General features: G+C 44.1%; 1 protein-coding gene across 1 annotated transcript; it reads left to right on the top strand.

Moving 5' to 3' along the window:
- The first annotated feature begins 16,414 nt into the window (after window positions 1–16,414).
- On the top strand, window positions 16,415–59,096 carry LOC141076043 (cathepsin W-like). The gene is made up of 11 exons (XM_073563304.1): window positions 16,415–16,529; window positions 16,666–16,720; window positions 23,481–23,594; window positions 26,696–26,838; window positions 32,914–33,007; window positions 39,967–40,047; window positions 43,420–43,536; window positions 47,437–47,501; window positions 47,777–47,861; window positions 53,540–53,598; window positions 58,493–59,096. Exons 1-11 carry the CDS (start codon window positions 16,458–16,460, stop codon window positions 58,598–58,600), a joined length of 993 nt encoding a protein of 330 aa, XP_073419405.1. The 5' UTR covers window positions 16,415–16,457; the 3' UTR covers window positions 58,601–59,096.
- The last annotated feature ends 12,993 nt before the right edge of the window (window positions 59,097–72,089 follow it).

The raw sequence follows: 72,089 nt of genomic DNA, 5'->3' as shown, positions 1-72,089 counted from the left end.
GGGACCCAGCTACACCCATCTAATGGTTGAAGAAGTCTGGACAGAAATGGTTTTCATTGAAGAATGGCCATATCATTCACATACAACATGTTAGGAACGGCGGAATGCACTAAATAAAAATAATAATAAAGTGCGTTCGCCGCTCGAGGTCCACTGTACAGTAGGTGGTATAACCGCTGCTAAGTGGTGGCAGAAGCAATATGGCGGTATTGTGCACAGGGTTAACCGTCACCCAAGTGCACAGAGCAATCTCTGTTAAATCACAGAGATGCCTATGAACATAAACAACAGAGCTGAGCCGGTTAAGGTCACAAGTACTCAGAGTAGTTACACACACGGTATAAGGTCACAGGAATAGCCAAAGATGGCAGTACTAAGTCCTTCTAGACCTACCGTGTGTGTAGCGTCGAAGCCGCGAACGCTTAAGTGGGCTGCTACTGCAGCGCGGCGTAGGACACTGCCGCTATACGACAATGCTAGACGCAAGGGCAATGTCGGACGCTAGCAGCTGTGGACAATGAAGCAGAGGCGCGCTGGCGCTGGTACTGAACTCAATCCCTCACACAAGCGTAATATCAAAGGGTAGGGGTTTCAAATGAGTCATTGACCAGAATCATGCATTCATCATCATTCACACAGCAGTAAGTATAGTCTATACTAGCGCATGGCGGAACAGCCATACACGCCTTTTATAGTAGCCGGGACCTTCCGCACGCCTCCAGAACTCTGAGATGGACAAATGAGATTTGGAGCAGGACCTGAGCACATGACTCCCGATCTCCAATGGGAGATCGTCCCATGAGCATGCTCAGTAAGAGGACAGAAGGACTTAGCCTCAGGAGAGATTTGCTGCAAGGCAATCTCGTCTGCAATCTCTTCTGCAGTGGATAAAGAGCAGGAGACTGCAGAATGTGAGTGTCTGGATTCCTGCATAGCGACCGCAGAAACCTGACTCCTAACATTACCCCCCCTCCTAGGGCCCCCCCTCCCTGAGACATCCGACCCGCCAACTTGTGCCTATTAGTGCCGTAGGCCTCAGACTCGTCCGAAGGCAAGTCTGATGTCCGGGTAGGTGACAAGGAAATCCGGGACACGCGGAAGGCATCAGAGATGGCAAGATCGCCAAGTTAGAGAAGGGACACATGGGAGACAACGGGAGCGGAAGTTAAAGTGGGACGCCGCCGTGTGTCGGTGGGCGTCGCCACTCTCCGTTTGGAGAGGCTATCCCGTGAACAAAAGGCACAGGCCCGAATATATTTTTTTACATCCAGAGCCCTATGCGGCCACCAATATAACCTAGCCAGGAGTTTTGTGGTCTGCATATAGCCGCAGTGACCACCCCTCCTGGAAGCGTGTGCCCACGCGAGAACCCTCGGCCGAAGGTGATGAGGGACAAAGGTCTTACCCGGTGGCACAGAGTTTGGCCATTGCGGGGTGCTGTTGTCTGGAGCAACAGCATGTTGACAACGGTAACCGCAAATGGAGTCTTGTGCCGGACACGCCTCGAGAACGGCGCGAGACACCTTCATGGGCTCGGGGTGGAATTTCTGGCTTGGGTGGTTCCAGAGGCTCAAAAAAGTTGGGAGCTGAGGTAACCTTCCACTTGGATTCAGCATGCTCCATACCGCACTCCGAAAAACGGAGGTCAATGCGGGTGAATATGGCAATCAGCTCCTCCAAAGTTGCGGGTACCTCTCTGGTAGAGAGAGCATCTTTGACGTGCTCCGCCAGACCTCTCCAGAACACAGGGATAAGGGCTTTGTCAGACCACTCCAGCTCGGAAGCCAGTGTCCGAAAACGAACGGCATACTGGCTAACCGAGAGGAATCCCAGGGTCAAAGCCAGAAGCTGAAGAGAGGTGTCGTGCGTGACCCGTGGGCCGAGGAAGACCTGCTTAATAGCTGTTAAAAACTGAGCAGCATTCCAAACTTCTGGGTCACCACGCTCCCATAGCCCACTCCAACGCCTTGCCCGACAGAAGGGAGAGAATAAACCCCACCTTGGCCGGCTCCGTAGAGAATCGCGCAGCCAGTAGCTCCAGCTGGATAGAGCACTGGCTGATGAAACCCCTACAGGAGGCGCCATCGCTAGAAAATTTATCGGGCAACGGGAGGCGGGTAACTGTCGGCACGTGGGAGGACGTGGACATACGCGTAACCGCGTCAGTTATTGCTTGCACAGCAGCTTCGGTGGATTGCGCAGCTGAGAGAGCCCTCTCAAGAGTGGCCAACTGGCCCTCAAGCTGCCGAATGCACTGCAAGAGTTGCTGCTGTTCTGCCATCACTAGCCAGACCCTGGCGCTAGTATAATGTTAGGAACGGCGGAACGCACTAAATAAAAATAATAATAAAGTGCGTTCGCCGCTCGGGGTCCACCATGCAGTAGGTGGTATAACCGCTGCTAAGTGGTGGCAGAAGCAATATGGCGGTATTGTGCACAGGGTTAACCGTCACCCAAGTGCACAGAGCAATCTCTGTTAAATCACAGAGATGCCTATGAACATAAACAAAAGAGCTGAGCCTGTTAAGGTCACAAGTACTCAGAGTAGTTACACACATGGTATAAGGTCACAGGAATAGCCAAAGATGGCGGTACTAAATCCTTCTAGACCTACCGTGTGTGTAGCGTCGCAGCCGCGAACGCTTAAGTGGGCTGCTACTGCAGCGCGGCGTAGGACACTGCCGCTATACGACAATGCTAGACGCAAGCGCAATGTCGGACGCTAGCAGCTGTGGACAATGAAGCAGAGGCGGGCTGGCGCTGGTACTGAACTCAATCCCTCACACAAGCGTAATATCAAAGGGTAGGGGTTTCAAATGAGTCATTGACCAGAATCATGCATTCATCGTCATTCACACAGCAGTAACTATAGTCTATATTAGCGCATGGCGGAACAGCCATGCGTGCCTTTTATAGCAGCCGGGACCTTCCGCACACCTCCAGAACTCTGAGATGGACAAATGAGATTTGGAGCAGGACCTGAGCACATGACTCCCGATCTCCAATGGGAGATCGTCCCATGAGCATGCTCAGTAAGAGGACAGAAGGACTTAGCCTCAGGAGAGATTTGCTGCAAGGCAATCTCTCCTCTGCAATCTCTTCTGCAGTGGATAAAGAGCAGGAGACTGCAGAATGTGAGGGTCTGGATTCCTGCATAGCGACCGCAGAAACCTGACTCCTAATACAACAGTGCAGAAACACATAGGAACTGGGCTGAAGAAAAATGCAAGCAGGTTCTCTGGACTGAGGGGTCAAAATTTTTAAATAGTTGGCTGTAACAGAAGGAAGATTGTTTACTCTTTATGTGTAACTTCATATTAATTTTATAATCATATTTGTAATCTTAACAATGCATCTGTATGTAACTTCATTTTCCATTAATTATTTTATGATTTGATTATCAATTATGCTTTATTTTCCCTTGTGGTTAGCGCCTTATCACTCCTTCCTCTTACTTGTTGATCACATCTTAGTTACCAGGAAAGCTTGGGCACTTTTTAGTTTTTTCAGAAATGTACTAATGTACATCTGTGGTTAGAAAACTTCTCCTTTTTACCAACTTGCAACTTTTTGTTTTATTTAGCTAGTAGTTGTTTTTTAATCTTCAAATTCATGGTGTACATCTCAGGTTATGCGATCATATGTTGACCACCTGAGAATTACACGGCTGTGTTCTTTACAGGGGGTCACACCATTCAATAACTCATTTAGGACCATACAGTATAAAAGAAAACATAGTTATACTGTTACCACAACAGGCAGAATCTTGGATAAAAACAAATGAGCAAATACCATGCAGTAAGTAAATAGTAATATACATGTAAATAACATAGGGGACTTAGTTTCAACTATTTTGATCAAAAGAGCATAAAAGGCATCCCACCACGGCAAGGTCTACCCATCGCGATGACCCTCTTATAGTTCACCTCACTATGTGCCAGCAGGCCTCAAAATAGACGGGGTGGGATGGTGGTGGTGCTGGGTGGTAGAGCAGGACCTAGTCCTGACCACAGCAGGCAGAAATGCTACTGGTTCTAGCTGTGTATTACGGATTAATAGCACAGAATAGAGGAGAAAGAAGCAGAGGAATGAAATCTGAATTTCAAGATGGGGTCTGAAGAGAAGGAAACAGAGGTTTGAAGTGAGTGAAACAAAGTATTCTCTATATAATAGAACTGCAGTATGTGATAGTCAATCAGGTGGGGAAAGGGGGGCAGGTATGGTAAAAAATAGAAAAATATAGAGTGCTTGTTTAAGAACAGAGCTGAGGACAAAACCAGAGCAAACAAAAACTATCCGACAGTTCAAGGAATTACAGTGGTCAGTGAACAAGCAGAGGTCAGCAAAAAGAGTAATGTAGCAAAGGAAGTTGCAAATGTGAGCAGGCTGGCAGATGCAGCGACAGACAGGAGGAAGATGAAGGGTTAACAGGATTTAATAAAACAGGGAGCTACTCCACGCAGGGAGGTAGGTAAACGTGAGGTAAATAACGGGCAGTACAGGGAAAACATGGGTTTGGTTGAGGAGAAATCAACATAGAGATAACGAGTGAAACTGTTCTCAAAGTAGTCACTTATCAATCAGACGTTTTCATGTCAGAATTGGTCCACGAGCAGACGACGGCACCAACAGCCACCAGCTCAATGTAGATTCAGTGGGGTCCTGAAGAAGGCGACGATACGTTTTCGACTAGCAACATTGAGTCTTTGAAACGTCCCGTCACCTGTGGAGTCCTCAGTACGGAGACTCCGGTGGCCGGCAATGTGAGGCCACAGTCCTGCCAATATTAAGCGAGGCTCAATGAATATTCTCCCCCAGGGATTCAGGAAGCAGTACCCGGTTAGCGTCTCAGTCTCTGACAGGCGGCACACATGCAGCACTGATTGTTACAGAGCGGTTGGCACCTCAAAGTCTGGAAGCCAAACTGTACACGGTGGACTTCTCGTCAGTGTCTCTGTGGTCCGTCTCTCTCACGGCTGGGTGCGTGTCTCTGCTGCTAAGGACCCGAAGCAGGAGCTCTCATTCTCCTCAGCCGCACGCTGCACCTTCCCGCCAACTCTGTCTGTTTCCTCGCCCAGCGCTGCCCCTGGTAACGCTTAGCCATGCCCCCTCGGTCAGGAGGAAGGTCCTGGCGGCTTAAGCTTTCCCCGGGAACAGGAGATGCAGCCTCATCAGTTACGGTCCCGTAACGCAGGTACCCCTTACACTCCTCCTCTTCTTTAGCTCGCGATTTCATGGGTGAGAATTCTTTGTCTTCTATGTCCTCCAGAGGTGGGACAGATGCCCACAGTTTTCGCGTCCAGTTCTGCCTCTCATGTACCACACTCTGCCCAAAGGAATTGTTCTGTGCATACTACAGGGGCGAATCACCAACATGGTTACACTGAGTATTTTGAGGCTCCTCTTGGATTTGCTCGCTAGGGGTACTCAGAACTTCAGATTGAGTGGTACAGTCAGATTGGGTCATAGGGGGCAGGAGTACGTCCGAGTTCAATGAAGCAGCCATCTCTGGAGCCTGGTCTGCTTCTGGGTCAGCATCTGGCGACTCAAGAGATTCTTCCTCTTTGTAATCAACAGCTGCAGGAGGAAATGTCTCAGGCACACTTTGCATCTCTTCCATTTGGTCAGGATCCCTTTGGCAGGCGGGCAGTAAACTATGCAGTCCAGGGAACATAGTAAGTGGCTCTTCCTCCTCACAATCGGGAATCGTGGAAGCGTCTGTTTCATTAACACCTGGCACTTGTTCCCCTCCTTCGGGATCTTGTAATAGGCAGGGACGCGACATACTTTGATGGACTATTCAGGTAAACACCTCTTCGTCTCTTTTGGGTTGAGTCTCACAGATGGGACCATTGGGTCCAATTTGGCATTTCACAAGATTCGCCTCCACATGCCTGATTACCACATACATCTTACTGTAGGCAGACGACACCTTCTCCCTCACTTCTCGGCGTCCGATGTCGTGGCTCTATCTGGCTCTGGGTGCAGCTCCTCTCTTCTCACCGTACCATTTTTTCCAGGGGCGACGTTCTCTCCAATTAGCAGGACCATTGGAGGGGTGAGCAGATCTTCGCCATTGGTTGTCTTGGGTAGGGCAACTTCTGGACAGGTGTCCCATTCTTCCACACGTCCAACACCCACTTTTGCGCCTGTCTGGTGGGCGCTTTGGTCGGGATCGCCGTCCTCTACAGGAAGCATACCCTATCTGCATTCACTCTCCACCCCACAATATGGGGTTAAATTCTGGAGCTGCTGCTGAAGTTTTCTTCGTGCTCCGCACTCCGTGCCGTAATTCACAGGACCACTCCGGCTCTTCTTTGTTCGGGATAGATACTTTGCGGCTCCGGACCATGCCCGCCAAGGCTGCTCCCGCTCCCTTTTGTGTGCTTCTGCCTCATCTCTGAAAAAGTCATGGGCGGATTAACTCGCAGGCACTCATGCAAGGCTCACTTTAGCAGTGCATCTCTACAGCCTGTCACTAGCTATTTTCGCAGCACTGTCAGGGGGTCCTACGCCTATGCCATCTCGCTTAGCAATCGCAGTATAGATCTCCCGCAGCGCATTCATGTAGTGGGTCATAGTCTCCCCCTCCCTTTGGACATGCCAAAAACAAGCGCATGCACAACTCTCCGTCTGTGGGGTCTCTTTGCATTTTTTCTAGAATTTTGTCTGTTCTCACACCCAGCGCTGCCCCTGGTAACGCTTAACCACGCCCCCTCAGACAGGAGGAAGGTCCTGCCAGCTCAAGCTTCCCCCGGGAACAGCGGACGCAGCCTCATAAGTTCCGGCCCCAGCACGCAGGTACCCACAGTGCGATCGTCCCCCTTACACTAACACAAGATGTTATTATACAAGCAGGAATGTATGATGGATTCCTGTGTATCATGGAGCACCAGATATAGCATGGAGCTGCAAGCAGACTACAGCCTTTTCATCAGTATGGAGTGACTGCTTCTAGCACTGCGTTTGCAGGAAGATTAATGCTTTATAAACAACTGTCTCCTACACTACCAGATAAACCCTTTGCAAACAGCTAAGTCCTCCTCTGGAAGATTAACCATTTACAGGTAGCTGTGTCTCCCTAGTTTAACTGGGTTACATGATACATAGAGACATATTAATACATGACTGATAAATAGCCAGATTCCTATAGTTGCCAAAAGTCCCAATATTTTTGGAACCAATCCCGCCAAATGTAGGTATGTATCTAACCAAAGATTGTATGTTTTGTGCAAATCCAACTCAAAAATTGAAAATCAAGACCAGTTAGAGGCGTTCCCTGGCTGGACTTGGCAAACATAGTAAGTTTGCATTAAAGGGGTTTCCCCATGAACAAAGTTCACTTTAATCAATAGATCTTGGAATAATAATAATTCCCACAAATGAATGTGTTTAAATAAAATGTTCCTGTGCTGAGATAATCTTATAAATGCGCTGCTGCTGTGTACTGTGTAATGGCCGTGTCTGACCGTGCAGGGACACGGCCTGATCATACCACAGCTCCTAGGCGGGGGAAGAAACAAAAGAGTATACAGATATTACAGCATGGGATCGCAAATAATTATTTGAGGTAGAACATTTAAAAAAAACAAAAAAAAAACAGGCAGGGAAATGCTTTACCTCACAAAGAGAGTCTGCTGTGATCCCGTGCTGTATTGTCTGTATACTCTCTTTTGCTTCCTCTCCTGCCCAGCAGCTGTGGTATGATCAGTCCATGTTCCTGCACGGTCAGACACAGTCATTACACAGCATACAGCACGGCACATTTATAAGATTATCTCGGCACAGGAACATTTTTTTTTAATACATCCAATTGTGGAAATTATTATTATTCCAAGTTGTATTAATTACAATACACTTTACTTTATTTGTGGGAAAACCCCTTAATATGTTGTAAAGGCTCAAGATGAGGAAAAACTGTCTGATTAATATTATGTGGACTCATTGACCCCTTTGTGTTGCATTAGAGAATGATTGGCCATGTTTGTATCTGGCCTACAGTAAAATTATGATCAATATAGATTAAGGGATTATGTGTATTCTAGCCGTCTGATTTGTTCACCCCAAATCTGCACAAAACTCCATCTACCATTCAAATGCTGTATCTTAATCAGCCATTCCTTCAAAGTTGGTACCTTCTAGAGAAGAAGAGCATCTTATCAGATTTTGGCTAATATTATGCATTTGAGAAAAGTCTTATAATTATATCTGCTGTCAGTTTTTGTGTCTTTTTTTATATGGCCCTCCTAGTGTTTCCACCTTTTGTCAGGGTTGACCCTGGCAATCTGACACAGGATACAAGAGAGATAAAGCGGAGATTCCAGGCATTAGAAGAGGTGGGCACTGCCGAATACAATATAGCTGCATGCCTGAGAAGTCCATAGAACAGATATAGACCACAGAAATATGGCATTGAAACCCAGGCATCACACCTTTATAGCCTCAACCCCCTGATGACACTAGTTAAGCTGGTGAAACACGTTGAGGAGGCTTAGGGCAATTTTTATTAGCACTAGTCAGTGAATCTCTATAGTGGCAACAGATATGGCATATAGGTAGCGGCCGCACCTTGATCCATAGGCCCGAATGAATTGAACACCATATTAGGACTATTAGCACTTTATAGGACGTGAGTCTAATCAATAGCACACTAATGTCCATTGTGATAAACTGACCAGTGCAAGCTTTATTATTTCCTTTAGAAGTATTATTAAAAGTTAAATTTTAAGGTCTTGAGTTAGGGATTATTTGCCTTTTGGCGATCTGTGATTTATAGTTGTTAGCCTACGCTGACTTTGAAGAGCAATTTGTGTGTTAATGCATCTGCTGTCCTTCCCATCGGGTCATTCCTGCCTCCTGTCCCGTGGAGGTCAGCTGCCATCCACCCAAAGTCAGTCCTGGTGTAGCACCTGGTTCCACCTCCCTCGTCTTTCCTCGCCGTCTATCCGAGGTTGGACTTGACTTGATAAGGTACCTAGTCATGCCGCTTCAGGCTCTCCACGGATCACAGCACACTGGTTTCACCACCCAGTCCATTACCAAGTGACAGTGGTCAGAACGGTAAAATTTGGCCTGGTCATGAAGGTGAAAATAGGCTTGGGGGTAAAAGATGTTAATTATAACCATAACCTGTGTAATGCAATTGAAAAATAAACTGAAATGTTTTCAGCTGGAAAAAGAGTAATATTGTACTAAAATAATGTTGTTGCATAAATATTCACACCTTTAAACTAAGGGTGTGTGCACACGCTGCGGATTCTGCTGCGGTTCCGCAGCGGATTTGGCCGCTGCGGGTCCGCAGCAGTTTTTGCTGCGGTGTACAGTACCATTATTCCCTATGGGAATAAAAAACTGCAGTGCAGACGGTGCAGATTTTTCCGCGCGGTTTTCCTGCGGTTTTGAAACCACAGAAAGAATTGACATGTCAATTCTTTCTGCGGATTCCACTGCGGTTTGCCATCTCCTCCATTGTGGAGATGAAAAACCGCAGAGCAATACGCAGGTAAAACCGCAGGTCTTTGGACCTGCAGATTTTCCTGTGGATTTTACAAAATCCGCGCGGCCAAATCCGCAGAGCATTCCGCAGCGTGTGCACGTAGCCTTATACTTTGTTAAAGTACCCACTGAATTTGACAGAATTCAGTCTCTTTAGGTAGGAGTCTATCGTCATGGCACAATTTGCAGCCTTTGCCCACTCGAAATCTGCCGCCGGAACCATTTTTCTCTCTTTGAATTGTATTAGCGCTGGATCGCACCACATGGCCTTCCATTTCTTCCGTTTTTCGCCAGATCCGGCTAAATGTTTGATTCTGGAGTCGGGAAAAAACGTTTCTAGTAATGTTTTTTGTCTGCGGAAAAAGTCCGGACAGCGCTGGCTTCCGGCTTTTTGCTACAATGGTAGTCTATGGGCGCCGGAATGCGCCGGATCTGGAAAAAGATGGATCCGGCCACCGGATCTGTTTTTTTTTTTTTTTAAGTCTGAGCATGCGCAGATCCAATTGGCCAGCCCCCAGGAAACAGATATAAACAATGGTAGACGGATCAGGCGGAAAAACGGATCCGTTTCATCAGTTGTCCACGATTAACGCTGGATCCAGCCTGTCGGAAAAAACCTGATGTGTGAAAGTAGCCATAGTGTTGTTGTTGTGCTGAAAGGTGAAATTCATCTTCATCTTCAGCTTTTTCACAGAGCCCTGAAAGTTTTGTTGCAAAACTGACTGATATTTGGAACTGTTCATAATCTTGTCATTTAGAGGATTCATACTTGTAGTTGCACGAAACTACTTTCAGCACAGTGCCCTACAGTGCATGGAATATTAGGAACATCACTAAAAAAGACAAACTGGAAAATAAAGTTCTAGTCTTAACATGAGATGCAAATGTGCAAAAATTTAATTTCCCTATTCTTATTCTTCAAAGATTATCTGCCACAATCTACATTCTGTGGTGGTTCTGCATCGCACGAATATTAGAAACTTCCTTAAAATGACCGTGTCCAAAGAACTGATAATGTTACTAAACCAGATTATACTTTTGCCCCTCTTCCTGCACTTGACTTTGGGATCTTGGTAACAGACATCTGGTGCATTCTGGATGTCCATTTATTAAATGTTTGGGTAACTATTAGGAGGAACCATGCTAGGGGAAAACAAGTATCAGATAATTGCAGAGTAGCAGTGAGGTTCTAAAAATTGATTATTTAGATTAAATGGGTTGTCCGGTCCAAATCGATAAGTCTGAAGTCACTTTGTGAGACTACAGACTTATGAATTCTCCCAGTGGTACAAGCTGCTGGGATCCGCCGGTTTCTGACCTGGGAATGGAGGGTATGTATGAGTTATACATACTACTGCCAGTGGGCGTGGCCTCGATCCTTACACGAGAATAGAGGCCGCACCCCGACTAGTGAGGTGGCCGTTCAGTGGGCGTGTCAGACTAGAGGGCGCGGCCTCGATCAATACAAGTGTATGGAGAGCAAGCATGCGCTCACTGGCCAGGAGTATGTATAACTCATACATTCCCTCCAGTCTTGGGTAAGAAACCTGCCAATCAGGGAGGTTATGACCGCAGTCCCAGTGGTCGTGACCATGTGGGTGGGGTCCCGCTGTTGCCAGCACAAACTTCAACTGGATGTGCATCATTGAACAAACGTTCAGTTGAAGGGTATTGCTGTGCACAGACTTGTCGGTCATTGTGGCAATACACTCTTCTGGCCAATCAGAGACTAGAAGCTGATGTTGGCGTGCAAGTGACTGGGGGAGTGTGGCAGTGATGTTGTGCACTTCCATTGCTTGCATGCTGAAGTCAGCTGCCGGGTTCATAAAAGCGCTCACTGGCCAGGAGTATGTATAACTCATACATTCCCTCCAGTCTTGGGTAAGAAACCTGCCAATCAGGGAGGTTATGACCGCGGTCCCAGTGGTCGTGACCGTGTGGGTGGGGTCCCGCTGTTGCCAGCACAAACTTCAACTGGATGTGCATCATTGAACAAATGTTCACTTGAAGGGTTTTGTTGTGCACAGACTTGTCGGGTCATTGTGGCAATACACTCTTCTGGCCAATCAGAGACTAGAAGCTGATGTTGGCGTGCAAGTGACTGGGGGAGTGTGGCAGTGATGTTGTGCACTTCCATTGCTTGCATGCTGAAGTCAGCTGCCGGGTTCATAAGAAAGCACTGCGCGGTGGGGGAGCGGAGAGAAGGGGAGTATAATTGTTTTTTTTTTCTATACATTAAAGAACAGCAGCAAAATAGGGTACACATTCCAGGATGGGGCTATATATCATGATGGAGCCTAGGATGGGGAAATGTATACCAGGATAGGGCCAAGGATAAGGGACTTGTAAACCAGGATGGAGGGTATAAATATACAGTGGGGAAAATAAGTATTTGATACACTGACGATTTTGCAAGTTTTCCCACCTACACTTAATAGCAAAGCCACAAAAAGAGGACTAAAAATCCTCCAAAAATTCAAGAATTAACACAGCAGAAAAGGGGCAGCAGTGCTCACCTGTCCAGGTCTCCAAACAAATGCACTATCATGATGCAGCAAACCCATGTAGTAAACACCGGCAGCAACACAGATGCAAAATACTAATAAGACAACCACTCACAGACTACCAATTCATGGAGGTGGTGACTGCTCTGCATATGATTGCACAAAAGATTATTAGTATCATTAGTATTCTGCAGCTGTGTTGCCGCCATCTTTGCTACATGGGTTTGCTGCATTTGCTTGGAGACCTGGGCAGGTAAGCACTGCTGCCCCCTTTTCTGCTGTATTAAGTTTTCTCAACTATAAAGAATGGAGAGGTCTGTAATTTTTTATCGTAGGTACACTTCACCTGTGAGAGACAGAATCTGAAAATAAAAAAAATCACATTGTATGATTTTTAAATAATCAAATTGCATTTTATTGCATGAAATAAGTATCTGATCCCCTACCAACCAGCAAGAATCCTGGCTCTCACAGACCTGTTAGTTTTTCTTTAAGAAGCCTCCTACTCTGCACTCATTACCTGTATTAATTGCACCTGTTTGAACTCATTACCTGTATAAAAGACACCTGTCCACATATTCAATCACACTCCAACCTCTCCACCATGGCCAAGATCAAAGAGCTGTCTATGGACACCAGGGACAAAATTGTAGACCTGCACAAGGTTGGGATGGGCTACAGGACAATAGGCAAGCAGCTTGGTGAGAAGGCAACAGCTGTTGGCATCGACAGTCATCTTGTGTTTTTTTCATTTTCTAATAATTTTCCTTGGTCTGGGGCTCCATGCAAGATCTTGCCTTATGGGGTAAGAATGATTCTGAGAAAGGTCAGGAATCAGCCCAGAACTACATGGGAGGACCTGGCCATTGACTTGAAGAGAGCTGGGACCACAGTATGAAACATTACCGTTAGTAACACACTACACCGTCATGGATTAAAATCCTGCAGGGCACACAAGGTCCCTCTGCTCACACCAGCCCATGTCCAGGCCCATTTGAAATTCACCAATGACCATCTAGATGATCCAGAGTTGGCATGAGGGAAGATCATGTGGTCAGGTGAAACCAAAATTGAACTTTTTGATATCAACTCAACTCCACTCGCCGTGTTTGAAGGAAGTACAACCCCAAGAACATTGTACCAACCGTGAAGCATAATGGGGGAAATATGATATTTTGAGGTGCTTTTCTGAAAATGGCATGGGACGGCTGTGCCGCATTGAAGGGAGGATGGATGCATTGAAGATGGGTCGTGGGTGGGTCATCCAGCATGACAATGACCCGAAGCACACAGCCAGGGCCACTAAGGAGTGGCTCTGTAAGAAGCATTTCAAGGTCCTGGAGTGGCCTAGACAGTCTCCAGACCTGAACTCAATAGAAAATCTTTGGAGGGAACTGAAATTCAATGTTGTCCACAGACAGCCCCGAAACCTGAAGGATCTAGAGAAGATCTGTACAGAGGAGTGGGCCAAAATCCCTGCTGCAGTGTGTGCAAACCTGGTCAAGAACTACAGGAAACGTCTGACATCTGTAACTGCAAACAAAGGTTTCTGAACCAAATATTAAGTTCTGTTTTTCTATCGTATCAAATACTTATTTCATGCATTAAAATGCAAATTAATTATCTTAAAATCATACACTGTGATTTTCTGGATTTTTTTGACGATTCTGTCTGTCACAGTGTACCTACAAAAAAAAATACAGACCTCTCCATACATTGTAGGTGGGAAAACTTGCAAAATTGGCAGTGTACAAAATAATTTTATAGTTAAAATCTTCCATCTAAATCTCCGAAGGCGCCGCCTCAGGCTAAGGGCCTGCAGCCTCTAACTGCCGGTGTACCCCCCTCCTCCCAGCATCGCCACACTCCTGCCTCCGGCTTCCTGCAGCAGCAGCCCTGCCTCCTGTGACCCCCCTCCACCACAGCCACCCCCTCAGAAAGATACCGTAAATTGGAACTATAAGATAAATCCCCATTTTATAAAAAAAAATTAATAAAAAAAATCCTATTTTCCGCAGAAATTTGGAATTATAGTCAGCGAAATACAGTAAACTCTATGGTCTCAGATTATGATGATGCAAAAAAAAATTACCTTAACTGTGCAAAGTAGCAAACAAAACCATGAATTAGTCATCGCCATCATTGTGATCATTGTGCAGAATAATGTAACAAAGAAAAATAGACAATTTTAGAATAGTAGTTTTTTGTTCATGAAGTCTTCTAAAACACGTAGCCTTATGTACCCCTAAATGGTACCAATAAAAACAGCAGCTTGTCTGGCAAAAACTATACAGTTGTTAAAATTATATCCATCCAAAGCATAAAATAGACACATTATATCTGTAGTATGGTGTTAAATTTAAGTCATTATAAACAGTAATTTAAACCAAATAAATGAAAAAAGAATATACCTGCGCAAGTGGGGTTATCCAGAATACGAATCAGACCACAGTCCTGCCTTGCTGGTAGCGAAGTAGCGAACACACCGGGATGAACTCTATGCGGTGGTGGGCGTGCCACAGCGGTGTGAGTCGGGGATGTGACGCTGAAGAAAAGTCGCCCCAATAGGCGATGTGGTTGGGTGATCTCCAACGCTAACAGCCGCTGAAGATGGAGAAGAGTGGCGGCGCGCTCCGGCCGAGAGGCGCCGCCAGTACACAGCAGCTGTGGCGTGGAGGGGAGGGAGGGAGGCGAGGCTAGGTGACGTCACCGGGGAAGGAAGGGAGCGTGTGCAGGCCAAACTAGAAGTAATTTAAACCAAATCAATAAGTTATATATCCCCTAAAATTTTGACTCGTATCCCCTAAAAAACCAAGCCCCCGTATGGCAGTGTGGTGCCCTGCGTCTTTATCGTCACAAAAGGGTTAAATATGTACTGTTCTGTATGTGTTTTGTGAGCAATGGGAACTCTTGTAAAGACTCTTAAACTCGAGTAGAAAAACTGTTCATCGTGCCTTGGCAGGAAGCCATCTAAAACAGTCAGTGCAGTGAATTTTCTATTATGGTCTGTTTGCCCTGCAGCTGCACTCAGGGACGATCCAAACAATCAGAAGTGGTTTTGGGCTGTAATCCACGACTTCAACTCAGTGACTGGGACTGTTTACTTACACTCAGGTTAACTGTTATGTCATTTGTTATATGCTTATGCTCCCTGTGTAGCCCGAGGACGTGCCACCTTTAACTAGGGGGAATGTGGTGCCCTGCGTAATTATCGCCACAAAAGGGTTAAATATGTACTGTTCTGTATGTGTTTTGTGAGCAATGGGAGTTATGCTTTCTCTGCTAGAGACCACAGCACACACACACACACAATTTGCCTCACTCCCTCACTTGTCTGAAGCTTAGAGCTTTGCAGACATACCCTAACTGGGAGGGGCTGAGTTGTTGTTTCAGTGAACAAGAAGGAGGAAGAACGTCTTGGAGGCCATGTTTAGACATGTGCTCAAACCAGGAGTGAGAGCTAAGAAGCATCAGGGACCAGCCCCTAGTCCATCCATGCTTTCAGAGCAGGTTGGTAAGCAGAGAGACTGCTTGGGATTATACGACCAGCAGAAAAGTGTTTTCCCTCAGAAATACTGCAATAACCTAGAATCAGTGAAGGATAGTGCAAGTGGGAACTTGAGCTGCTTCACCAAGGATTCACGCTGCAAGTTGCTGAAGGAGAAATACACAGTGAGTAGAGGCTATACTAGAAGTTCTAAACTCTGGGAAGCCTTGGTCCCTGAAGGGATTAGAATAGCAGGAAGTTACACTGAGTCACAGCAGGGAAAGATAACTCCCATTCTCCAGAGCAGACTGTAACCTGGTGAGAGTTGTACTATCTCCTCTGAACTGCACCTGAACTACAGTAAATGATAAAGTGACTTTCCTTGTCTCCTGCCTGATTACTCCGTGCCTTCTACTTTCATCACAATCTCTGGGGGTCAGCCCTGGTTGGAGGGTTTAACATCTGCACTGCCATCACCATCTACTCCCCCAGGGATCATCTGCAGTGCCGGCTATACTAGTCGAACACTCCAACTGGCTTCACGAATCACTACATAAACTTTATCCCCATCCAATTCTATCCCTTTTACAAGACCGCCTGGGGCCACGGACCGGGTCACCGCCGCTGTGACATCTCCCATTGAAGTTAACAGCCCCGATACAGAGTATCCCACGGCCCCTCAGGCGCGTCAGCAGCATCGAAGGAAAAATGAAATGGCTCTAGCTCTGGAATGAACGAAAAAAAAAAAAACAACTTTATTCTAATAGCCCAAAATAGTGCTGTCCTGAAAGGGGTTACTTAATCATGTAATCAAATTTTTAACTACAAAGTTTGCTTCCGTTGCCGCCCACAATTGACCATTTTCTTTTTTTTTTAAGTTGTGGTTTCTTTCTTGGATATAAATTCAGATTTTTCAGGTCACTCTTTTACTTGCTAGATCTGCTATCGCATTTGAACATTAATCGTCCCTGATGTATCTTTCATTCCCATCTCTCGTTTCTCTGTGCGCTTTTGCACACGTGGTCTTCGGGAACACTGAATTGGTGACCACCTATTTTCCAATACTGCTGTTTGCTTTTTCCTTTCTGTGCTACAAGCTTTTAATAATTTCATATCCAGAAAATTTGACATCTAAAACATTTCTAATGTCTCTTCTTCTTCTTTATTTTTTTTAACCAGGAACAGTTTGAGAACTTTACCAAACAATTTAATAAGGTTTATGAGAGTCCAGAAGGTAAGCAGGTCACCCATTTTACATGTATTATATTCACCAATTATTTATTTTGTTGTCAAATATAGTGCTGGTAACTCCATTTCTTATTGTATCATGATTTTTGTCCTCATACATGCTTTTAGAGATTAGATAGATACATATGCATAGACAGTAGAAGCAGCCCCGTAACAGTATAGGGTACAAATCCAATTCAGATCTCAACCTGGTCAATGGTAGATATAATACAAAAATGGCAGCTCTCCTCCATATAAAAAAATAGGGTGCCTATATCCAAATAAAAACATTTCACTTCATCCTGGAACCTTTCTTAAGCAAAATTTCCCTTCAGAATGGTTTAAGGAGGGACTAAAACATTGCTATTCAGATATGTACTAATTAAAGCACCCGGCTCGAAAGCGGTTCTGTGATAGGACCAAAATGTCACCACATAGGTTAATAAAGTCTACACTTTTTGCCTATTAATGGAGTGCTGCCTCTTCTTATGTTTAGATAGATAGATATTCAAAAAATGAAGGCAGCACTCCAGAGTCCGATTTCAATGGCAGTTTATTGACCCAGAAGTGTGGAATTTTTTAAATTTTTTCAAGCTCGCGCTTGGAACGAAACGTCCCCATTATGACCATAGGGTCAATAAACTGCCATTGAAATTGGACTCTGGAGTGCTGCCTTAGTTTTTTGAATATATATTGAGGCATGGTTTTGCTTGAGAGGCTTAGCACCCGCTGTTTTTCAGCTGTACCTATATTTTTGTGATTGATAGATTGACCTTGAATTAAAGTCTCACAAGTATATGATCCACATGGGCAAACATCTCCAATGATCGAACCACTGGCTGCAATACAGAGAATTCAAAAATTGACAGCACACCAGAACATATTTCCAAGAACATTGGACTTTATTAGCCTATATGAGGCAACGTTTGGGCTAAAAAAAATAATGAGCCTTTCTCAAGCCTTAAAAAAGGCTCATTATTTGTTGAGCCAAAATCTCACGACACATGGGCTTATAAACGCCACTATTTTGTGAAATTTTTACCGCAGCACCATCTATTTTTGGATTGTAGATAGATGTTATTCATAGATTGATAGATAGCAAAGCCATATTTTTAAATTTGTTTCAGTACAAGCGTCAAGAGTCACTTCTCATGACAAAGAAAACATTCACACCAATGAGCCAAGAATGCCGCATGACATTACAGCATCATTTACTGAGAAGCAACAACAATGCAAAATAAGTGCTGGTGATTTTGTGTCAAAAATTAATATTTCACAAATATAGTTTGGAGGAATAAAAAGCTGGAATAATATTAAAAGCAATAGGGTTTTATTCAAGATCCAACATGGAGACCAAAAGGCAATGGTACTCACCTGGTATGTTTGTGTGACCACAACCACTAAAAAGGCTCAAGACTGTTGCAGACCTACGACTGAAAAAAAACAACCGGAATGGAAGGGTTAATTTTGCACTACCGGTAAATCAAGGATGGAAGTTAAGAACGTTATCCAGGAATGTGACTTTTTTGTCAACAGGTTTCGAAAGTTACAACCCTTTTCATCAGGACAAACCCTGTGGGCGGTCCTGATGAAGAAGTTTGTAACTTTGAAATGTGTCGACAAATATCGTTTTGCGTCCAATAAGAAGAGGTACAACTCTTCGGTACAGGGAAGCTACTCTACAGATCTTTATTTCTCATCCATTTAAATTCAGGGAAATAAAAGATTTTCCAAAAAAAAACTGCTGAAAAAAAATCTTATAAACATTCAGAGCGGGTTTTAAGGGTATAAAAATGTAATAGCCTGAACGGAAGATGGAAGATGGAACTACCTTTGACCGGACAACCACTAATCTTAATACTAATTGTAAGACAGTATTAACCGGACATTATAGAGCACTATTTTAGCCAATCTTAAGTTTGGGGCTGATATTGGGTCTCTGTGTGTTGGTATTATTTGAGCACTGCATTATAGTATTTAGGTAATGTATAATGTATCGTGCTGTCTAACTGTATCTGTCCAGCACATAGAACAATTAATAAAGAATAGCACATTTGTAGCAGTCTGAAGTATTAGACTTAAAGGGGTTTTTCCCAAAAACAAAAGTTAATTTTAATCAATAGATCTTGGAATAATAATTTCCACAATTGGATGTGGTTAAATAAAATGTTCCTGTGCTGAGATAATCTTATAAATGTGCCTGTTGTGAACTATCTCGATTTGACTTCTGAGTCGGGGCTCCCTCTGGTGGTTACTGTGGGTAGTGGAGCTGGCCAAAGTCTGCCACCTGATGATGATAATTGGAAATCAGGGGTTACTGACTGGAGTATTTAAGTTAGCAGGCTTCCTTCAGTGGCTGCTGGTGATTAGTTTTCTTCCTGTGCATTCTCAGGTCTGCTGTCTCCTGCTTGATCCTGCATTTTTCAGTTAAGTTGTTCATTTGCTAATCCTTTGCATCTGATCTGGTTTTGCCTCTATCTGCTTTGCTGTGAGGGTTCAGCATGCTCCCTGCTGGGGAAGTGCTGGACCCCGCTCCATATGTTAAAGCTTGTGTCAGTTTGTTCAGTCCCCTGTTATATTAGTCTGTTTTGCTTTGCTGCCAGTTCATACCAGAATGCTGATATAGTGGGGGCGAGGTCGTGAGACCTTAGTGTTTTTTTGTACATCAGACGTGTTGGATTTTTAGGGTTTTTGCATGATTGCAGACAGTGTCTTTCCTTTCCTATCCTATCTAGTCAGTTTGGGCCCCATCATTTGCTCAGTCTATTTTCTGCCTGCGTTTGTGTCTCACTGACAATATATGTTTGGGGTCTATCTATTCCTTTGGGGTTCTACTCCGGGGCAGTTTAGATTTCACCTTTCTTGATTTAGGCTTAGTTAGCTCTCCGGCTGTGTCAAGGCATCTAGGGCATCGTGGGTACGTCCCATGGCTACTGCTAGTTGTGCTGTTAGGATTAGGGCTCTGCAATCTGCTAAGTTACCAACCTTTCTGGTTTCCTGGTGGCCTAGCCTATTCCTGCCATCCTCCTCGGTGACCAGTTGATAACGGTGATCTGTTATGAACTGGTCTCTGAGGAGGATGGCAGGAATAGGCTAGGCCACCAGGAAACCAGAAAGGTTGGTAACTTAGTGGATTGCAGACCCTTAATCCTAACAACACAACTAGCAGTAGCCATGGGGCATACCCACGATGCCCTAGACACCTCGGCACAGCCAGAGAGCTAACTAAGCCTAAATCAAGAAAGGTGAAATCTAAACTGCCCCAGAGTACAACCCCAAAGGAATAGATAGCCCCCAAACATATATTGTCGGTGAGACAAGATGAGACACAAACGCAGGTAGAAAATAGACTGAGCAAATAATGGGGCCCAAACTGACTAGATAGGATAGGAAAGGAAAGACACTGTGTGCAATCATGCAAAAACCCTAAAAATCCAACACGTCTGATGTACAAAAAAACACTGAGGTCTCACTACCTCTCCCCCACTATATAAGCATTCTGGTATGAACTGACAGCAAAGCAAAACAGACTAATATAACAGGGGACTAAACAAACTGACACAAGCTGTAATATATGGAGCAGGGTCCAGCACTGCCCCAGCAGGAAGCACGCTGAACCCTCACAGCAAAGCAGAAAGAGGCAAAACCAGATCAGATGCAAAGGATTAGGCTACTTTCAGACATCCGGTGTGTGGGGTCCGGCGGCGTGCGGCGAAAAGCCGGGCCGCCGGATCCGGCCTGCAGCCGTGACACCGGATGTGTATGCGGCGTCTGATATGGCTCAGACATGATTTAAAGGAGCCGCAGGAGGAGGTGGACAGAGGCAGCCGCTGAAAGGGAGGTGAGGGGAGGGGAGGAGAGGGGAGGGGAGAGGAGAGGGGGGTGGAGAGAGAGAGAGAGACATGTCGGGTAAACACTCAGCGTCCAGGCGAGAGAATCTCTCTCTCTTGCCGGGGTTAACCCCACAGAGAGATCTCTCTCTCACACCCAGACACTGTGAGTGTTAACCCCACTAGTGCCCGGCGAGAGAGATCTCTCACAAGTGTCCGGGTGACAGAGAGAGATCTCTCTCTCGCCGGGCACTTGTGGGGTTAACATTCACAGAGTCCGGGCGTGCGCTGTGGAAAAAGCCGGTCCGGCGCTGACAAAAAACGTTGCAGAGAACGTTTTTTGCAGATGCCGGACGGCTAATTTTTGCCGTGTCCGGCAACAACCGGACACGACGCATAACCATCCGGCACGATGCGGCGACCATGAAAGCTTATGGGACAAAACCGGATCCGGTGCTGGATCCGGTTATGAAAAATTTTGCCGCATCGTGCCGGATTACAAAAGCCGGATGTGTGAAAGAGGCCTTAGCAAATGAACAACTTAACTGAAAAATGCAGGATCAGGCAAGAGACAGCAGACCTGAGAATGCACAGGAAGAAAACTAATCACCAGCAGGCACTGAAGGAAGCCTGCTCACTTAAATACTCCAGTCAGTAACCCCTGATTTCCAATTATTGTCGTCAGGTGGCAGACTTTGGCCAGCTCCACTACCCACAGTAACCACCAGAGGGAGCCCCGACTCAGAAGTCAAATCGACATAGTTCACAATATGTGCCCCTACTGTGTACTGTGCAATGGTTGTGTCTGACCGTTCAGGAAAATGGTCTGATCATACCACATCTCCTGGGCAGGGGAGGAAGCAAAAGAGAGTATACAGACAGAATGATACAGGATCACAGCTGATTCTTTCTGTAAGGTAAAACATTTCCCTGCCTGTTTTTAAACCAATGTTTTACTTCACAGAAAGAATCAGCTGTGATTCCATGATGTCCTGTCTGTATACTCTCTTTTGCTTCCTCTCTCTCCCAGGAGATGTGGTATGATAAGACCATGTTCCTGCAGTAGTAGTAGTTACCTGACTGATGCAGCCAAGCAAAGGCTTTAGCAATCAAGTGGCTGAAGAAATCATGGTTTCCTGTCCCGCTGCAGATGACCTGACCGGCCTGTGTAGGATCCATTTTTACCCCATGCAAGGACCCTAGGAACATTTTATTGAGGCCGGTCAACAGCTTGTATAATGAACTTGTGCAATATATATATTTCTGCTAAAAATATTGTGAAAATCCCACAGAAAAACAGAGTAATTTAGTCACAGACTTGTGAATCTGTGAAACATAACCAGAAGTGATCTGATCACAAACAATGGATCACTTCCAAAAATGATTATGTGCAATTTTGTAAAATACTTAAAGAGTTTATGCCATTAATTATTTTCATACCAGAAGTCATAAAACACTGTTAAAAGGGTTGTCCATGACTTTACTGCTGATAACCTATCCTTAGGAGATGTAATCAATATCAAATTATTTGGGTCCAACATCTAGAACCCGTCACAAATAAGCTGTTAGTGGCTCCTGTAGCTGTGGTAAGTACTAAGTTGGAAATCCACAGCTTCTATGTAGTGGCCATTCTCATGTACTCAGCTTTGTTGCCATTTTCTTACATTGAAGTTGAACTGCAGTGCCCAAGAAAACCACTACACGATGTGCGGAGCTGGGGTAGTCTAGCTTCATACACCGCTTACTTCTGGCAGCCTGAAGTGTAAAGTATTTGTTTAGAAACCAAAAATGTGTAGATAAAAAAGTGTATGTGAAGAAGGCTTTAAGGGGGCTGTCCCATGAAAAAGTATATCTTCATTAATAGATCTTTGAATAATAATAATTTCCACATTTGGATATGTTAAAAAGGGTTCCTGTGCTGAGATAATCTTGCAAATGTGCCCCTGCTATGTACTGTGTAATAGCTGTGTCCAACCATCTTGGAATAATAATAAGTTCCACAATTGGATGTGGCTAAAAAAATGTTCTTATGCTGAGATAACCTTATAAATGTGCTGCGTAATGGCTGTGTCCATCCATGCAGAGCTGCTCCAGTCCATGGTTGGCCCATCCCACAGCTCTTGGCCAGGGAAGATAGAATAAGTCACTTATGATACATGAGTATACAGACGAAACAGCAAGTGGCTCACAGCTGCTGCTTTCTGAGGTAACACATGTTCCTGTCCATTTTATCACAGGAGCGAGTGTTTCTACCTCGTTACCAGTCCTGTGAGCTCATCATAAATCAAGTCAGTGACATATAAACTTAGTGGCCACTGGAGCTCCTGCATCACTGATTTCAGTTATGATGGGTTCAGATATCTGGATACACGGCAGAAGCACTCCCCCTGTGATAAAACAGACGGGGAAATTAATTTCTTAAGAAAGCAGCAGTTGTGACCCCGTGCCGTTTCATTTGTTTACTCACTTATTATATAAGACTTATTCTATCTTCTCTGGTCAGGAGATGTGGTATGTGCCTACCGTGAACTGAAGTAGCTCACATTAGCGTTTTTTAGCGCAGCGCATCGTGCGCGTCCATGCACGTGCGCCCCAATGTTGAACGTGGAGGGCACATGGTCTATCGCTTGCACGCGCATGTAGGCATTTTTGTGCGCATGTGTTTTTTGTAGTGTGCGCCTAAGGTAGACCATGTTTTTCAATGCAGTAAAAAAGGTATGCCCATGTATGCATGCCCAGTATATAATGGATGCATGCAGGTACATGGAGACCATCAGACATGTCAGAGTATTTGACACCGAATACTTCCAAGATACGTTTCAACATACCGTAAAATTGAGAATTGTGAACAAAGCCTTAACCAGTCTTCGTGAACACTATGGATCTTTTCTGTCCAAAACCGTGTAATTGAATATCTCATCCGCTATATCATTGCAGAACATCAATACAGATTGTCTGTTTTTATCGAAAATGTAAAAGCTGCTCGTCGCCTACAGGAAGAGGAACTGGGAACAGCAATATATGGGATCACCAAGTTCAGCGACCTGACCGGTAAATCATCAATTGTGAAATTAATCTCATTCTAGGAAATGACATTAAGTTTGTATACGTTAGACCCCTTACTAAAGTAGAAGCGAATTTATTTGCATATCTCATTCCATCAGCCATGACAGTGGTCTGTAGCCACTGCACTAAAACGGGAGTAACACCTCTTACCTACTGGATTCCGCAGCTCTTCTTTTGAAGAGACGGCCTGGGACAACATCATTATTATATTTCATCTCTATATATAAAAATGAATGTATGTGTGTGTGTGTGTGTATCACCAACCAATCACAAAGCATCTTTCATTTCAGCAGAGATGTTCCAAAAAAGCTGAGCTATGATTGGTTGCTACGATCAACAGTTTTCCTTGCAACTGATCACTAAGCATCTCTCATTTCACCAGAGCTGGTTAAAAGAAGCTGAGCTGTGATTGGTTGCTATGACCAACAGTTTTCCCACTTGACAACACCTCAGCAGACACTGACTGGGTGGGAGAAATCTAGCATCCCTGGGAACATAAGCTCCCAGCCATTGTCTGCCTCCCAGAAAGGAGCAGAGAGCACATGACAGAAATGAAGACCCCAGGCTTCTATTAAAGGGATCATTGGTATGCAAGTCAGGGTAAATCCACTCAGCGCTCTGGTTCTGTCCCCAGTTTCTCTTAAAGGGATCCCCGGTATGGAAGTTAGGGCAAATCCACTCAGCGCTCTGGTTCTGACCCAAGTCCCCTCTTAAAGGGATCCTCGGTATGGAAGCGAGGGAAAATTCCCTCTGCGCTTTGGTACTGACCCCCAGGCCTCTCTTAAAGGGATCTCCGGTATGGAAGTTAGAGTAAATCCCTCAGCGCTCTGATTCTCACCCCAGGCTTCTATTAAAGGGATCATTGGTATGGAAGTCAGGGCAAATCCACTCAGCGCTCTGGTTCTGACGCCAGGCCTCTCTTAAAGGGATTCCCAGTATGGAAGTTAGGACTGTTCCACTCAGCGCTCTGGTTCTGACCCCAGGCTGATGGGATGATGTGGGATATTAGGGGTATTAGTCCGGTGGCTCTGGCTGACGGGATGATGTGGGATATTATGGGTAGTAGTTCGGTGGCTCTGGCTGATGGGATGATGTGGGATATTAGGGGTAGTAGTCCGGTGGCTCTGGCTGACGGGATGATGTAGGATATTAGGGGTAGTAGTCCGGTAGCTCTGGCTGATGGGATGATGTGGGATATTATGGGTAGTAGTTCGGTGGCTCTGGCTGATGGGATGATGAGGGATATTAGGGGTAGTAGTTCGGTGGATCTAGCTGACGGGATGATGTGGGATATTATGGGTAGTAGTTCTGTGGCTCTGGCTGATGGGATGATGTGGGATATTAGGGGTAGTAGTCCGGTGGCTCTGGCTGACGGGATGATGTAGGATATTAGGGGTAGTAGTCCGGTAGCTCTGGCTGATGGGATGATGTGGGATATTATGGGTAGTAGTTCGGTGGCTCTGGCTGATGGGATGATGTGGGATATTAGGGGTAGTAGTTCGGTGGATCTAGCTGACGGGATGATGTGGGATATTATGGGTAGTAGTTCGGTGGCTCTGGCTGATGGGATGATGTGGGATATTAGGGGTAGTAGTCCGGTGGCTCTGGCTGACGGGATGATGTGGGATATTAGGGGTAGTAGTCCGGTAGCTCTGGCTGATGGGATGATGTGGGATATTATGGGTAGTAGTTCGGTGGCTCTGGCTGATGGGATGATGTGGGATATTAGGGGTAGTAGTTCGGTGGATCTAGCTGACGGGATGATGTGGGATATTATGGGTAGTAGTTCGGTGGCTCTGGCTGATGGGATGATGTGGGATATTAGGGGTATTAGTCCGGTGGCTCTGGCTGATGGGATGATGTGGGATATTAGGGGTAGTAGTCCGGTAGCTCTGGCTGATGGGATGATGTGGGATATTAGGGGTAGTAGTCCGGTGGCTCTGGCTGATGGGATGATGTGGGATATTAGGGGTAGTAGTTCGGTGGATCTAGCTGACGGGATGATGTGGGATATTATGGGTAGTAGTTCGGTGGCTCTGGCTGATGGGATGATGTGGGATATTAGTGGTAGTTGTCCGGTGGCTCTGTCTGACGGGATGATGTGGGATATTAGTGGTAGTTGTCCGGTGGCTCTGGCTGACTGGATGATGTGAGATATTATGGGTAGTAGTCCGGTAGCTCTGGCTGACGGGATGATGTTGGATATTATAGTTAATGCGGCTATGCGGAGTGGGAGGGGCTATACACTCAGCTTTATATATATATAGATATAATCATTATAATTTGTTATAACTAACCGTAGTTATTTACTATGCCCGGGCAGCGCCGGGCTCTTCAGCTAGTAATATAATAAAATAGACCAATAGGCTGCAGGAGACTAACTCTAACTTCTTGACTTCAAGACAACTTTCTATGCATACTCTGATCCAGACAAAGGTCATTGTGCAGGATGGGGGTGGAGGTGAGCTCTGTCCATCAACCAATGCAAATGATAGATTATGTGTTTACAACTGAATATATAGTTTTTTTCACTGAATATATAGCTTTGTTCTGTCTATAAAATCCTGGTGATAATGAAAGTGCTGAAAAATCATCTGTACAGCACAGGAAGTGTGAGTCTAATATTAGGTGCAGTGGACAGTGTGAAAATTGCCAGACTTCATTTTTTAACATGGATAAAAATAAAAACCTGATTTAAACTATAAGTAATTTTTGGGCAACCCATACAAGCTTATCTGGCCCCAGATTTTTTTTTAATACAAATGACACACATTATTAAATAGATCTCTTATACTAGAGACTTTTTTTTTATGAAACTAATACTCCCACTTTGGAAAGCCACATAAGAATAACTGTATAATCTGGATTTTAAAAAGGGTATTTTATGAGTCCAGCTATAGACTAAAGTAGCTCATTGGTCCAATCTCTGCCCACCCAGCCTGAATGACAGCTGCAGCTTGCACTGAGCAGTGTAAGATCTCCACAGCAGGAGGAGGGAAACTGAGGAGCTGTCAGTTAAGCTAAGGGGCCAAGTTGGTAGCTAACTAGCTATCTGCTATTAATTACATTTTTCTCTGTGTGTTTAGATGAAGAGTTCAAAAGAAATATTTTGACTTTATTCGATGACGTTCCTCCAAATGATATAAAAGAACTGAAGGTGGAGGCTACCCCGATGAAAAGATCTTGTGATTGGCGCAAGGCAGGAGTTATTTCAAGGGCAAAAAATCAGGTAAGAAACAAATACAGGTAATAAACAGACATTACATTAGTAAGTACTAAGGATGAAAACTTTTCCCTAATATTAATCTGTGTACTGAAAATAATACCAAACAGGACAGGAAATATAGAGTGTAATATTTTTTAAGGAAGTCAGTGCTTAGGCTAAGTTAACACTAAGTGTTTTTGCTGTGTTTCTTTTAGGCTTTTTTATGCAAATTTTCAGCTGTGTTTTACAGTACCAGCAAAGCCTATGAGATTTCAGAAATCTCATGCACACACATTGTATTTTGCCATCAGGAGTTTGTGCTTTGCATGTTCTTTTTGCACAATGGAGCATGTCACTTCTTTCAACGTTTTTTCAGCGTTTTTAACCCATTGACATGAATGAGTGGGGAAAAAAAAGCTGAAAAAAAAAACGCACCAAGAATGCAGGCATCAGGTTTTGCTGCATTTTTTGTGCAAAACCTGATTCTATAGAATAGGAGTTTTTTCAACACTAATCTTTATCAGCATGCACAAGAGAGAAACCTAAACGACATAGAGTTCCGGCATGACAACGACCCAAAGCATACATCGAGAATGGTGAAAAAATGGATCAATGACAATGAAGTAGAGGTATTGGATTGTCCCCCACAGTCCTCACCCATCGAACACTGTGGGTAGAGTTTAATAAAAGCTGTAAACATACCCAGTAGTGTTTAAATCCTGTGTAGCTGATTACAGGAGCAGCTACACAGCAGCTTTTACCGGGATCGGTAAAAGTCACTACTCACCATACAATGACTGCTGTAATCACTCCCCTGCAATTTGATTGACAGCCCACTCCCCAGCAGGTGTGCGCAGCGTGTATGGGCGTGGAGCAATTTTTCAATCAAAGTCCTGGGGATTGATTACAGCTGCGCTCACTGTATAGTGACATCTGCCTGTAACCGCTCCTTCCACCTTCCCGATGACTAGAAAAGAATGGCTGCAGGGAGAATAAAACTTCATTTTCTCCTGTAGCCATTTCTCCAGTATTCCGGCTGCTTAAGATTTAAGATTTATTATCCCTATATGTGCAGGTAAATAGCGTTTCTGGATATGACAGCAACCTTTCAAAAGTCTCAATGTTCCAATGGAGTGCACCTGCTGGTAGCATCTCCCTAGTGTTCAAAATAAGCACATTCAGTATCTTGTTTGGTCCTCTATCTAGGCTTCTGTAGGAACAGGTTGTAACGGTCAACGTGTGACTGGACACAGCGCCTCCAGCAGGGCGAATTTATGGCACACGTGACCCTGGATACACCGCCTCCAGCTAGGCGAATTTAAATAATAATGGAACGTGCAGCCGGATACACCGCCTCCAGCTGGCGAATTTAAGAAGTACACGTAAAACTGGATACCCCGCCTCCAGCTGGCGAATTTAAATAATAAGGGTAAACACAGGGAACAATTACCGTGGTGGGCCCTACACTAGGGAATGGGGACTTGGAGACCTACTGCACTCCCCTGAGCCAGTGACCCTGCACTCCTCAACAGTCCCTATGCCGGTTCCGCACTGGGCGCCGATCGGGAACCTAGAAACCCTGACTCACCCTGCACCTAGTCCCTCACTAAGGAATTGGTCGGTGCGGAAACTAATCCCACCACTGTACTAGAACACACATAAGGAAAGTCACAAACAGGGATAAAGAAACACTTAACTCTCTCTGTGCTAATGCTCCAGCACAGAGTCCACCATCAGAATGCAGCTCTCCTCCTGAAATGCTGCTACCAAGCTCTGTCAGAGCTGCAAGGAAATCCCCTCTGACTACTTCCACAACAGGGCTCAGACCGTGCTGCAAGGTGCTCTCTCCAGCTCTTTCCTCCACCAAGGTTGGTTGCAAATGAACAACTATCACCAACCCTGATTGCAACACCTGTGACTCTTTTATAGCAGAGCCAGCAATCACACCTGCAAGATAAATGTGCACTTTAACTAAAGTGTAATACCACTAACCACCACCGGGGTAACTTAGACCAAACGACACCACGTGTAATGACCCTTATGGCCACCGGGGGCAATCAACCCACTTTGGCACCAAGCCAAAGGAAAAAAAGTTCACTATATACATTAAATCTGTCAGATCAAACTCAGATCATGACACGGGTAATGTCAGTATGCAACCATGTTTTTATTTTGAACACTAGGGGGACACTACAGGTATCTGATCTCCCTTGGAGCATATAGCCTACAACCCCTTAATGCTTCATGACGTAGTACTTGTTTTACATCATTGGAGCGTGTCAGGAGAGGGCTGAGGACCGAGCCCACTCTATACAGGGCAGATACTGGTAACTTTACATGGCTGGCAACGGCCTCTCATAGTAGTAATAGTTGCAAACTCCGATCACTACAGTTAATCTCATAAATGCTGCTGTCAATCACTTACAGAGACATGTAAGAGCTGATATCTGGCTTGGGCATTTATTTGAGCACCCATTGGCTTCCCGCAATGGGATAGCGGGGAGCCAATGGTTTACTATAACAAGCTCCCTTGTACCTGTCATGTGATTTCTCCTGAGATGACCAGCCTGGGGCTCAGCATCACAAGAGACACAGATTTTACATAATATATATATAATAATAATAAATTTTATTTCTATAGCGCCGACATATTCCGCAGCACTTTACATTTCAGAGGGGATTTGTACAGACTATAGACATTACAGCTAACAATAATCACATACAGTAGATTATAACAAATACCAAGAGGAAAGAGGGCCCTGCTCACAAGCTTACAGTCTATGAGGAAAGAGGTAGACACGAAAGGTGGGTGGTAACAGTTGCCCTGATTGTATGGACCAGCCATAATGTTAAGTGTGTAACAGTACAGACACAGAGGGCTAATGGATGCATAAAGCATGTGGGAACATGATGCGTGGAACCTGGTTATGGTAAAACTTTTGGCTGTGCCACACAGGGATAGATTAGGTTAATGTGTTGAGGTGATAGGCCAGTCTGAATAAATGCGTTTTCAGGGCACGCTTAAAATTGTGGTGATTGGGGACTAATCGTATTGACCTGGGAAGTGCATTCCAAAGAATTGGCACAGCACGTGTAAAGTCTTGGAGACGGGAGTGGGAGGTTCTGATTATTGAGGATGCTAACCTCAGGTCATCAGTTGAACGGAGGGCGCGGGTAGGGTGGTATACTGAAACAAGGGAGGAGATGTAGGGTGGTGATGAGCCATGGAGGGCTTTGTGGGTGAGGGTAATAAGTTTATACTGAATTCTGGAGTGGATGGGTAGCCAGTGTAATGACTGGCACAAGGTAGAGGCATCGGTGTAACGATTGGTGAGGAATATGATCCTGGTTGCAGCATTCAAGACAGATTGGAGAGGGGAGAGTTTGGTAAGAGGGAGACCGATTAGAAGAGAGTTACAATAGTCGAGACAAGAATGAATAAGAGAAACAGTAAGAGTTTTTGCAGAGTCAAAAGTAAGAAAAGGTCGAATTCTAGAAATGTTTTTGAGGTGCAGATGACTAGAGCGAGCCAGTGATCGAATGTGGGGGGCAAAGGAAAGCTCGGAATCAAGTATGACCCCAAGACAGCGGGCCTGTTGCTGGGGAGTAATAGTGGAGCCACACACAGAAATGGCAATGTCGGGTATAGGTACATTAGTAGAGGGAGGAAACACCAGGAGTTCAGTCTTTGACAGGTTCAGTTTCAGATATAGTGAGGACATGATGTTAGACACAGCGTTTAGACAATTGCCGGTGTTTTCTAGAAAGGCTGACGTGATGTCAGGAGAAGAAGCGTATAATTGGGTGTTGTCAGCATAGAGATGGTACTGGAAACCAAATCTACTGATTGTTTGACCAATAGGGGCAGTATACAAAAATGAGGGGGCCTAGGACTGATCCTTGAGGAACCCCAACAGTAAGGGGAAGATGAGAGGAGGAGGAGCCAGCAAAAGATACAGCAAAGGAGCGGTCAGAAAGAGGAGAACCAGGAGAGAATGGTGTCCTTGGAACGGAGCATAGTGAGGAGGAGCTGATGATCCACAGTGTCGAATGCTGCAGAGAGAACCAAGAGAATTAGCATGGAGTAATGACCATTTGATTTAGCTGTTAGTAGATCATTAGAGACTTTAGTGAGGGCAGTTTCAGTAGCGTGTAAGGAGCGGAAACCGGATTGGAGAGGGTCGAGAAGAAAGATATCAGAGATAGCGGATAAGACGGGAGTGGACCAGGCATTCCAGGAGTTTAGAGATGAAGGGAAGATTAGAGACAGGTCTATAGTTAACGGCACAGTTTTGGTCGAGGGATGTTTTTTTAAGTAGTGGATGTATGATGGCATGCTTAAATGAGGAGGGAAAGATACCAGAAGAGAGAGAGGTTAAATATTTTAGTTAGGTGAGGGGTGACAGCAGGGGAAAGGGACTGGAGGAGATGTGACGGAAATGGGTCACTGATGCAAGTGGTTGGTAGAGAAGATGCAAGGAGCCTGCTTACTACTTCTTCTGTGACTGGTTCAAAATCAGAGAGTGAGCTAGATGCAGTGGGGGAGGGAGGACAGTGCATGGTATGAGGTGATTGGGAGATAATTTCCTGTCGAGTCTGGTCAATTTTTTCTTTGAAGTAATTGGCCAGATCATCAGCTCGGAGCTCCGTGGTTGGGGCCTGTACTCTTGGGTTAAGTAGAGAATGAAAAGTGTCAAAGAGACATTTCGGGTTATTGGACAGTGAGGTGATGAGGGTGTTGAAATAGGTTTGTTTGAAGAGGTGATGGGCAGTGTTGTATGTTCTAAGCATATAATGGATGAAATCTTCATGTAGATTGGATTTTCTCCACAGACGTTCGGCGCACCTGGAGCACCGCTGCAGGAAACGTGTTTGCAGGGTGTGCCAGGGTTGTCACCGTCTGTGTTGTGGTGTTCTATTTATAGGGGGTGCAAACTCATCCAGGGCACTTTGAAGTGTTTCATTGTAATGCTTCAGTGCAGAATCAGGACATGAGAGGGAGGAGATAGGGGCCAATGAAGACTGCAAGTTCTTCATAAGTTTCTGGGTGTTAATGGCCTGTATGTTTCTATGAGTATGGACAGTGGGGGTGACCTGAGCAGCCTGGCAGTTCTTGATAGAGAATGAAAGAAGGTTGTGGTCAGAGAGCGGGAGAGGGGAGTTTGCAAAATCATCCACTGCACAAAGCCGAAAGAAGACCAAGTCGAGGGAGTTTCCGTCTTCATGCGTTGGAGAATTAGTAAGCTGCAAAAGGCCAAACATGGAGGTTAGAGATAAAAGGTGAGTAGCAGATGGGGAGAGGGGAAGAGCAATGGGGATGTTGAAATCGCCCATGATGAGGGTAGGGATGTCACAGGAGAGAAAATGTGGAAGCCAAGTGGCAAAATGATCCAGGAACTGATGGGAGGGGCCGGGAGGACGACACACCACCGCCACTCGCATGGAGAAGGGCGTGTAGAGTCTGACGGCATGGACCTCAAAAGAAGGGAAGACTAGTGAGGGTAGTTGAGGGATAACCTGAAAGGTACATTTTGGTGATAGGAGCAGACCAACGCCTCCACCTGCTCTATTGTCTAATCTTGGGGTATGAGAGAAGGGTAGCCCCCCGTATGAAAGAGCAGCAGCAGCGGTAGTGTCTGACTGCTGGATCCAGGTTTCAGTAAGAGCCAGGAGGTTAAGAGAATTAGATAGGAAAAAGTCATGAGTGAAGGAGAGTTTGTTACACACTGAGCGAGAATTCCAAAGTGCACAATTAAGAGAGACAGATGGCATGCAGGGAATATTAATAAGATTAGAGGGGTTTCTGAGTGTAGCAGTTGGGGGGTTTGACTTTCTATAACATGGGGGACCAGGGTTGGGAGCAATGTCTCCTGTGACTGTATATGTATATAAATACACTCTGTTGTGCTGCCGTATAAAGCACGAGCGATCAAATGATCACAGGTTCAAAGACATCAAGTGTGGTTTGCAGATTTTCCCTGCAGCCATGTGAATTGGTTAGGAACGCTGGTTACATATTAATGTTATGTTATCTAAATGTGTAATATAACACTTATAATATGGTGCATATAACGCCTCCAATAAATTTATTCTATTCAGGGCAATTGCGGTTCCTGTTGGGCTTTTGCCGCTGTTGCAAACATTGAGGCACAGTGGGCAATCGTTGGACATTCAGCAAACTTATCAGTTCAGCGTAAGTGTCTGTCCTTCCTTGTCACAATGCTCCCTTGTGAGAGTGAATATACGGGCGCAGTCAGACGGCCGTATTAATCGCCAAGTATCGCAATCCTCGGACCGTCCGTCAGATCTCCTGACCTGAGGCTGACAGGATGTATTTCTATGCAGCTTTCATGCACAGGTGAGCAGAGCCGACGGCCAGTCCGAGGATTGCAATGCGATCCTAGCTCGAATAACATGGCAGTCTGACTGCGCCATAAGATTGTGTTCTGTAAATGGCAGTGATGTTGGGGTCTCATTACTCCTATATGTTCTTAGAATCAGCTCTTTTTGCTTTTGGTTACAAAAACGTACAGCTCAGAGGGAATGCCATCTCTCATTGAAGAGATCCAACTATTTTTGGAGGCATGTTTTAAAACTGTAAATAACTTTAAAAATTAATTTAATGAATTATATGGATTGCCAATAAATCTGTTTTCACTTTTACTATATCAGAGTGCCAGGTTTCTGCTATTATAGCACTACAAGTTGGAACCCTACTCGAGCACCTTATTCTCCCACCTTCTTCAACAATGTAAATAAATTTAAAGGGAGTCCGTCACCCCGAAAATGCCTTTTAGACTAAGTATATAGTGATATATGGGACTTCACTCTTACAAAAATCACACTAACACTGGATCTGTTACTGGTACAGAAATTGTGAAAATCACTTTTAATCCATATGCAAATAAAGTAGCTCCTGTGCACCGATGGCGTGCACCGTTATGCCGCCTCAATTTGCGTCTTGGGGACTGAGCGAGTTTGTGATGGGCAGCGCTCGCTCCTCATCGGACAGCACAAGGTCCCTTGTTATTCAAAAGTTATGTTCAGATTATTGATTTTTCTCCTGGCCCGACTGTAAGAAAAAAACTGCAGCATATACAACTTTTTTGCGAATATCAGAGTAGACTCACCCATTAAAGTCTATGGGTGCTAGAGTTGAGCGATACCGTCCGATACTTCAAAGTATCGGATCGGAATGGATCGGACGATCTTAAAAAAAAGTATCGGTATCGCCGATTCCGATACCGGAAGTCCCATTCAAGTCTATGGGACTTCCGGTATCGGAATAAGAAAAACCCTGTTTTTGCCTTGTACAGCCTCTCTGGGGTCTGTACGGGCCTTTTGGGGGGCTGTGCCGGCCTGCCAGGGGGTATGTGCAGGCTCCGGTGGTCTGTGCCGGCCTGCCGGGGGGCTGTGCCGGCCTGCCGGTGGTCTGTGCAGTCTCCGGTGGGCTGTGCCGGCCTGCCGGGGGGCTGTGCCAGCCTGCCGGTGGTCTGTGCAGGCTCCGGTGGGCTGTGCCGGCCTGCCGGGGGGCTGTGCCTGCCTGCCGGTGGTCTGTGCAGGCTTCGGGGGTCTGTGCAGGCATCGTCCGATGGGACTACAAGTCCCATCGGGCGATGCCTGCTACCATGACAGTGATTGACACATTAGCCAATGATGGGACAGTAGTAGTCCCATCATCCGGCTAATGTGTTGAATGTAAAAAAAAAATAAAAAAAAATTACATGCTACATACATGCTACATACATACAACATGCATACTACATACATGCTACATTCATACTACATACTACATACATGCTACATTCATACTACATATATACTACATGCAACATACATACTACATATATACTACATGCATGCAACATGCATACTACATATATACTACATGCAACATACATACTACATATATACTACATGCATGCAACATGCATACTACATATATACTACATGCTACATACATACTACATATATGCTACATACATACTACATATATACTACATGCATGCTACATACATACTGCATGCTACATACATACTACATGCTACATACATACTACATATATGCTACATACATACTACATATATACTACATGCATGCTACATACATACTGCATGCTACATACATACTACATGCTACATACATACCACATATATACTACATACATACTACATGCATGCTACATACATACCACATACATACTACATACATACTACATACATACTACATGCATGCTACATGCATGCTACATGCTACATACATAACACATATATACTACATGCATGCTACATACATACTACATACCACATACATACTACATACATACTACATACATACTACATGCATGCTACATACATACTACATACATACTACATACATACTACATACATACTACATGCATGCTACAGACATACTACATGCTACATACATACTACATATATACTACATGCATGCTACATACATACTACATGCTACATACATACTACATATATACTACATGCATGCTACATACATACTACATACATACTACATGCATGCTACATACATACTACATGCTACATACATACCACATACATACTACATATACAGTGGGGCAAAAAAGTATTTAGTCAGTCAGCAATAGTGCAAGTTCCACCACTTAAAAAGATGAGAGGCGTCTGTAATTTACATCATAGGTAGACCTCAACTATGGGAGACAAACTGAGAAAAAAAAATCCAGAAAATCACATTGTCTGTTTTTTTTTCATTTTATTTGCATATTATGGTGGAAAATAAGTATTTGGTCAGAAACAAGCAATCAAGATTTCTGGCTCTCACAGACCTGTAACTTCTTCTTTAAGAGTCTCCTCCTTCCTCCACTCATTACCTGTAGTAATGGCACCTGTTTAAACTTGTTATCAGTATAAAAAGACACCTGTGCACACCCTCAAACAGTCTGACTCCAAACTCCACTATGGTGAAGACCAAAGAGCTGTCAAAGGACACCAGAAACAAAATTGTAGCCCTGCACCAGGCTGGGAAGACTGAATCTGCAATAGCCAACCAGCTTGGAGTGAAGAAATCAACTGTGGGAGCAATAATTAGAAAATGGAAGACATACAAGACCACTGATAATCTCCCTCGATCTGGTGCTCCACGCAAAATCCCACCCCGTGGGGTCAGAATGATCACAAGAACGGTGAGCAAAAATCCCAGAACCACGCGGGGGGACCTAGTGAATGAACTGCAGAGAGCTGGGACCAATGTAACAAGGCCTACCATAAGTAACTCACTACGCCACCATGGACTCAGATCCTGCAGTGCCAGACGTGTCCCACTGCTTAAGCCTGTACATGTCCGGGCCCGTCTGAAGTTTGCTAGAGAGCATTTGGATGATCCAGAGGAGTTTTGGGAGAATGTCCTATGGTCTGATGAAACCAAACTGGAACTGTTTGGTAGAAACACAACTTGTCGTGTTTGGAGGAAAAAGAATACTGAGTTGCATCCATCAAACACCATACCTACTGTAAAGCATGGTGGTGGAAACATCATGCTTTGGGGCTGTTTCTCTGCAAAGGGGCCAGGACGACTGATCCGGGTACATGAAAGAATGAATGGGGCCATGTATCGTGAGATTTTGAGTGCAAACCCCTTCCATCAGCAAGGGCATTGAAGATGAAACGTGGCTGGGTCTTTCAACATGACAATGATCCAAAGCACACCACCAGGGCAACGAAGGAGTGGCTTCGTAAGAAGCATTTCAAGGTCCTGGAGTGGCCTAGCCAGTCTCCAGATCTCAACCCTATAGAAAACCTTTGGAGGGAGTTGAAAGTCCATGTTGCCAAGCGAAAAGCCAAAAACATCACTGCTCTAGAGGAGATCTGCATGGAGGAATGGGCCAACATACCAACAACAGTGTGTGGCAACCTTGTGAAGACTTACAGAAAACGTTTGACCTCTGTCATTGCCAACAAAGGATAAATCACAAAGTATTGAGATGAAATTTTGTTTCTGACCAAATACTTATTTTCCACCATAATATGCAAATAAAATGAAAAAAAACCAGACTATGTGATTTTCTGGATTTTTTTTTCTCAGTTTGTCTCCCATAGTTGAGGTCTACCTATGATGTAAATTACAGACGCCTCTCATCTTTTTAAGTGGTGGAACTTGCACTATTGCTGACTGACTAAATACTTTTTTGCCCCACTGTATACTACATGCATGCTACATACATACTGCATGCTACATGCATGCTACATACATACTACATACATACTACATGCTACATACATACCACATATATACTACATACATACTACATACAATACATTCATACAATACATACATAGACATACAGTACATATAACATAGAGTAACATACTTACCAATACTTTTCACATTGTTCCCCGAAGCCATTGTCTTTTACGGAATAAATATTAACATAACAAACCACAAAAATACTCACCCACGATCCGAAGCAGTCCACGAGTGTGTCCCACGACGATCTTGGGTAGAGAACTGCAGCATCAGCTGATGCTGCCGTTCTCTACGGGCTGCAGGAATCCAATGACGGAAGGTAGGTATCCTTCCGCACTGTATTCCTCCGCCACTTAAAAAAAAAAAAGTCCCTAGTCTCACTTTATGCCATTGCTGTGTGGGAATTTCCCACGCAGCAATGGCATAAAGTGAAACTAGGGACTTTTTTTTTTTTAAGTGGCGGAGGAATACAGTGCGGAAGGATACCTACCTTCCGTCATTGGATTCCTGCAGCCCGTAGAGAACGGCAGCATCAGCTGATGCTGCAGTTCTCTACCGAAGATCGTCGTGGGACACACTCGTGGACTGCTTCGGATCGTGGGTGAGTATTTTTGTGGTTTGTTATGTTAATATTTATTCCGTAAAAGACAATGGCTTCGGGGAACAATGTGACAAGTATTGGTAAGTATGTTACTCTATGTTATATGTACTGTATGTCTATGTATGTATTGCATGAATGTATTGTATGTAGTATGTATGTAGTATATATGTGGTATGTATGTAGCATGTAGTATGTATGTAGTATGTATGTAGCATGCATGTAGCATGCAGTATGTATGTAGCATGCATGTAGTATATATGTAGTATGTATGTAGCATGTAGCATGTAGTATGTATGTAGTATGTATGTGGTATGTATGTAGCATGTAGTATGTATGTAGCATGCATGTAGTATGTATGTAGTATGTATGTAGTATATATGTAGTATGTATGTAGCATGTAGTATGTATGTAGCATGCATGTAGTATATATGTAGTATGTATGTAGCATGTAGTATGTATGTAGCATGCATGTAGTATGTATGTAGTATGTATGTAGTATGTATGTGGTATGTATGTAGCATGTAGTATGTATATAGCATGCATGTAGTATATATGTGTTATGTATGTAGCATGCATGTAGTATGTATGTAGTATGTATGTAGTATGTATGTGGTATGTATGTAGCATGCATGTAGTATGTATGTAGTATATATGTGGTATGTATGTAGTATGTATGTAGTATGTATGTAGCATGCAGTATGTATGTAGCATGTATGTAGTATGTATGTAGTATGTATGTAGTATATATGTAGTATGTATGTAGCATGTAGTATGTATGTAGCATGCATGTAGTATATATGTAGTATGTATGTAGCATGTAGTATGTATGTAGCATGCATGTAGTATGTATGTAGTATGTATGTAGTATATATGTAGTATGTATGTAGCATGTAGTATGTATGTAGCATGCATGTACTGTAGTATGTATGTAGTATATATGTAGTATGTATGTAGCATGTAGTATGTATGTAGCATGCATGTAGTATATATGTGTTATGTATGTAGCATGCAGTATGTATGTATGTAGCATGCATGTAGTATATATGTAGTATGTATGTAGCATGTAGTATGTATGTAGCATGCATGTAGTATATATGTAGTATGTATGTAGCATGTAGTATATATGTAGCATGCATGTAGTATGTATGTAGTATTTTTTTTTTTTTAACATTTAACTCATTAGCCGGATGATGGGACTACTACTGTCCCATCATTGGCTAATGTGTCAATCACTGTCATGGTAGCAGGCATCGCCAGATGGGACTTATAGTCCCATCGGACGATGCTTGCACAGACCCCCGGACATCAGCACAGCCCCCCGGCAGGCCGGCACAGCCCCCCGGCAGGCCGGTACAGACCCCCACAGGGTGCACAGACCACCGGCAGACCGGCACAGCCCCCCGGCAGGCCGGTACAGACCCCCACAGGGTGCACAGACCACCGGCAGGCCGGCACAGCCCCCCGGCAGGCCGATACAGACCCCGGGCAGTCCACACAGCCCCCCGGCAGGCCGGCAGAGACCCCCGGAAGGCCCGAAATGACGGTGCATCATGATGCGCACACACCGCGCATCATGATGACGTCATTTCGGCTGTCAATCAACTTTGAACTTCCGATTCCGATGCCGACTTCCGATATTGAAAAAATATCGGAAGTCGGTATCGGAATTCCGATACAGCAAGTATCGGCCGATACCCGATACTTGCGGTATCGGAATGCTCAACACTAATGGGTGCATAAAAAAATGGATCACAGCAGAACATCAGATTTTTCAGGATACATTTCCATTATAAACCTAGGAAACCGATGGCCCAGGGATGAAAATCGTCCAAGTATTCTGGATGAATACATGTCTACCGGCGCCATAAAGCAAAAGAGTAGAATTGCAGAGCCAAAGGCTTCTGTTCTGCCAGACTGAAGCCGGATACAAGAGAAAGTCTGTGAGCTTATCTTCAGACTGGGAGGACAACATCACCTTGCTGAGCATTAGGGCACAGAGAGAAGGCCATAGATCTCATGCGAGGATCGCATCACTATCCTCAGACTGACTGTCTGGGCTCCCCACCTGAGCGTGGCAGCATGCATTTCTCTGCAGCTGTCACACTTAGGTGAGGATAGCCGATGGTCAGTCCGAGGATTGCAATGCAAGTTATAATGAAAATGAAACAATTGCATGCACTGAAGGCTCGATCAGGCTGGTTTTTAAGAGGATAAACCCGTTTATTTCTGCTGTCATGCCGAATTTCTACTTTGAAAACTTCACTCAATTTACCTATGTGTTCACATTCACTCACCTAAATATTTTCTTCCAGAGGTTCTGGATTGTAGTCCTTGTAGTGATGGCTGTAAAGGAGGATATCTTTGGGATGCTTACAAGACTGTCATGAAGCAAAGTAAGAAACATTACATTTACTGTACAGAAATGCACAATGTGGCACGAAGACAATAGATCATCTCAACTACTCCTAAAATTTTGAACAGATAGATTTACCAAAATTGCCGGTCGGCTAACCCAATGAAGCCACATAAGAAAAAAAGATATTCCAAAATAATCCTTGCAAATAGTCAGATATAAAACTGCTGCAACATTGTGATAATGACAGCACATTCTCAACAAAAGTCACTGACTAAACCAGGGCGTATAGTGCAGGTTATCAAGCGGGATTGCGAGGCCATGAAAAATTTGAGGGAGGACAAAACTGTTTCTGTAAAACCAATGTCATTGTCGAATGACTTACTATCAGGAAATGTACAGATTGTTGGAAAATCAAACTGCCTTTTAAAAACTGAAAAGCAACCCTAATAAGTATAAAAAAAGATATGAAAACTATTTGCTAAAACTACGCCACATACATTACATAATATTTACAGGTGCTTGTCACAAAATTAGAATATCATCAAAAAGTTAATTTATTTCAGTTCTTCAATATAAAAAGTGACTCTCCTATATTATATAGAGTCATTACAGAGTGATCTATTTCACGTGTTTATTTCTGTTAATGTTGATGATTATGGCTTACAGCCAGTGAAAACCCAAAAGTCATTATCTCCGTAAATTAGAAACCTTTATAACACCAGCTTGAAAAATGATTGTAAAATCCGAAATGTTGGCCTACGGAAATGTATGTTCAGTAAATGCACTCAATACTTGGTCGGAGATCCTTTTGCTTCAATTGCTGCTTCAGTGCGTCGTGGCATGGAGGCGATCAGCCTGTGGCACAGCTGAGGGGTTATGGAAGCCCAGGTTGCTTTGATAGCAGCCTTCAGCTCGTCTGCATTGTTGGGTCTGGTGTCCCTCATCTTCCTCTTGACAATACTCCATAGATTCTCTATGGGGTTAAGGTCAGGCAAGTTTCCGGCCAATCAAGCACAGTGACACTGTTGGTTGTAAACCAGGTATTGGTACTTTTGGCAGTGTGGACAGGTGCCAAGTCCTGCTGGAGAATGACATTTCCATCTCCAAAAAGCTTGTCAGCAGAGGGAAGCTTGAAGTGCTCTAAAATTTCCTGGTAGACGGCTGCGCTGACTTTGGTCTTGACAAAGCACAGTGGACCTACACCAGCAGATGACATGGCTCCCCAAACCATCACTGATTGTGGAGACTTCACACTAGACCTCCAGCAGCTTGGATTGAGGCCTCTCCACTCTTCCTCCAGACTCTGGGACCTCGATTTCCAAATGTAATGCAAAATTTACTTTCATCTGAAAACAACACCTTGGACCACTGACAACAGTCCAGTTCTTTTTTTCCTTGGCCCAGGTAAGACGCTTCTGGCATTGTCTATTGGTCATGAGTGACTTGACACAAGGAATGTGACACTTGTAGCCCATGTCCTGGATACGTCTGTGTGTGGTGGCTCTTGAAGCAATGACTCCAGCAGCAGTCCACTCCTTGTGAATCTCCCCCAAATTTTTGAATGGCCTTTTCTTAACAATCTTTTCAAGGTTGCGATTATCCCGGTTGCTTGTGCACCTTTTTCTATCACACTTTTTCCTTCCACTCAACTTTCCATTAATATGCTTGGATACACCACTCTGTGAACAGCCAGCTAAAGAGCAATGACCTTTTGTGGCTTACCCTCATTGTGGAGTGTGTCAGTGACTGCCTTCTAGACATCTGTCAGGTCAGCAGTCTTCCCCATGATTGTGGAGCTACTGAAACAGACTAAGGAATTTTTTATAAACACTTAGGAAGCCTTTGCAGGTGTTTTTTGTTAATTATTCTAATTTACTAAGATAATGAATTTTGGGTTTTTATTGGCTGTAAGCCATAGTCATCAACATTAGCAGAAATAAACACATGAAATAGATCACTCTGTGTGTAATGACTCCATATAATATATGAGTTGCACTTTTTGCATTGAAGAACTGAAATTAACTTTTTGATAATATTCTAATTTTGTGAGAAGCACCTGTACAATTCAAGAACATTTAAAGGGAATCTGTCAGGAGATTTTTTTTTTGCTATGTAATACGAGAGCAGCAGGATGTAGGGGCAGAGACCCCAATTCCAGAGATGTGTCACTTACTGGGTTGCTTGTTGTAGTTTCAATAAAATCAGCAGGAGATTCTATAGTGTACAAAGAAAGCTGCCAATCAGTGGTGTGGGCAGGGTTATACAGAGCTCAGAATTTAGACCACTGCTAGATCTGCAGCAGAGAAAGCTGATTTTATCAAAACTACAGCAAGCAGCCCAGTAAGTGATAAGTAAGTGTCCTTATAATATGCTGCTCTCAGATGTGATAGCAAAAACAAAGCAACAGGTTTTCTTCTATATATATATATATATTTCATATAATGTGTGTGCATCCATGTGAACTGATTTATAACATGTGGTTATTCAATATGCTATTTCATGCCATAAAGGAGCTGAATGAAGAAAACCTGGGGTTGGGCTAAGGATCAGCATGGCATGTTTTTTATCATTGTAATCACTTACCGTATTCATGATATAGCCATGAAATAAAGGTTTAGTTTTTACTTTATGTTGGATGTGAAAAAAATCGACTTTGTGGTTCTTCTTTAATCACCATTTGAAGTTTTCTGCTAATTAGATTTCGGTGCACAGGGGCCGGACTGTGCAATGGATCTTCTTCTTGTCTGTGATTTCCGGCCCTCTGTTGCCTCCGGTGTTTGAATGACAGGTCACTGCTGGGATTTCAAAGAGTGGAGGCCGATCATTCACAGACTGGAGGCAGGCGGAGGGGCTGGGGAATCACAGACAGGAAGGAGATGTCCCAGTGCACAGTCCGGCCCCTGTGCACCGAAATCTAATTAGCAGAAAACTTCAAATGGTGATTACAGAAGAACCACAAAGGCGATTTTTTTCACCAAAGGAATCATTGTAATCAGTATTGCAGCGCCGTTACTGCCATATCTTTACTGTACGTTACAAAATCATGCTGACAAGTTTGGGCAGCATGAATCGCCTGACAAGTTCTCTTTAAAGGAGTTCTCCTATCTGGGACATTGATTGCATATTGACAGGATAAGCCATAAATGTCAGATGGAAAAGAGAGGCGCCAAACAGGAGAAGTAATCTTTATTCTTTCTATGAGAGCTCCAAAAATTCCAGAGCGCCCATTGGAAATACCTTTAATGTCCCAGATGGGAACGCTCCATAAAATCGAAACACCATGGAGAACTATTGTTAGCAATGTCCAATAAGATATAGCGTCTATTTTATTCTATAAATATGTGTTATAAAAAATGAAATCTATTAATTAATAAAAGCCTATAATACTTTTCTCTGATTCCCTCTATAGGAGGATTGGTTTCTGAATGTGTTTACCCATACAAAGCAATAAAACAGGAATGTAAAAAGATGAATTCTGTAAGAAGAAACATAAAAAACTTCAGATTTCTGCCTAGAAATGAACGCGGTAAGGAATATAAGATTTGTTTTTGTGTGTAGTGAACGCTTTGATTTCTAAGAAATTCTGATGACGTTCTTGTACACTTTATATAAGATCTATAAATATATTGGCCTAATTTCCTGCATAAACGAGACAATTAGCTAAATGTGTAAATGATTTTCTTCCAATAAAATACTTGATTTCAACTTACCGTATAAGCCAGATATGAGGAACAAAAAGATGATGAATCCAGCAGGAACAATAAATGGTTAAAATTTTTCAATTTTTATTCATCCATATAAAAAATATTATCCTTTATGGTAAACCATGTAAAAAATATTTTTAGATTACAGCATAGTGCACATATGGCAGCGTTTTACCTGGGAAAACGTTTTGGTAAAACGCTGCCATATGTGCACTATGCTGTAATGTAAAAATACTTTTTACGTGTTTTACCATAAAGGATAATATTTTTTATATGGATGAATAAAAATTGAAAAATTTTAACCATTTATTGTTCCTGCTGGATTCATCATCTTTTTCGTCCTCATTGTTGAACTGTCTGCTCAACCTTCATCCGTGCAGGAACAGATGAGGAGAAGCCCATACATGGCTGAGCAGACTATCCTTTTTTTCTTCTACATATTGGAACTAAGCTAGACATGTTTTATCGCCGGGGTTCTGAGCCATCCAAATCGGCTCCTGGGGCGTGCTGAGCCATCAGCATCTGGAATGACACTTTAGCTGTCCAATCATGACCAGGGTGCGGTGGGGCTTCATCCATGTGTCTCTTGTCCATAGTAATTACTTGTCTATTTAGCCAGCTCTCTGACAATTTTAGCTTTGCTCATGAGGTGTTTCCTTGCTCTGTGCTCCTTGTCCGGTATTCTGATCTTTGCTGCTAGACCTTAGATTTGTTTTGACCATCCATTTGTCTAGCCCTTTTGTCGTGATCCACTACCTTCTTAGAATTTTGACCTTGCACCATTTCCTGACTTTGCCTTTGTCTGTCTATGACGTACCCTCCTGGCTTTTGACCTTGGTCCTCTTGATTACCCAGCCTCATGGCTTATCCATGAGTATTGACTAGCTTCACACACTGGCTCAAGTCCTCTAGGGGTACAAAAAGATACAATTAAGTTTATTAAAGTGCTATAAAAACAAAAATATATTTAAAATGTTTTTTGTTGCATTATTTCCAAATAATACGCCCCCTCTGCCCAAAATAGTATTAAGTTTGTAATAGCACTTGAAATCTCTTTTTAGACTCACAAAAATAAAGCAAAAAAAATAGGATGGGGCTGATTCATCCAACAGTTTTTGCCAGAATTTTGGCATAAAACTGTTTGAAAACTAGCAACATTTTAGTGCAATTTTTTGTTTGAAATTTTTTTAAAAGCAGGGGAAGCTTAGTCAGGAGAGTCGGGGCTGAATGTACCATCACATTCATCATAAATTATGCCATAAAAAGTGGTTAATATTAAGACAGAAATATGGAGGACTGGAGTGCATTTTTTGAGGTGGTGCACAAACGTTGAAAGATCATCAACACCAAAATTGCTGGTCACTAGATCAACATTAATTCCAAATTGCCTGAGGCAACAAAAAAAATATCTAAAGACCTTAAAGCGTAACCTTTAATTGCTACTTTAAGAAATAAACATTTAAAATCCTAACAGAGGTCAGTGTGCAAATGGATCAAATTCATACTATCTCTACCTGCTAATAGTCACAGTGTTTATCTCCTTATTCACGTGCCTTTGCCTTGTATTGTGGTTTATAAGGTTTTATTGTTGCAGCCACTACCTAATTCCCCTCAAAGTACCCACGCACATAAGACCAATGTTAATTAAAATTTCCCTAAAGTCTCCATGATATGTTTCACCAGAGACCTGGCATCATCAGGGGATAGGGTCATTTAGCCTCTATCCTCTCTATCCCCTGATGACACAAGGTCTCTGGTGAAACATGTCATGGAGACTTTAGGGAAATTTTAATTAACATTGGTCTTATGTGCGTGGGTACTTTGAGGGGAATTAGGTAGTGGCCGCAACAATAAAACCTTATAAACCACAATACAAGGCAAAGGCACGTGAATAAGGGAATCTGTCACCTATTTTTTGGCCTATAAGCTGCCGACACCGCCATCAGGGGCTTATCTACAGCATTCTGTAATGCATTCTGTAATGCTGTAGATAAGCCCCCGATGTAACCTGAAAGAGAAGAAAAACACGCTACATTATATTCACCCAGGGGCGGTCCAGGTCCTATGGGTGTCATGGTCCAGTCCGGCGCCTCCCATCTTCTAGCGATGACGTCGTCTTCTTTGCTTCCCGTCGTGGCTCCGGCGCAGGTGTACTGCTCTGCCCTGTTGAGTGGTCCGGCGCCTGCACATTGCAGTACTCTGCTCTGCCCTCAACAGGGCAGAGCAGTACGCCTGCGTCGAAGCCTCAACGGGACGCAAAGAAGAGGACGTCATCGCTAGAAGATGGGAGGCGCCGGACCGGATCATACCACCCATCGGACCCGGACCTCCCCTGGGTGAGTATAATATAACTCGTTTTTCTTCTTTTTCAGGTTACATCGGGGGCTTATGCCCCTGATGGCGGTGCCGGCAGCTCATAGGCCAAAAATAGGTGACAGATTCCCTTTAAAGGTTATGCTTTAAGATCTTTAGATGGGGGTTTTTGTTGCCTCAGGCAATTTGGAATTACAGAAGTTGAAAGATGCACCAAGTTCACTAAGAAGCACGTGCCTGCTATTAATTTGGTGCATTGAAACTACAAAACTCCGATCTTGATAAATCGGGGACGATATGTTTTCTCCTATTTCTTTTCTTATTTTTAATCTTTCAATGTCATAGACACATTTCAGGCTATCACCACTGTACTTTGTAGAACACTAAGGCCATGATTAATCAAGTCTAGCATTTTGCACACCAATCTTAATGAAAAATGTACTGGGGTACGATGAACCAAATTTATTAAAGGGAAACTGTCAGCAGGTTTGTGCTATTTATTCTGAAAGCAGCATGTTGTAAGGGCAGAAACCCTGATTCCAATAATATATCACTCGCTCAGCAGCGTGCTGTAGTTTCAGTACAATCAGTGTTTTATCAGCAAGAGATTATCACTAGAGGACTAGGTATCATGTGTCAAGCAGTCTGGCTAATCCATACAACCCTACAACCCCACCCCCTGCTGACAATGTACACACAAAGCTGCCAATCAGTGGTGTGGGAGGGGTTATACGCAGCACAGCCTTTGAGCACTGCTATATCTACAGCAGAAAAAAATCATGGATTCCATTAAAACTACAGCAAGCAGCCCAATAAGTGATACATCGCTGGAATCAGAGTTTCTTCCCTTACATCATGCTGATCTCATATTACATGGCAAAAACCTGTTGACAGATTCCCTTTAAGTGACTGGACTAACATTTTTGGCAGAGACCAATGACAGTTGTAAAATGTGGCAAATTAATTAAGACGCATGCACCTCTTTCAGAAATGTTACCCCAGCCAGGGGCTAGCGTATATTTTTGGCAAACTTTATGTAACCTTTGTAGGGCAAAATATGATGAATTCGATGGATGGACTTCATCACGCCCTGTTCTGCTCACTTTGGCAGAACTGGACACAACTTGAATGAAAATATAAAAAGTTGCTCGGTTTTTTCATAACTTGAAGTTGTGCAAAAATGTTGTGATATTTCATAGCTATGCACAAGAAGAAAAAACTCTTAGCAGACTTTTGCTACCTCGTGTGAAAACTGCATGATGTAGGAACAGAGACCCTGATTCCAGCGATATGTCACTTACTGGCTGTTGACAGATACCGTTTAAACCAATAGGGGAGAAAAAAATGACTACATTCATGAAAACATTTTAGAATTACACATTGATTTGTTTTTGTTTTCTTTCTTTCAGTAATGGCCTCTTATGTCGGGAACCAAGGAACAATTGCTGTGGCCATGAATGCTATTGTTCTGAAGGTAAAATATGCATTGAACAAAACAGCTACCACATGTACTGGAAACATGGGCGTGAGAATGAGGCCCAACTAACTCTTAAAGACTACAATGCAAGCAATGCTGCGCATCCTACACTCTACATTTTGTACAGACCTTAAAGACCCCTCCTACATAACTTAAGGAGCCCCATAAGAATAATTATGCCCCTGTTCACAGTTTTTTTCCCGAGCAGTGAAGCATATCATGTAATCTACAGTACTGATTCATTATTGACTTTTTTTTTTATATTAATACAGTGTTACAATGGAGGAGTAATTCGACGTCAATCCTGCAATCGGAAAAAATTAAACCATGCAGTTTTACTAACGGGATTCTCCAGAGGTAAAGATAAATCCCAATTCTTTGCTTATTCCTAAAATGAGGAGCACATAACATACTTTACATTGATTACCGGATCACTGATGTGTATATTTGTATTTTGCTAGGGTGAGTTCACACAGTGGGTTTTTTCATACTAGTTTTTGTTGTGATTTTTGCACCAAAAGTCTCAAAAACAGTTGGGCTGTGTGCACACGTTGTGGATTCTGCTGCGGTTTTTCCCGCGAGGATTTGGCTAAATCCGCAGGTAAAATGACCTGCGTTTTACCTGCAGATTTAGTGCAGATTTCCTGCGGATTTCCTGCGGATTTTGTGCGGATTCCTATAATGGAGCAGGTGTAAAAAACGCTGCAGATCCGCACAAAGAATCTGCGCGGAAAAATCTGCAGCATGTGCACAGCGGTTTTTGTTTTTCATTGGATATAATGGTATTGTACGCCTCACCAGAATCTGCTGCGGATCCGCAGGGCCAAATCCGCTGCGGATCCGCAGGAGGTTCCGCAACGTGTGCACACACCCTTAGAGAGGAAAAAAGTCGATTTTTGATTTGGAGCCAAATTCATGAATCACGTGCAACGTTTTAATGAATTTAGCTTAAAAATGGCAACTAATACCACCAGGCCAAAAAAAAAAAAAAGTAAGTGAATTTATAAAAAAAAAAAAAAAAACGCAAATGATGAATTGAGGCCATGATATTGTAAAGTACAGACTTTAACCCCTTCACGACCTTTGACGCCACGTAGGCGTCATGAAAAGTCATGCCAGAACGACCCATGACGCCTATGTGGCGTCATGACTTTAAAGCCCCCCTGCGGGTCGGGTGACCTAGGTCACTGAAAGGTCACCCGACCCGCAGATACAGGGGGCTTTGTTCTTCGCCACAGTGGGCGTGGCTTCGCCCCCACGTGGCTACGATCGCTCTGATTGGCTGTTAAAAGTGAAACAGCCAATCAGAGCGATAGTAATATTTCATCAATGAAAAATGATGAAATATTACAATCCAGCCATGGCCGATGCTGCTGTAGCATCGGACATGGCTGGAGACACCGATTCCACCCCCCCCTCCGGCGATCGCCCCCCCGCAACTGAATGACAGCGGCGATCTGCCGCCGCTGTCATCATCTGCCCCCCTCCCATTCCCTCTGCTCCCCGCCAGATTCCGATAACCTCCTCACCCCTTCTCACCTCCCCCGGCACCTTCTAAGTCCCCCTGTCGCTCCCGGTGTCCGGCGGGTCCGGTTCATGGGCGCCGCCATCTTAGAAAATGGCGGGCGCATGCGCAGTGCGCCCGCCCGAATCTGCCGGCTGCAGATTCCATTCTTTCATTTTGATCACTCTCACAGTGATCAAAATGAAAGAAAAAGTAAATAAACCCCCCGATTATCACCCCCATAGGTAGGCAGAACTAATAAAATAAAGAAAATATTTTTATTTTTATTTTTCCATTAGGGTTAGGGTTAGGGTTGAAAAAAAGAGGGTTAAGGTTAGTTTTGGAAAGAGGGTTAGGGTTGGAAAGAGGGTTAGGGTTAGGGTTGGAAAGAGGGTTAGGGTTGGAAAGAGGGTTAGGGTTGGAAAGAGGGTTAGGGTTAGGGTTGGAAAGAGGGTTAGGGTTGGAAAGAGGTTAGGGTTAGGATTGGAAAGAGGGTTAGGGTTGGAAAGAGGGTTAGGGTTGGAAAGAGGGTTAGGGTTGAATTAAGGTTAGGGTTGGAATTAGGGTTAGGGTTGGAATTAGGGTTAGAATTAGGGTTAGGGTTGGAATTAGGGTTAGCGTTGGAATTAGGGTTAGGCTTGAGGTTAGGGATGTGTTAGGGTTAGGGCTGTGGTTAGGGGTGTGTTGGGGTTAGGGTTGGAGTTAGAATTGAGGGGTTTCCACTGTTTAGGCATATCAGGGGGTCGCCAAACGCGACATGGTGCAACCATTGATTCCAGCCAATTTTGCGTTCAAAAAGTCAAACGGTGCTCCCTCCCTTCCAAGCCCTGACGTGTGCCCAAACAGTGGTTTACCCCAACATATGAGGTATCAGCGTTCTCAGGAAAAATTGCACAACAACTTTTGGGGACTAATTTCTCGTGTTACCCTTGGGAAAATAAAAAATTGGGGGCTAAAAAATTATTTTTGTGGAAAAAAATGATTTTTTCATTTTCACGTCTCTGCATTATAAACTTCTGTGAAGCACTTGGAGGTTCAAAGTGCTCACAACACATCTTACATACGTTCCTTGGAAGGTCTAGTTTCCAAAATGGGGTCACTTGTGGGGGGTTTCCACTGTTTAGGCACATCAGGGGCTCTGCAAACGTAATGACGACCGCAGACTATTCCATCAAAGTCTGCATTTCAAAACGTCACTACTTCCATTCCGAGCCTTGACGTGTGCCCAAACAATGGTTCCCCCCCACATATGGGATACCAGCGTACTCAGGACAAACTGGACAACAACTTTTGGGGTCCAATTTCTCCTGTTACCCTTGTGAAAATAAAAAATTGCGGGCTAAAAAATCATTTTTTGAGGAAAAGATTTTTTATTTTCACGGTTCTGCGTTATAAACTTCTGTGAAGCACTTGGGGGTTCAAAGTGCTGCTCACCACACATCTAGATAAGTTCCTTGGTGGTCTAGTTTCCAAAATGGGGTCACTTGTGGGGGGTTTCCACAGTTTAGGTACATCAAGGGCTCTGCAAAAGTAACATGATGCCCGCAGACCATTCCATCAAAGTCTGCATACCAAAACGTCACTACTTCCCTTCCGAGCCCTGACGTGTCCCAAACAATGGTCCCTCCCCACATATGGGGTATCAGCGTACTCAGGACAAACTGGACAACAACTTTTGGGGTCCAATTTCTCCTGTTACCCTTGTGAAAATAAAAAATTGCGAGCTAAAAATTCATTTTTTGAGGAAAAAAAAAGATTTTTTATTTTCATGGCTCTGCGTTACAATCTTCTGTGAAGCACTTCGGGGTTCAAGGTGCTCACCACACATCTAGATAAGTTCCTTGGGGGGTCTAGTTTCCAAAATGGGGTCACTTGTGGGGGGTTTCTACTGTTTAGGCACACAGGGGCTCAGCAAATGTAACATGACGCCCGCAGACCATTCCATCAAAGTCAGCATTTCAAAATGTCACTACTTCCCTGCTGAGCCCCAACGTGTGCCCAATCAGTGGTTCCCCCCCACATATGGGGTACCAGCGTACTCCGGACAAACTGGACAACAACTTTTGGGGTCCAATTTATCCTAGTACCCTTGTGAAAATAAAAAATTGGCAACTAAAAAAAATTTTTTTTAGGAAAAAAAAAGATTTTTTATTTTCACTGCTCTGCATTATAAACTTCTGTGAATCACCTGGGGGTTCAAAGTGCTCACTATGCATCTAGATAAGTTCCTTAGGGGGTCTAGTTTCCAAAATGGGGTCATTTGTGGGGGAGCTCCAAAGTTTAGGCACACAGGGGCTCTGCAAACACGACATGGTGTCCGCTAACGATTGGAGCTAATTTTCATTTCAAAAAGTCAAATGGCGCTCATTCCCTTCTGCGCCCTGCCGTGCACCCAAACAGTGCCCCCCCCCACATATGGGGTACCAGCATACTCAGGACAATCTGGACAACAACTTTTTTGGTCCAATTTCTCCTGTTACCCTTGTGAAAATAAAAAATAGCGTGCTAAAAAATCATTTTTGAGGAAAAAAAATGATTTTTTATTTTCACTGCTCTATGTTATAAACTTTTGTGATGCACTTGGGGGTTCAAAGTGCTCACTACACATCTAGATAAGTTCCTTAAGAGGTCTAGTTTCCAAAATGGTGTCACTTGTGGGGGAGCTCCAATGTTTAGACACACAGGGGCTCTCCAAACGCGACATGGTGTCCGATAACGATTGGAGCTAATTTTCCATTCAAAAAGTCAAATGGCGCTCCTTCCCTTCCGGGCCCTGCCGTGCACCCAAACAGTGGTTTATGACCACATATGAGGTATCGGTGTACTCAGGAGAAATTGCCCAACAAATTTTAGGATCCATTTTATCCTGTTGCCCATGTGAAAATGAAAAAACTGAGGCTAAAAGATAATTTTTGTGAAAAAAAAAGTCCTTTTTTTTTTTTACGGATCAATTTGAGAAGCACCTGGGGGTTCAAAGTGATCACTATGCATCTAGATAAGTTCCTTGGGGGGTCTAGTTTCCAAAATGGGGTCACTTGTGGGGGAGCTCCAGTGTTTAGGCACACAGCGACTCTCCAAACGCGACATGGCAAGCGCTAAAATATTCCAGCATATTTTCCATTCAAAAAGTCAAATGGCGCTCCTTCCCTTCTGAGCCCTGCCGTGCGCCCAAACAGTGGTTTATGACCACATATGAGGTATCGGTGTACTCAGGGGAAATTGCCCAACAAATTTTAGTATCCATTTTATCCTGTTGCCCATGTGAAAATGAAAAAATTGATGCTGAAAGAAAATTTTTGTTGGAAAAATTAAAATGTCCTTTTTTTCCTTCCATGTTGCTTTAGTTCGTGTGAAACACCTAAAGGGTTAATAATCTTCTTGAATGTAGTTTTGAGTAGCTTGTGGGGTGCAGTTTTTAGAATGGTGTCACTTTTGGGTATTTTCTGTCATATAGACCCCTCAAAGTGACTTCGAATGTATGTGAGGTGGTCCCTAAAAAAAATGGTTTTGTAAATTTTGTTGTAAAAATGAGAAATCACTGGTCAACTTTTAACCCTTATAACTTCCTAACAAAAAAATATTTTGCTTCCAAAATTGTGCTGATGTAAAGTAGACATGTGGGAAATGTTATTTAGTAACTATTTTGTGTCACATAACTCTCTAGTTTAACAGAATAAAAATTCAAAATTTTAAAATTGCGAAATTTTCAAAATTTTTGCCAAATTTCTGATTTTTTCACAAATAAACGCAAAAATTATCGATCTAAATTTACCACTAACATGAAGCCCAATATGTCACGAAAAAACAATCTCAGAATCACTAGGATCCGTTGAAGCGTTCCTGAGTTATTACCTCATAAAGGGACACTGGTCAGAATTGCAAAAAATGGCCAGGTCATTAAGGTCAAAATAGGCTGGGTCATGAAGGGGTTAACAAGCAAGGATTGTTCTCTAAAATACAGGGCAAATCGTTCAACTACTGCGTGTTATACAAAGCAGCAGTGCAAATGTGATTTCATTAAAAAAACAAGGAACAAAGTAAAAAATCAATGCAAATCAGTTAAGAATATGATAGGACAGCAGGATTTTGCTAGAAAATCTGAGAGCAGCATGATGTACCTCAGAGACCCTGCTTCCAGTGATGTATCCCTTACTGGGCTGTTTGCTGTCATTTTGATACAATTATAGTTTGCTGAGCCTTGTATAATGCCCCTGCTTTCCACTCCCACACACATCACTGATTGGCTGCTTTTTGCTTACACTATGCATAGGCACAAAGCTGCCAATCTGTGGTGGGGTCGGGATTATACAAAGCAGTTGACTGGGAGACACAAGACACTTAGTCCTGTAGTGATAATCTAAATTTGATAAAACACTGATTGTAATGAAACAACAGCTAGTAAAGTGACACATGGCTGGAATCAGGGTCTCTGTCCCTACATCATGCTGCGCTTGGATTTTTTAAATTTTTTTTATATATATATATATATATATATATATATTTATATTTGTTCTTCTTTTGCTTTCTGCAGGCACTAAATTGCCTTATTGGATCATAAAAAACAGCTGGGGGGATGACTGGGGAGAATGTGTAAGTATTAATTTAGTAACAATAGGGTACCTTCAAAGGATGTGAATACTGAGCTGTGTGGGTAGTATATTCTGCATGATGTGTAAAAAATGCATTTTTGTTCAGCTTGGATTATTCTTTTCACTTGTTGTAATCAAACAGGTAGGTGGGACACCCAGTTATGTAGAGTTAGGCCGGAGTCACACTACAGCGAGATACGACCGAGTCTCGCAGGTTAAAACCAAGCTCTGGCGACGGCACTTCGGAGCGGAGAGTGCAGCTCCATGTATTGCTGTGCGGCTGCACGCTCCGCTCTGGAGTGCCGGCGCCAGAGCTTGGTTTTAACCTGCGATACTCGGCCGTATCTCGCTGCGTGTGATCCCGGCCTTAGCATGAGAAGGGTGCTAGGCTAGTACTGAGCTCCAGCAGAACAATAGTAGACAGCGTGAAGGATCTGCTCATCTAAAGGTACTGGGAAATGCTTAAAATAAGATTTATCAGTATATCACATCCACTGGTTACACTGCAGTAAGTACAATATTATGTTAACTTTTCATCTGAAAACCCTTCATCAGGCGTATAGGCTATGTTCAATGCTTACAGGTTAAAGGGGTCTAAGCTGTATAGCTGGGATGTCCCAAACAGGGACAACCAGGATCCAGCTCTATAAGCACACTTGGTGCAGCTCTTGAGAAATGTTCTCATTTTTTTAACCGAAAAAAATGTCTATTAAGCCATTAATTTTTCTATGATTCTAATTGGTATGCTGCCTTCCATTTTTTATTTTTATCTATTATCGATCTAATCTGTCTATCTCTGTATCTATCTATTATCTATCTTTTATTATCTATCTATCCTATCTATCCATCATCTATTATCTATCATCTATCTATCTATTATCTATCATCTATCTATCATCTATTATCTATTTATTATCTATCTAATATCTATATATTAAAGGGGCTTGGTCTAAACTAATTTATAATAAAATGCGGTGATGATTGTTTGCAGGACATTGACAGGTACATGAGGCCTAAATGGTCCGCTATTTGGGATTAAAGCTATGCTCATTTATATTCTATATATATATATATATATAAATGAGTGTATGTATGTGTGTATCAGCCACGCCCACTCCACATAGCAACCAATCACTAAACATCTTTCATTTCACCAGAGCTGTTTAAAAGATGAAAGCTGAACTGTAATTGGTTGCTATGAGCAAGTTTTCTTTGTAGACAGTTGTGGTAACTGAGGCCTATTATTCTTTTCATTTCTATGGTGTTATCATCCTTCTGTAAAGCTGGAAATAACACAATTTATTACCGTGCAGACACAGACCACCCTCTGACACAGACTGCAGGGGGAGCCCAGTATCACACAGGGTATAGGATTAGATACACAGCTCAGCAGTCAGTATCACACAGGATAGAATTAGACACACAGCTCAGCAGACTGTATCACACAGGATAGGATTAGATACACGGCTCAGCAGACAGAATCACACAGGATAGGATTAGATACACGGCTCGGTAGACAGTATCACATAGGATAGGATTAGATACACAGTTCAGCAGACAGTATCACACAGGATAGGATTAGATACACAGCTCAGCAGACAGTATCACACAGGATAAGATTAGATACATGGCTCAGCAGACAGTATCACACAGGATAGGAATAGATACACGGCTCAGCAGTCAGTATCACACAAGATAGGATTAGATACATAGCTAAGGAACTGTATAACACAGGATAGGATTAGATATACAGCTCAGCAGACAGTAACACGCAGGATAGGATTAGATGCATGGCTCAGTAGACAGTATCACACAGGATAGGATTAGATACACGGCTCAGCAGACAGTATCACACAGGATAGGATTAGATGCATGGCTCAGCAGACAGTATCACACAGGATAGGATTAGATACATGGCTGAGAAGTCAGTATCAGACAGGATAGAATCCAACGAATGAAAGTAGGGTCAGCACAGCTGCACCACCACTACCTCTGCGTTATGCATTTAGGTAAAATCACACACATTTGTTTAATGCCATAAACCCTCACAGAATGGGTGCTCTGTCCATGAAGCAAACAAATCCAGTGTGCATGAAGAAAAGAAATAGAGGATGGCACTCACCATTCAAATATAGAAGACTTTGTTGCAGGATAAAAATCATTGGCAGGGGAGCAATGTGCTGAGTATGGACTACGGCCGTTTCGCACTTCAACGGGTCCACGTTGAAGCGCAGAAGCGCAAAACGGCCGTATTCCGTACTCAGCACATTGCTCCCGTGCCAATGATTTTTATCCTGCAACAAAATCTTCTATATTTGAATGGTGAGTGCCGTCCTCTACTTCTTTTTTCATGCATCACGCAGGATAGGATTAGGATTAGGTACATGGCTCAGCAGACGGTATCACACAGGATAGGATTAGATACACTGCTCAGCAGTCAGTATCACACAGGATAGGATTAGATACACGGCTCAGCAGTCAGTATCACACAGGATAGGGTTAGATACATGGCTCAGCAGACGGTATCACACAGGATAGGATTAGATACACAGGATAGGATTAGATACACTGCTCAGCAGTCAGTATCACACAGGATAGGATTAGATACACAGCTCAGCAGACAGTAACACACAGTATAGGATTAGATACACGGCTCAGCAACAGGATGTGCCAAAGGAGAAGACATTTTCATTCCAAGAATTCCACTCATTCCATCTGATTTTGCCTTTTGATTTTAAACGTCTCCAGTTTCCACTTCGACTAGCATTTGCAATGTCCATTAACAAGGCTCAGGGACAGTCCTTGAAACTAGTAGGGATCGATTTGCAATCTCCATGCTTTTCTCATGGTCAACTTTACGTGGCCTGTTCAAGAGTTGGAAATGCAAAAAAATCTGTTAATCTTTGCATTGAAAGGAAAAAACAAAAATGTTATCAAAAGGCTCCTGAATGAGTTAAATAAAATACTATCAATACTTGGGTAATCATTTAGTTAATTTGTGTTGTAAAACTGTAGTGTTGAATATATGATGTGAAATGTTTTTATGTGCAATGTAATCATTATAATTTGTTATAACTAGTGTGGCGTAGCGCCTACTATGTGTGTTGGGGAACACTCGCTTGGCAGCGGATTAACGTAGTCAGGCACAGGTTTTTCTTACAAAACAGTCCATACGGTTTATTTAAGCATCATAAACTGCACCGTAAGCCAGGTTGCACATCCCCGGCTTACACATAGTCCATTACTTCATCACATGTGGCTTTACAAAGTATTCACTAGACACGCTGGACTCTCTCCAGTCACCGAGTGATCTCACAGTTCAGGAACAGACAATTGTCAATGCACAAAGTTATTTCCCCATATCCGGGGTTACCTCTCAGGAGCTCCTGCATCACAGGCTGACTCCTTGTCAGTCCAAGGTCCTCAACAGGACAGCGTCTTTCTCCGTGTGGGGCTGTCACAGGCTCCGCACAAACATGTGGCCTGTCCGGGTGCTATTCAGGACACTTGTCCAACACCCAGGCCACAGGTCCAAGGTCTCACCATGTGCTCCAGGAATCCGATCCTACTCCCAGGATCTTCCAACACAGACCTTCCAGGACCTTGCACCCTGAGCTATTCAGGTACACTCTGTCCATGTGACCAGACCTCAGTCACATTATATGGTTGTAACCACCCTCAAGGATGGGTGGTACATGTGTGGTAGGGGCCCGGATTGGGGGGTGGTCCACTGCTTACCACGTCCGGACGACACAGGCACCAGGCGAAGCAAGGACAAGGCAGAGGCAGAGTTCAGTTGTAACAGTTCCGGATTTTATTCGTCGTCCTCCTGACGACCACAACCATGCACCGCAGTTCTTTACAGTTCTCCATCTCCAGGCCTGGGTACCTGCACCTTTTCTCCAGTCGAAGTAACGTCCCTCACGGATCTTTCGCTGGGGCTGTCCTAGACCAATCTACCGCCAGCGCTTCACCTGCTCGAGGTCGTCGTCCAATTGGTATCCCCGGGGCCTCGTCTGTCCTGTGGTCCGTCGGGTCAGGGCGACCCCCTGACTGTCTCTTTCCTGTCAGTCCCTTCACCGAGCTCTTCGCTGTTCTCCGTCTTATGCCGAGTACCTCCCAGGACTAGCCTGCCTGGTACCCCCACCAGTCCTATTTATCCCCTCTCTCACCGGGAATTCCCCTCCTGGGTTCCTATCTCCCCTCCCCCATGACTAAGCGTTTCTCAAGCCCTAAGCTGCTGTTGAGTCCTGAACTACTCCCCCTGCCATCTTGTGGTCATTTCTAAGTGCTTCAGTCTCTTGTCTGTCTTTCCCAGCTATCACCCTGCTGTCCTTGTCAATCTCTGTCCATAGTGCACCAACCGTTCCCTCCTACTTCCAGTCAAGTCTGTCCGTCAAGTCACCTTCCCCACACGTGTGGTTAGTCAATTCCTGCCCAGCTCTCTGACTAACCCTATAAGCCACCCTTATAAGTAATACACAAATACCTGTGGAACTATAAGTCCCAGCATAACCATATCATTTTGGCATACAGCGCAGAGAACCTCTGCGACACATACCGGCCATTTACAATAATGCCAGTCTCTAATTCACCATCATAATTATACCTCCAAGCGTATCCTGAAGCGCACACATAGCGCCCCCTAGCTGTAACAGAGGTTACTGCATCACATTAGCCACAGTTAGTTACTATGCGCGGGCTACCCCAGGCTCTTCAGCTAGTAGTTACATAAAAATATTCTCTACCCTGGGCCATTGTTCCTATAAAATGTGACCGCCTCTTTGATGGCGGCTCTCCGCGGGGTCTCCGATGTAGATGTAAACAAAACTTAATCATTGTCACGTTCTACAGGTAACTATAATATGTACTGACCGTTGTTCTCTTTTCTACAGGGATTTTTTAAACTCTTTTTTGGTGTAAACATGTGTGGGATTACAAGTTACCCTATGAGTGCTGTTGTACCAGGCTCAAGAAAGAGAAGAATTCGATGTCCTTGCTGACAATGTGTTCATGAATATCAATATCTCTGATAGGTTTTAATAAGGGTTGTCTGGAATCAACGAAAAAGGTGAAGGGGGACAATTATTATGAAAGCATTAATCACCTGGTAACTGTAATGCATCGATAACATCAATCAACACATGACTGCTGCAGCCAATCACTGTCACAGCCGTGTGACCACTGAGTACAATGATTGGCTGCAGCATGGTGACCAAGCAAATGGCAGCTTCTTTTATTATTTCATGGCATCTCCCAGCCTAATATTTGTTGATCCCAGGCAGTTCTATAATGACAATCAGGGAAAATGCTGTTGCATCCAACTTAGCGGTACCTGCTCAGTGCTCTCGCTAACTCGCATTACATTTTTTTTCTGTTGAATATATAATGAGCCATGCATTGTATTACTTTCACGCTTGCTCACTTCGATTTTCAAATGTGAAAAATATTAAAGAGCATTTCTTGAAAAGACCAAAAAAAATAAACAATTAAAATCGATAGTCTTAGTGATTACTAATATTGTCTCTGTTAAATCTCTCAAGTTCTCCTTCAACATGTGGATGAAAAATTAGCAAATCCAACTGATTTACAATTCCCACACACAGATACTCTATGAACATAATTGCATTTACCGTATACAGGAATTATCTGTATTTGTAATATGTTAAGCCTAGACAAAGTGTTTGGTGAATTCAGCCCTAAATACTCTCCCTAACATTGAAAATGCAACAGCAAGAAGGAAAAGTTATAGAATTATGGAACTTATAGGATGGAGACATGTTACAGATCTGCAAACGGTGAAAATATGGAAACAAAAATTTTCAAAACATCTTGACTTATTCAGACTGGAGTATGAGCCACGCTAATAGCTTCCCCTGCTATCAGTGAGGTCATTCATGGTTGTCTGAGGAATGTTCTGCCACAATGAATGCACTTGGACAAATCATCAAGATCTGCTGCTGGCAGCTTTCTGTGTAATTGCCAACCAATGATGTGACAGATCTGCTCGCTCATAGATGCTGCAGACTGTGCTGGCATATTTAAGCCACACAGGTGCTCAGAGTGGCTCAAGCATTATGTGGTCTGACATTGTCGTGTTGTAAAACAGCTGCTGGGACACTTTGGAAATTCCTGCTGTCACATGCAGACTAGTCTTATATGGTATCTCGAAATAAAAGAATTGAGAAAAGCCAGATGAGTGTAGTTGGCATATGTATGCAAATTCAATGCATGTGGTCACTTTACCACCCCACCCGCATGGAGAATACAGGGTGCCACGGGGTCTTACTCCGGTATCACACAATCAATAGAGTGAAAGATGAGAAAGAGGAATGAAAAGTCCCAAGAACCTTTAGAACATGCAAACCAAGAGGTCCATAAAAACAACCTACCATGCAGAGGAAAAAATAGTCCAGAAACAAAGATAGAGTCCAGTAATGGGATAAATGCCCCAGGGAATGAGAATCACAATCGTCCGCTTAGGCCTCTTTCACACTTCAGTTTTTTGTGTCAGTTAAAATCCGCCAAAAAGGCGGAAAAGCGGATCCGTTCCTAACTGATGTGAACGGAAGCCACAGGAGAGAGAGAATTTTTTTCGTCCGCCAGAAAGGATTTCAGGGTTAATTTTCTCCCTGACTTCCTTTCTCCGGGCATGCGCACTGGAAAATGCGGATCCAACAACAAAAAAAAGTTGCAATGTCCGTCCAGGCATGTCGGCAGACGCAAAAAGTTTGGCGGATCCGCAAAAAAACGGATCCAACGGATGGCCATCCGTCAAGATCCGCCAGTAATGCAACTCAATGGGGAAAAAACGGATCCGCCAAAAAAAATGGCGGATCCGTTTTTTTCAGAACCTAGCGGATTTTGACTGATGGTCAAAAACGGAAGTGTGAAAGAGGCCTTAGAGATTGATATGGCAGTGCGTCCCCAGGTACTTCATATTGGATCCTATAGCAGAATTTTCTACAGTAATTAGTGTTTCTCCAAGTCCCTCTGGGGTGCTGGGCTTAGCATCAGCATCCCAACAAAGGATCTATCTTACTGGCCTCTCTTTTCTCTGAAGAAAAGAAAATCCCTCTTTATACCGACATTTGTGTTTCAGGTCATCATCCACAGGTCAGGGGAGAGGCAGGATGAGTTTAACTCTCACTATTTGAGCATTTACTCAGTAGACCTAGTTTGCCCTCCTCGGTTTTGCAGGTCAACAAACTAGCTGGTCTGGTACAATGTGCAATCAACATATTAAAGATATGATCCAGCTCACAGGATATGTACTTGCTGGTAAAACATCATTTTTCTTTATTGCAATAGATTAAAAACAATGATATATCACAAAGGATAGTAGTGGAACTATGTCCATGGAAGAGGATAGTCAGGGGAAGAATAAATAGAACCAGACACATTTTAAGCATGACACACGCTCTTAAACTTGGTATGAAAGACACGTCTGGTTCTATTAATTCTTCACCTGTGTTCCCCCGACTATCCTCTACCATGGACACTGTTAGACTACTATCCTTTGTGATACATCATTGTTTTTATTCTTTTGGAATACAGAAAATGTATGTTTTACCAGCAAGTTGGCATCCTGTGAGCTGGATCATATCTTCATTCTTGCACAGCTGAGCGCTCGCAGCAGCGCAGATCATGGACAGAATGATACAGAGCAACAAGACAACGCTCCTAAAATCAATAAAAATATGAACATAGACAGAATAATACCCCACACCTTATCACACAATCTCAACCTCTTCCCCCCCTTTAATAAGTGAGAACGCCTTGAGGTCTCAACAGACTTCTGGCCACCTCACTATAGTCCACATTGCTCAACTGTTGATAGTTCCTTGCACAGTGGTAGTGGTAGGTTGACCTGACAAAGTCTATGGTTTTTCTTGTCAGGATAGTCCATCAGTATTCTGGTGTTGGCATCCCTGTTTGTATTGGATGGAAAAGCTGTAGCCAGCGAACATCCATTTTCCCGATACACGGTTCAACCATGTCAAGGGGTTGTGGTCTGTCACGATTGTAAAGTCTGTGCCATACAATCATAGCTGCAATTTTTTTAGCGACCATACAATGGCAAGGCAAACCTTTTCAATGGTAGCATAGGCGACTTTCCGATCTAGTAGTTTTCGACTGGCAAAAGCAACAGGATGTTCCCCCCCAGCGGTGTTCACCTGGATAAGAACTGCCCCAATCCTGAAGGTAGATGGATCTGTGTTGTGAGTTCATTCTCTGGTTTGAGAGGTGGTGTGGCTGGTTTGATCGGTGGAGATCTGCCACCTGAGAATGAGGATGATGATTGGATCTCAGGATTCTCAGATTGGATTTAAGACAGCCGACGCCCTATTCAGTTGCTGGTGATTCCTTCTGGCTTGTCAGCTCTTGGTTTTCAGCTCTGTTCCAGTCATCTAAAGCTAAGTTTTTCTGCTGTTCACACTTGATTTTGTTGGTCTATTCAGTTTTTTGTGTGGTCTGCCAGCCCCGGCTGGGGGCTGAGCTGAATTTCCACTCTTATTTATCAGTATTTTGCCAATTGGCTTTTTATCCCTTACTAGTTCGGTCTCTTTTTGCTCTGTCTCAGAATATTCCAGAGTGCTGATATAGTGGGAGAAGTCTAGTGACTTCAGGGTTAATTTTGCTATCAGAAGTGTTGGACATTATTTTTGTAGGGTTTTTTGGAGGTTGCATACAGTGACTTGCCTTTCCTTTCCTGTCTAGTTAGTTTGGGCCCCATCATTTGCTCAGCCTATTTTCCTGCCTGTGTTTGTGCCTTCATCTTGTTTCACCGTCAATACATGTGTGGGGGCTATCTATTCCTTTGGGGTCTGCTCTGGGGCAGATAGTTTTCCCTTTTCTTGCTTTAGGCTTATGTAGTCCTCTGGCCGTGATGAGGCGTCTAGGAACATCGTAGGCACGCTCCACAGCTACTGCTAGTTGTGTGGTAAGATCAGGGATCTGCAATCTGCATAGTTACCAACTTCTCTGGTTTTCTGTGGCTTAGCTTGTTTTGGTTTTTTTCTCCTCGGTGACCCATTCATAACAGATCTGTCTGCAAGAGGAACCTGCGCTTATAGTCAGGGGTGACCAAAACAGAAGCAGTGATGAGTAGAGTTGTGCGAATTTGTTCGGGTCCCTTTTAGCACTATGCCCAGATGTTTAGGATGTTCCTCCTGGATTGTGCTAAAAATGGCAATGTCATCCAAGAAGGCACAGGAAAAAAGTCCTGACATTGTTCTAACAGTTGATCTACCAGTCTCTGGCAAGTAGTGGGGACATTTTTCACTAGGAAGGGCATTCCAAGGAACTCAAAAAGCCCAAATGGAGTAATGAAGGCCAAGCTCTCCCGATAATCTCACATTAGAGGTACAGTATTTGCCAATACCCCTTGCTCAAGTCTATCATGGTTACAAATTGGTCACTGGCTAGCCTATCTAATAGATCATCAATCCTGGGCATTTGGTAAGCGACACTCTTGGTTGCATTGTTTAATCTCCGGTAATCGATGCAGAACTGGGTTGTATCATCCTTCTCTGGGAAGAGGATGACAGGAGAGGCCCAGGAGATGTTAGATGGCTGAATAACCCTCAGTTGTTTAATCTCCTACAGTTAGTTCTTTATTATGCCTTGAACAGCCTCTGGAACTCAGTAGGCAGGCTGCTGGATGGGTGTTTTCTGGAAGTTTCCACATGGTGGCTGGTGTGAGAAGTCCGCCCTGGCTTTGAGAAGAAAGCAGAAGCCTCTCAATCTTAGTATGGAAAAAATATCATTCTTTTGTACAGTGGTGAAAAAAAGTACTTAGTCAGCCACCAATTGTGCAAGTTCTCCCACCAAAAAAGATGAGAGAGGCCTGTAATTGACATCATAGGTAGACCACAACTATGAGAGTCATAATGAGAAAACAAATCCAGAAAATCACCTTGTCTGATTTGGCAAGATTTATTTTGCAAATTATGGTGGAAAATAAGTATTTGGTCATTAACAAAAGTTCATCTCAATATTGTGTTATGTATCCTTTGTTGACAATGACAGAGGTCAAACGGTTTCTGTAAGTCTTCACAAGGATGGCATACACTGTTGGTGGCATGTTGGCCCATCCCTCCATGCAGATCTCCTCTAGAGCAGTGATGTTTTGGGCCTGTCGCTGGCAACACAGACTTTAAAATCCCTCCAAAGGTTTTCTATGGGATTGAGATCTGGAGACTGGCTAGGCCACTCCAGGACCTTCATATGCTTCTTACAAAGCCACTCCTTCATTATCTTGGCAGTGTGCTTGGGATCATTATCATGCTGAAAGACCCATCCACGTTTCATCTTCAATGCTCTTGCTAATGGAAGGAGGTTTTCACTCAAAATCTCACTATACATGGCCCCGTTCATTCTTTCATGTACACGGATCAGTCGTCCTGGTCCCTTTGTAGAGAAACAGCCCCAAAGCATGATATTGCCACCCCCATGCTTCACAGTAGGTATGATGTTCTTTGGATGCAACTCAGCATCCTGTCTCCTCCAAACACGACAAGTTTTGTTTCTACCAAACAGTTCTACTTTGGTTTCATCAGACCATATGACATTCTACCAATAGTCTTGTGGATAATCCAAATGCTCCCTAGCAAACTTCAGATGGGACCAGACAGGTACTGGCTTAAGCAGGGGGACACGTCTGGCTCTGCAGGATCTGAGTCCCTGGTGGCATAGTGTGTTACTGATGGTAGCCTTTGTTATGGTGGTACCAGCTCTATGCAGGTCATTCACTAGGTTCCCCCATGTGGTTCTGGGATTTTTGCTCACCGTTCTTGTGATCATTTTGACCCCACGGGTGAGATCTTGCGTGGAGCCCCAGATCGAGGGATCCCCAGATCAGTGGTCTTGTATGTCTTCCATTTTCTTACTATTGCTCCCACAGTAGATTTCATCACACCAAGCTGCTTGCCTTTGCAGATTCAGTCTTCCCTGCCTGGTGCAGGGCTACAATTTTGTTTCTGGTGTCCTTTGACAGCTCTATGGTCTTCACCATAGTGGAGTTTGGAGTGTGACTGTTTGAGGTTGTAGACAGGTGTCTTTTATACTGATAACAAGTTCAAACAGGTGCCATTACTACAGGTAATGAGTTGAGGACAGAGGAGTCTCTGAAAGAAGAAGTTACAGGTCTGTGAGAGCCAGAAATGTTGCATGTTTTTAGGTGACCAAACACTTATTTTCCACCATAATTTGCAAAATAAATCTTGCCAAATCAGACAAGGTGATTTTCTGGATTTGTTTTCTCACTTTGACTCTCATAGTTGTGGTCTACCTATGATGTCATTTTCAGGCCTCTTATCTTTTTAAGTGGGAGAACTTGCACAATTGGTGGCTGACTAAATACTTTCTTTCTCCACTGTATATCCGATAAATGGGAGCACCGGGGCACTTGTTCCAGGAATCCTCCCGTTTGGGCGACCTAGAGAAGATCACAGAGATGCTCATCCTCGTAGGTGTCATTAGGGGGGTGGCAGACCGCTAGAACAGGAAGAGATTGGTCATGATATTATTTCAGGGTAATGATGTAGTTAGTGTCATTAATTTCCCTGATAACCTGATAAGGGCTTCCCATGTTGCTTGAAGCTTGTTGGCAGGGGAAGCAATAATCATGAGCACCTGTTGTGAAGGATAGGGGGATTTATTGACTTATCATATGTCCTGGTAACACACCGCTTACATTTTTGAGATATTTGGAATGGACCAAATGCCTTCCAGGCTTGTCTACTGGTGGGCTTCCTGCTGCTACTGCTCGTTACTCGGCGCTCCGCCTCTCCATGCTCTGCTGCCCACAGTCCCCTGTGTGCCTCCCTGATAACTGCTATCTGGACTTCTAGTAAGGAGCTGTTTGCCTCTGGAACTGCTGTAGCCAGTAAGGAATCCTGACATCACCATCTCCTCTTGGTCTGTGTTTTTTGGGCTGCGGTGCTGAACTTGTGCAGGACTTTCATTTCAAAAGGTACATGTGGTGACCTTTCTCTGTTAATGCTACTCCTGTGAATTGCTGGACTTCTAGGTTCCGTGTGCATTTTCACTTATATGATTGCTGGACTTCAACACATTAGTGCGGTGTGCATGCTCATCCATAATATTGCTGGACTCCGTCATTAAGGGCCGTGTGCTTCCTTTCGTATATACTGCTGGACTAACATTTAGTGATTAGTGCACATCTGCATCACATTACAGTTTGACTTGTTCATATTAGCGGTTGTGCCCCACTCTTCAGTTTCACTGGACATTACTATATCGTGCTGTGTTTTCGTTACTATTGTAGGAAGTGCTCTGTTAGTTTTGTTTCACTTCTTAACATACTTATTTGCATCAGCTTTGGTCTCAGTCTCGTGTTCTCTTGCAATCAGATTCCATAGTACCCTTATAATTGTTACAAGGAGCCAGCTGGCAGCTTATGCCCCCTGCGGCCCAGCACACACATAGTTGTCAATTACCGGTGTGATGTTCATGAACCATCTGTTGTACTTCACCCATATTTGCATATCTGACCACTGTATATGTATAAATAATGTGTATATAATGTTTTATTTAGTGTGCCCTTAAAGTGATTAAATATATAATTTAACCTGTGGCTGCTATTTTATCTTGATCCACACATCCGTTTCTCGGCTTAACTTTCAATGCTACCGGGCTGGTTTCTGGCCCGGTTTAATTCCATTAACGGACAGGGCTCATATCTAACAAGGAACTGGTGGCAGTCCTACCGGGCTGACCAGGCACTGTTTTACTGGTGCTAGTGTAAGGGGCCTCTGAGCCTCTCAAGATTGTGAGAGAGTGTGGTGCAACGTCAGTGACTTTGTGAGCCACATCCTCTCACTCCTCATGTCTCCCTGTGTCTGTGTGGACAGGGGATGTCTGAGTAAAACTGTACCAAGCTGACCTCTTGGATCCCATCGGGGTGCGGAATGTCACATTGGTGAAAGTGGGGAGACCAAATTACATGATCCTTCTGACGTAATTGTGACATCAGTTTGAGTGGCGAGGTGCGGGTTCATCCCAGTTGTCCTTCCAAAAATTCCTGGGTCCTGCCATTACGGTCATACAAGGTCTTTTCTCTGGACTGGGCCATTCGCTGGTGTTCTTTAGGCAAGGCAGCTAGCTGGACGACACAGTCTCAAAACTCAAGAACACAGGGGATGACAGGCGTTCCAGTGTCTGAGATGTTTCTCTACCAGTGTTCCTTCAGAAGATTGAGAGGCCCACGTACCTACCGGTCAAAACAGTAATTCGAAGGGAGAGAACACTATGCATCGCGGGTGCTCAAGTGTAATGTTCAAGTTCTTGCGGCTGCATGTTTCACGGCTGGTAGACAGCAACAAAACATGCGTGATTGCCTGACATACATGGATAATTCCTGTATGTTTTGTGGGTTTAACCACAAAACATGTCACTCCCGCACCTGTGATACTCGTTGCGTATCTGAGTATCCTAGGCAAACTCGAGTAACGTGCACTTGCCTTCATCACCACTTGCAGAAAGTTTGTGAAGGAACTCGGCAAGGAGGTTGTTCCAAAAATCTAACTAACCACACATCTGTGGATGTCATATGCACAAATCCATCCATCCATCTCTACATGTAATAAAAGACAGACTGGGTGATGTTGTAGTCAGGGCTCTGTGGGGGCCATATTATAACTTCCAGGACTATTTCTTCTTTAGGCCAGGTTCACATTGTTATGCCGCGCTCACCAGGAGACGGGGCTTCGTTCCCGACGTCACTCCCTCCGCTACAGCGGTCCCTCTGGGGCTCCCGTCGGGTTCGCACGTGCAGCTCTCGTCCCCAGGGCTCCTCCTCCATGTCACGTTTGCGCTTGCGCGCTCCTGTCGGTGCTGTCTCCGGGTTGGTCCCCTCTATGGTAATGGAGGATCTGACCCGGAAGCTGTAGTGGTCATGTGCTTTCTGGCTAGAATCTGACCCGGAACCTGTCATGGTCACGTGCTATATCAGGCTACCTTCCCCTATGGGAGGTGCCAGATTATTGTTGTGCTTCCTGGCTGGGTCTGCTTAGTCCCAGCCGGGCCATGCGCTGTTCCCAGGTCCTTTGCTCTGTCTGGTATTCTATTGTGTTCCTAGCACTTGCTCTGAACTTTCACATTGCTTCATGCTCAGTAGTGCCTCCTGGCACACTCTAGTATCCTGTCCTCTGTCCCTTGCTCAGTCGTACCTCCTAGTACTCACTCTGCCCCTGTGCTCTGTAACACCTCCTGGCACGACTGCTGCTCCATTCAGTACTCTGTCGTGCTCCTGGCACGCGTCCTGCTTTGTTTACCTCCGGACGTATTACTTGCTATACGCCGTACGTGCTCACGGCTACCTGTCTCGCACTATCTGCAGTTTGCGCACTTCCGTGCACACTCTTGGTGTTCCTGGTACCCAGTTCCGATATACTCATCCGTGTCTCCTGTGAGCCGCCCCTCTTGGTACCGGCTGCCGCGGTTCTGACCTCTGCGGTCCTGCTCCTAACGATCCCTGTATAGGGGTCGGTCATCACCTGGCGCGCTCGGCCCAGGAGCTCCAGATCCGCGACCCAGAGGGTCCACTCTTGGACGTTGTCTGCTCCTGAACGTCACACACATAGCTTTACTGCAGTCCGTTCAACGCATAGCGTTGACAAACTGCGTTAACGCTATTCCCTAACGCGATTGCGTTATGCAATCCTGCTAGCGCAGATGCTTCATCTGTGCTAGCAGTGACGGACCCTCAGATGCTGCAGACTGTGTCCAAGAGTCCGTCACAGAATGACGGCACATCGCTAACAAATGCCGATTATGACATGCGTTAGCGCTGCGCTCATCTATAGCAGTCTATGGGTGCGTTAATGCATCCGTTACATAGCGTTAATGCTGCTATGTAACGGATGTGTTAAATGCACCCCCTTAACGCAATAGTTTTTAAAGACATTGGGTGTATGTTTTGCGCCGTTGTCCTGCTGCTGAATAAATTTGGAACCAGACTCCTTCCTGATGCTATTGCTTTATAAAAAGAAACTATTAACACTTCTATTTTTAATGCATTCGCTCGTTGTATTTTTTCATTTCTGCCTAACATGCTTGCACAGTACTACACTGCTCAAAAAAATAAAGGTAACGCTAAAATACCACATCCTAGATATCACTGAATGAAATATTCTATTTGGAAATCTTTATTCATTACATAGTGGAATGCGTTGAGAACATAAAACATCAAAATGATCAATGTAAATAAAAATTAATATTCCATGGAGGTCTTGATTTGGAATGATACTCAAAAACAAAGTGGAAAATGAATTTGCAGGCTGATCAAACTTCAATGGAAATGCCTTACGACAAGGAAATGATGCTCAGTATTGCGTGTTTGGTCTCCACGTGCCTGAATGACCTCCCTACAAAGCCTGGGCATGTTCCCGATGAGGTGGCAGATGTTCTCTTAAGGGATCTCTTCCCAGACCTGGATTAAAGCATCAGTCAACTCCTGGACAGTCTGTGGTGCAGTGTGGCATTTGTAGATGGAACCAGACGATGTCCCAGATGCAGATCTGGCATTAAGCTGGAGTCACACATAGCGACTTACCAGCGATCCCGACAACGATATCAACGTGTCAAACTGTCTGTCAAACAGACAGCTTCACCAGCGATTAGCACAGCGACGCCGCGCGTGCGGCATCGCTGTGTTCGTTAGCGCTGATGCCATGGATCCATGTAAAAACCGGATTACTTACCGGTAATACTCTTTTGTAGAGTCCACGACAGCACCCACTGAGTGAGTGGATCACCCCCAGGAACAGGAAACCTACAGAGAGATAAATGGGGCGATCCCCCTCGCTCCCTCAGTTTGTATTACCGAGAACAACGGAGGAACCGCCATACACGTTTTAGTCAATTTGTTTGGGCGATTCATCTATCTTACCCCAATATTATTTATGTTCGCTAAGTTTAACCACATATTAAATTCTAATTACAATCTCCACCACCAAGGAGACCCATGTGTGAGAAAAAAAAAAATAATTTTTACGGGAGGGAAGTGAGCGGGTGCTGTCGTGGACTCTACAAAAGAGTATTACCGGTAAGTAATCCGGTTTTTCCTCTTCGCCACGACAGCACCCACTGAGAGATTTCCAGAGATAATCACTTGGGAGGACACACCGTGTTAAGGACTGATCTACCAAAAGTCAAATCCTCGATAGAGGATAAATCTAGTCTATAGTGACTATAAAAGGTAGATGGAGAAGACCAGGTTGCAGCCTTACATATTTGTTCAATTGGGACGTTTGCCCTCTCGGCCCAGGAGGATGATATGGCTCTAGTAGAGTGCGCCTTAATCCCCAGCGGAGGTTCTTCTCCTTTTGCCAAATATGCCATTGTGATCGCATCTCTAATCCACCTGGATAATGTGCCTGTTGTAACTCCAGACCCCTTTCTGTTGCCCTGGAAGGAGACAAAAAGAGACCTACTCTGCCTCCAGGGACTGGTCCTATCAAGGTAGGCTAGTACAGCTCTTCTCACATCTAAGGTGTGATATTTCACCTCGTCCTGGTTTGACGGGTTTTCGTAGAAGGAAGGTAGGCATATCTCCTGAGACCTATGAAATTTAGTTGCCCGTTTGGGAAGGTAGGACGGGTCTGTCTTCAAAATCAGTCTGTCTCGTGTTATTGACAGGAACGGAGGGTCTACTGATAGAGCATGAAGATCACCTACTCTTCTAGCTGATACTAAAGCTACTAGTGTAGCAGTTTTTAATGAGAGGCACTTCACTGATGCTGAGCCTATGGGCTCAAACGGGGCCTGAGTAAAAGCATCCAAGACCAGAGTAAGGTTCCATGCCGGAAGCTGAGGAATATGCACCGGTTCTGATCGTTGACAAGCTGAAACAAAACGGGTCACCCATCTATTTGCTGCCACGTTATAGTTAAATAGGGCTCCTAGGGCCGATATATGGACTTTAAGAGTATTTACTGAGAGGCCCAATTCTCGGCCTCTTTGAAGAAACTCTAAGATGGCCGTAATGGGTACTTCACCGGCTAGCTCTGCTGGGTGAAAGGTCAGGAATTTCCTCCACACCTTAGCGTATATTCTTGTTGTAGACTCTTTTCTACTTTGTAGCAGGGTATTAATCAGGTTTTTCGAAAAGCCCTTCTGCTTCAATAGTTCCCTTTCAAATTCCAGGCCGCTAGGTGTAGGGCTTTGACCTGTGGATGGTAGCAGGGTCCCTGCGAGAGAAGATCCTGGTGCAGCGGCAGGATCCACGGGTCGGTTATTGACATGGCTCTCAGCCATGAAAACCACGGCCTTTTGGGCCAAAACGGGGCTATCAAGATGACCCTCGCCCTCTCTTGTCTTATTTTCCTGACTACTGTTGGTAGCAGAACCATTGGAGGGAAGGCATAGGCTAGCTGGAATGTCCAGGGTGCTTGGAGGGCATCTAGAATGTCTGGGTTGTCTGACCTGTAGAGCGAAGCAAACCTTCTTACGCATCTGTTGGCTCTGGTCGCGAACAGGGCTATCTCTGGTCTGCCCCATTCTGTCGCTATTGTCTCGAAGATGTGCCTGCTGAGGACCCACTCGCCCTGATATAGGACCTGGCGACTGAGATAGTCTGCTTGAGAGTTGTCCACTCCTCTTATGTGGAGCGCCGACAAGGAGTGAAGATGTACCTCGGCTATTTCTAGGATCTTTTCCGCGATAGACATCAACGGTCCTGATCGCGTACCTCCTTGTCGGTTTATATAGGCCACTGCGGTGGTATTGTCTGTCTGGAACCTCACGTGGGTTCCTCTTAACTGTGGGAGAAATTGAGATATCGCATAGTAAATTGCTTTTAGCTCCTTTACATTAGAGGAGGTTTCTATTTCATGTTTACGCCACCGGCCTTGCCTTCTGCGGGTTCCTTTCCAGGAACAGGAAACCAAACTGAGGGAGCGAGGGGGACCGCCCCATTTATCTCTCTGTAGGTTTCCTGTTCCTGGGGCGGATCCCCTCTCTCAGTGGGTGCTGTCGTGGCGAAGAGGAAAAAATAGAATTAAAATTAAAAATATTGTTATTCTCACCTTCCGACGTCCCGCGCAGCATTCCCGCCTCTCTCCACGCTCTGGTCCCAGTAATCCTTTGCCAGAATTACCGCGATGATGTCCGTTCTCGCGGGATCGCGAAGTTTCGCGGTCATTCTTGCAAAGGATCACTGGGACCGGGAGCGTGGAGAGAGGTGGGATGGCTGCGCGGGACGCCAGAAGGTGAGAATAACAATATTTTTTATTATTTTACAGCTGATCGCTGGTCTCCCGCCTGTCATACGCAGCGATGTGTGCTGGCCAGTGGGAGATCAGCGACGAAAAATGTCCAGAGGTTTCTTGTAGCGATTAGCGATACCGACAGGGGGGCCGGTCGCTGATCGCTGTCACACTCAGCGATCTCGCTAGCGAGATCGCTATGTGTGACTGGGCCTTTAGGGGTAGGCAGATTAGGCATCTGCCTAGGGCTCCCGCTCCC

Source organism: Dendrobates tinctorius, unplaced genomic scaffold (genome assembly GCF_039654945.1).
Source record: "Dendrobates tinctorius isolate UK_male_01 unplaced genomic scaffold, ASM3965494v1 ptg000384l, whole genome shotgun sequence".
NCBI lineage: Eukaryota > Metazoa > Chordata > Amphibia > Anura > Dendrobatidae > Dendrobates > Dendrobates tinctorius.
The sequence above is the reverse complement of the archived record's forward strand: the minus strand, read 5'-3'. Positions and strand labels throughout refer to the sequence as shown.

Bases quoted from the DNA above. Each gene is read 5' to 3' on its own strand.
- LOC141076043 (XM_073563304.1), top strand. From the start codon at position 16,458: ATGTATCTTTCATTCCCATCTCTCGTTTCTCTGTGCGCTTTTGCACAC. The intron at 47,502-47,776 runs GTAAAATATGCA...ATATTAATACAG, and splicing joins TGAATGCTATTGTTCTGAAG to TGTTACAATGGAGGAGTAAT. The intron at 47,862-53,539 runs GTAAAGATAAAT...TGCTTTCTGCAG, and splicing joins ACTAACGGGATTCTCCAGAG to GCACTAAATTGCCTTATTGG.